Here is a 72,089-nt window from a genome sequence, read left to right on the forward strand (position 1 = left end):
GAGCCCACCTCCACTGGAAACATAAGGCACCAACTGGAGGGGTGGGGATGTCATCCCACAGTCAAAAATTCAAACCCAGAATTGTCCATGCCTAAAAGAACTGCACGGACAAAAATGTAATTGGGATCAAATTCAAGGGGAGGCTCTAAGGCCTGATACTCTTAGACTAGCTAGAGTGGCAGCACACTGCTAGGCTCAACATGTAGCTGAAATGGTCAGATGCTGATAGGAAAAGCCAACCAATGGACTGAAGTTGGAGACCCCCGTGGTTGAATCAGGGAAGGACTGGAAGAAGCTGAGGAGGAGAGTAACCCTATAGGAAGACCAGCAGTCTCAACTAACCTGGACCCTGGAGATCTCTCAGACACTGAGCCACCAACCAGGCAGCATACACCAGCTGATATGAGGCCCCAACACATATATAGCAGAGGACTGCTTGGCCTGGCCTCAGTGAGAGAAGATACACCTAACCCTTGAAACACCAGTGAGTGGGGAGGTGGGTTGGGGACATGCTCTTGGAGATGGGGGAGGAGGAATGGGATGAGGAACTGTTGGAGGGCAGACTGAAAGGAGGGATAATGATCGAACTGTAAAAAAAAAAAATTAAAGAATACGAAGTAAGGAAGGATGAAAGAGAGAAAGAAAAGAAGGAAGAAAGAAAGTCATCTTAGTTGAAGTGCTCACTTCAGCTGCTCTGTCTAGAGCTTTCGTGACTAGAAGCTAAAGGGAATAGACACACACAGGTGTCAACTGTCAGCAATATGACAACCAGGAACCACTGCCAGGCAGTAATGATCTCCCAGTGCCAAGATCCCTGCCACTGCCTCTAGGTTCTTACTCCTTGATGGTCTAAGTGGCATGCAGGGAGTGGGGTATTTTCTTCTGAGAAAGCTTTAGGTTTTAAAGGAAGGCCCACAGGTTTCAATAATCAAGACAGGCATGGCGGCACACACTTATAACTCCAGCATGTAGAGACTAAGGCAGAAGAATCACATCTTCAAAGCCAGCTATATAGTAAGACCAGGCTCAAAACCAATCAATCAATCCATCAAGAAAAGCAAAAATCAAGATGAACAAAATTGTAACACAATTTAAGTTGTGTTAAATTTAAAACACAGAAAACTGAATGTAAAAGAAAGATCCAGGCTAAACAAAATACCAAAGCACAGGCTTAAATTTTTCAAACCCTACTTTAATAAGGGCTCTCAAATGCTTCAACCCTGCTTCCAGCCCACCATAGGGTAGGGGAAAAACGATGGTAAACAGTCCAAGTGGATGTGGATCTGTTTAAAAGAAGTTCTTTGGGGTTAACTCCAATCTCCTTTTGCCAGGGTACCAACAGTCCAGGTTAAAAGCATCAACGATCTAGAAGAAACTGCTAAGCCTTGGCCAAAACAGCACAAGTCATCAGCAGTGACCAGGACCAGCCGAAATGTCAGGGTTTTCTGCTGTGCCTCTCTCAGTGAATGGAAAACCAGCCAAGACTCAAGACCAAGGAATGAAGCGTCCCAAGCCTAGCTGTACAAGAACCCTGCCCCCTGAGTCTTATTAATACTCTGTCTAAACGTCACGTGTCCTCAACAAAAAATCATGTGAGTCTGCATCACATGACACAACCGAAAACTTCCACTTCACCAAAGTTTCAAGGAATAGCCATTTAACAATTTCTTGATTTGGGGGAAATTAAATTAACAAACCTCAGTATTATTATCCTGAACGGAGAGAACAGAATGTAGTTGGTTGTCTCTGTGTGGAGGTTGTAGGGGTAACAGGATCTAAGCTGCTCATGCTAGGAGGAATGGAGCAAACTGGATGATGTCATCCACAAGAACCTGCCACAGTCAGGGTGAGTCTGACAGAACCCACATGTTGGTTAGTTCATCCTTTTCTTTTCGTTGTCCTCCCCTATCTGTTAGAAGAAATAATGCTGACAGTTAACTTGGTGATGTTTGTCCTTTTAACCTGGCCTCACAAACATGAACAAATATTGACACAGTGAAGCCAGCACTCCTGCACACCCTCTTCCTATATCTCGGAGTCTCATCTCCCTCGAGGGTGGGGCTGAGGCCCTCTGAGCACCCAGAGAGGGAGGGCAAGACAGCCACTGTGTTAGTTACTTACTGCAGTGAACAGACCACCTGGCAGAAACAACATGGCGGACTGAACTGGACTCCCAGGGGTTTCGGTCCATCAAGTTCGAGAAGGCGTGGTGACGTAGTTTCATCCAGGGCAGCAGTAGTAAGAGGCAGTAGTTTGCCACTGGTGGAACAGGAAGCAGCGTGAGTGTCCTAGCTTGCTTTCTGTTGTGATGAATGCCATGACCAAAAGCAACCTGAAGAAGAAAAGGCTTGTGGCAGCTCACAGTCTATGGTCCATCGTCAAGGGATGCTGTGAAAGAAACTCAAGACCGGAACTGAAGCAGCGGCCATGCAGGAATGCTTCCCTGACTTGTCTCTCGTGCCTTGCTCGGCGTGAGTGTGTGTGTGTGTGTGTGTGTGTGTGTGTGTGTCTGTGTGTGTCTGTGTGAGCGCGAGATCTCTCTCTCATGCACATGCATATGCGTATTCCAGGACCCCCCTGCCCCCAGTGGGTTGGGTCTATCCACATCAATTATCAGTCAAGAAAATGTTTCCGAGATTTTCCCACTGGCCATTCTAATGGAGGCATCTTCTCAGCTGAAGTTCCCTCTTTCCAGATGATCCTGGCCTGTGTCAATGGGACAAACAACCTTCACAGAGAGCAAGTCAGAATCCCAAGCAGGAATCACCTCCAAGGGCCCACCCCTATCTCCAAGGGCCCGCCAACCAGACTCCACCTCCTAAAGATCCCACAATCTTCTGGTTAGCTCCACAAACAACGCATAAGGTATTCAACCTAAGCCCATGGTGAACATTTATCGTCCCTGGAGTTGTCACTGTGCTTTTGTGTGATACTGTTGTAGCTTTACTGATACACGAGTTAAGATTCCAGGGGAACCTGAAGAGACAGAAGGGCAATGGTTTCCAAACTGGGCAGCAGTTCTTCTGTGGATTATAAAAATCTCATGTTCTAATTGAATTTAGCTCAGCACTGAAAGGAAAAAGCAGGCAGACAGACAGACAGACTATTAAGCACTAGAATGTACCACACAGGTAAAGATAAAACCATACAGCTTCTTAAGGGTCATATACCTCTTATGGTTTTTTGAGAGTTTATGTATTTTATGTGTATTAGTGTTTGCCTGAATGTATATGTGTGCAGAGCCCACAGAGGCCAGAAGCATGCCATACACATGGTATGAGTCACCATGTGGAAGCTGGGGACTACACACAGGTCCTCTGAAATACCAGTCAGTGTTCTTAACCACTGAGCCACAACCCCACCCCTCCTAACATGTCTTCATTCACATATCTATATATCGTGCTATGAGATATAATTCTTAACTAGGAGTCATGATTTAACAAATTGAAAGTCACTGTTGTAGTTTAGAGCTGAGTTCTGTGTTGGTTTGCTTTACTTTGATAAAACACTCTTCCCCAAAGCTACTTAAGGGAAAAGAGGTTTGTTTCCACTTACAACTTGAGGTTGTTACAACCCATTGTGTCAGGGAAATCAAGGCATCAGGAGCTTGGTTGATGCCAATACATGACAGCAGAAGCAGCTGGTCACGTGGTACCCACTATCAGAAAGCAGAGGGTGCTGAGTGCTCAGATTCATGTCTCCACTGGATAGCCAGGACCCTCTGCCTAGGGAATGGTCCCACCCATAACTGACGGGCCTCCCACAACAATGAATATAATAAAAATAGCACCCCATCCCAACCCTGGCATTCCCGAGGCCCACCTGCCAGTTGATGCTAGATACTACCAAGTTAAAAATTAACACTAGTTATCACAGGCTCTAGCGTCAAATTCCGGGGTTCAAACCGTGACCCCACATTTACTTTGAGCAAGACATTAGCAATTTATTTCACGACTGGTGCCCCAGTTCTGTTACTTGTAACATGCATTATAATCAGGGATAAGGAAGTTGAAAGTGTGTACCTAATGCCCATTGAATAGGTAACCACCATCTGGCTATAAACACTACAGGCATTGCCCTGGGCAACAGGCTTTCTTTCAGGTATCATTTGTGCAGTGCTAATACAGTGTTTGAAGAGTGCTGAAAGCTCAGTACTTGTCATCATGGAAGAGAATCACGGCTCTTCCCATCTCTCAGGTACCCCTTCTTTCTAACCCATAATGGTGACACTTTCTCAGACCATGGCAGATAGGCAAAGTGTGCTGGTTGGTTTTTGTCAACTCGACACAACCTAGAGACAGTTGGGAAGAGAGAATCTCAACTGAGAGAGTGCCTCTGTTGAACTGGCCTGTCTGGGGAGCACTTCTTGATTGATACTTGGAGAGGGCCAAACCCACTATGGGTGGTGACACTCCCTAGGCAAGGCAAGTGGTCCTGGATGATGTAAGAAAGAAAGCTAACCAAGCCATGGGAAGCAAGCAGTGCCTCTGCTTCTGCTCCATCTAGCTCCTGCCCTGAATTCCCTAAATGAAGGGCTATGATCGGGAGCAGTGAGCCAAATAAACTCTGCCTCCACGTGGTTTTGGTCAGTGCTTATGACTGCTCTAGAAAGCAAACTAGGACAGAAGGCCGGCCAGCTAGGTCTGGCCAATACATGATAATGGAAGTGATGTGCACTGCTTCCAGACCTGAGCAATATGAGCCCCTCCCCCTACTCTGGCTACCTTGGGACAAACTCTGAAGACTTGGGTTGAAACAATAAACAAAGGAAAGCTCTGTACCCTGAGTCCCAGATGACCATGTAAAGGTAAGTTCCCCAACAACACACCTCCACCAGCCCAGGGGAGCTGCACAGTGCATGGACCTGACTGCTGGGTGCACAGCTACAATATGGGGTAGGATCCACAGACCTTAGAATTCATTCAAAAACACGTACACTGCAGTGGCTTCAGTACATCCACAGAGCTGTTTCACAATGCGTAGTACTGGGAACAACAATCTCAAGCTTCATATCATGTGCTTTTGACAGCTATAAAGAGGTTGTCCTTTTTAAAAAATTGGACATATTTTAGTTACATTTTAAATGTTATCCATTTTCCCTGTTTCCCCTTCATAAATCCCCTATCCCTACCCCTCCCCCTGCTTCTATAAAAGTGTCCCACCATCCCCTCCCAATTCCCTCCCTGACACTCCCCTACACTGGAGCATCTGATCTAAGCCTTAGCAGGACCAAGGGCTTCACCACCCATTAACGCCCAACAAGGTCATCCTCTGCTACATATGCAGCTGGAGCCATGGGTCCATCCATGTCCTGTTTGGATAGGGCTTTAGTCCCTGGGAGTGCTGGTTGTTTGGTATTATTGTTCGTATGTGGTTGCAATGCCCTTCAGCTCCTTCAATCCTTTCTTGAACTCTTCCATTGGGGACCCTTTGCTCAGGTCAGTGGTTGGCTACAAGCATCTGCCTCTGTATTTGTCATGATCTGGCAAAGCCTGAGGTTGTCTTTTTTAAAAATATATTTTTAAAGATTTTTGTTTATTTAACTATGTGCATGTGTTTGTGTGTGTGTGTGTGTGTGTGTGTGTGTGTGTGTGTGTGCATATGAATATATACCACATTCGTATAGGTGCTTGTAGAATCCAGAAGGATCAGGATCCTCTGGAACTGTAGTTATAGGTAATGTAATCCTCATTTGGGTTCTGGGAAGAGCAGCCGTGCTAGTAACTGCTGAGTTATGTCCCCAGCCCTGGGTTTTTATTGTGCTGTGCTGCATTATATTTTGTTGTTTTATGTATAGGGGTTTCTATGGGACTCACAGAGACCTTTCTGCCTTTGACCTCAGAGTGCTGTAAATAAAGCTTGCTCTATCATCTCTGCCTATATTCTTTTTTTAAAAAAATTATTTATTTTATATATTTGCAAACAGTGTAGCTGACTTCAGAAGAGGTCATGAGCTCCCATTACAGATGGTTGTGAGCCACCATGTGGCTGCTGGGAATTGAATCAGGACCTCTGGAAGAGCAGTCAGTGTTCTTAACCACAGAGCCATCTCTCTGCACCTGCCTATATTCTTATTTGGTTAACATTTTTTGTTTGTTTTGTTTTTTGAAACAGGGTTTCTATGTGTAAAAGCCCTGGCTGTCCTGGAACTCTCTCTCTCTGCAGACCAGGCTGGCCTGGAGCTCACAGAGATCTGCCTGCCTCTGCCTCCTGGTTACTAGGATCAAAAGTATATGCTACTACCGCCCAGCTATGTTCTTCTTTAAAGAAGAATTTGATACATGCCCAATAAATTTTGCAAAGATTTTGGGGGCAACCTCAGTTACCAGGAGACTATTGTAACAGTGTCTTAACTTGGGGACAGAGATTGCCAGGAGAATTCCATGGGAGTGTCTTTCTACATTTGAATAGCCCAGGCAAAATACTGAGTCTCAGAGGATCAAACTTTATAGTTAGTTTATTTTTCAGTAACAAAGCTTTACTAGGTAGTGCATTCCCCTAAGTGGTAATGTCTCTCCTGTTCTACTACCTGTCCCTGCATGCTTTGGTGGTGGCATGCCCCCTTTTCTTTTGAGACACCATCTCCTTAAGCAACCAGGTTAACTACTACATCTCAGTCCTTTTCCCATTATTTTTCTGAATGCCAATGAAAGAGACGTGGGCTGCTACACAGAGCAAGCACATCATCTCACAAGACATCAGCCCTTTGTGTTTGGATCCAGGAGGTTCAAACAGCAGAGAAGTCTCTATGCTAAGAGGGGCTTCACAGAGGACAAGAGGTAGGTGCCAGGTACCTGATATCTTACGAAAACCACCACATCCCCAGCACAAGACTCAAATTCAAATTCTATTATTTAGAGAAAAATCACACCAGAATTGCCACATGCCAACAGTTGTGGGGGTTGGATTTATTATTTAATAAAATTCAAGTGGAAAATATCTGTTCTTTATAAATTTTCCTGGGATGGGAGTGGAGGAGTGCCACTTTTTAAGAGGGCACCGACTGGAAAATCACTAGAATGGACTTGGAGAGGTGGGGTTTCTGACTCATTGTTCAGCAGATGCATTTGTCCATGTTGCATAATCAGGGGGTGACTGGTGCATGACCCAACAGGAGACAAAAGAGAGCATCACGCAGAGGGATGTTGGAAGACAGCCAAAATTGTTGCCATAGTTCTTGGGGCAACTCGGATTATTTTAGGAAAAGTCTTTGTTTTTCTTCCCAATACAACTGGCTAATTTACTTCGTGCCTCCTAATTTGGAATCATCGCCGTATGAGATTAGACTTTTCCTATCTATGGAGTCTGCCTGGTTACTTTTCTTCCCGAGTTTGGCTAACTGTCTATCCTAGAACCTGCTGTTCAGCGGCCTTACTATCCAAAATTATTTATGTATGACCCAGAGATTAAGCTTATGAGGGTTTCATGACCTAACGGTTGCTGGATTTTGCATCAGTGCTTTTTGAACCAGACTGAGCATGTTCAGGCACTGGTGGTGGTAGAAAGCTACTACAAAGTATTTCGTAGTATTCTGCAAACCTGGTTACAATCGTTTTAACAGCGGGGGTGCTTAAATACACCTGAAGCTTAACTTTTAATCTAAGAAAAAAAGTTCTTAAATACTCCTGACATCTGCTCCATCAGATTCAAAACAAGACGTGTAGGATTTGTCATTCTGAGATTAGAAAAGACGCCAGCGTCTTCTTCTGAGCTCTAAAAAGAAACCAAAACTTTCCCCCAGTCTCCTTATCTGCAGGTTATTTTCAGACCATTCAGTCTGGTGGTACAACAGCAGGCAAGCACTCTGCCACGTGGGGCGCAGGCAGAGCAGCTGGGGAATTCCGCGCCACTAGGACCTAGGGAAAGAAGCATCCGCACGGATCTCTTAAGGACCGCGGCAGTGACCAATCAGAAGGCGCCGTCTCTCAGCCGTGCGCCAATCATAGGCGTCCTTTCTGCGGGCCGTTGGGACTATTTAAAGAGGCACGCTGGAGCCTGCGCTGCACAGTTGCCAGTCCGCCTCTGTAAAGTTCAGCGATCATGGCTAGCCATCTGGAACTCAACAACGGCGCCAAGATGCCCATCCTGGGCTTGGGCACCTGGAAGGTAGGTGCGCATCGGGGCGCGGCCAGCCACCGGCTGGGTGACCCGGAGCGGCCTGCGCAGAGTGGGGCTCGGGTGGCGGGGCCTGTGTGCGCATCGGGCCGCGGCCCCGCGGGTGGGCTCCGGGCCAGCAGTGCGCGTGTCCCCTTGGGCATCCCAGATGGAGACACACCCACGGGGACCCGGGTGAGAGGGACCTAAGCAAACCCTTAGATTTGTCCCCTGGCACCTGTGGCGCCCCGGTCTCAGGAATGAGTTGACCTCAGTTGGCACAATTGTTTTCCTCTCGGTAATGAGCTAATTGGGCCAATGGGCCTGCGATAATTAAATTAAGAGGCGTGAGTTTGCCAGGAACCAGCCTGTTTCTCTGTCCCCTAAGTTGCAGAGCGCAGCACTTAACGGTGCGGAACTCCTTGAGAATTAATCTGGCTTCCATATTATAGGGTGCCACCCACTGAAAAGAGTGCTACAGGCAGGAACCCCACCCACCCAAAAAGAAAAAAAAAAAAAAAAAAAAAAAAAAACCAACACAACAAAGCAGGGTTGAGAAGAGGGCCCGATACATCAGAGTGAAATACAAAAAGAACCGGTAATTAAAAACTAAAAATTATAACTGATTTGATTATTTGGTAACCAAGGAACTAGTTTTGGTGGCACTGCTGACGCAGAAAAGCCTTACCTAATTCTTAAGCTCCTTGTAAGGTAGTTGTAGGCTCTGTATGACCTGGATCTTCAAGAACCTTGAGTACGGGTGGACCTGGGCAGAAAGCACCTAGACACAGTGGAGGAAAGAGAACCATTCAGGGTTGAGTTCAGATGGTTTGAAACCGGGCAGTCTGTTTCTACCCAAAGTACCGTTAAAATGGGTAATGTACATAGGGAGCAAGAATCCCTTCATAGACTTGTCATTCTCTGAACGTGTTTCTCAGCCAGTAGGTTAGCAAGTAAGGGTCTTTGGTGCCTGTAAAGGTGTGATTGAATTACAACCGTGGTGCCAGAATGATAAGAAAGATGGTTTCTCTGCTGTGGTAAGCACAGCGAATGGACACAGCACACACAGGCACACATAACTACAGTAGTTTCGTAAGTAATGCACAACCCTCAATATGGGTAGGATGCTGATACTTTAGTTCTGTCCCATTTCTCTAAAAACCAAGCTCATAACTTTAGAAAATCATCTGACAGGACAGCATCTTGAGATAAGTTCTCAGGTAAATTAGGAGCAACAGCCCCAGAAAGCTGGGTGATTGTTTAAAATAGTATACATTTGTAGGTATAGATCGTTCTGACTTCTTCACAGATACTTCTGTCACTTCCAACAGTGCCTGGCTCACAGGATGGATCCAAAAGTCACATTAGAGTTAGGGTGAGGTGAAGAAAATGTCCGCCTGTGTCTGGGGGTGGGGAGGTGGTAGGGGTGGGAAGGTTGGCGTAGAGTGTGGAAGGAGGAAGGGTAACAGTGAGACAGGAGGATAGTCGAGAGTTCCAGATTCCCCTTTGAAAAGAGCATATGAACTTAATACTTTCCTTGCATCGGTATGGTGTTCCATCAGAGACGGCACAGTGTAATATAGTCACTGTGACGGTCACAGAGGGTGTGGGTGGTTTCTTGTTCTCATGGAACCATGTCTGAGGCTATGCGGTACCCCACAGACCACAGCAGGACTCTCACAGGCGGTATGGTCCACTCTTCCCTTTCCTTGGGAGGTGAGGGTTTCAGGCAGTTGGGAGACACTCTTACTTGCATGGAGTTTCCTCCTGGCCAGCTTGCCTGCCATCTGGACTCTAAGTGCACACTAAATATACAGTGAGTGCTGTATTAAAATACCGTTTAAGTATTGTATGGTCAGGAAGCCTTTAAGGCAGAGCTGACCTGATTCAGGTCCTTTTTCTGATGATGTTTTGACCTAGTTGAAACTCTTTGAAGGACATGGCCATTGTCTCCTTAGGAGAAAACTGCAAGGGTCTTCCTGGCACTTCGTGGGCTAAAGCAAGCCTTCGCTGACAGTCCCAGATCCTGAGGACTGGGAGAAGTGCTGTGGACACTGTAGTAGGAGTTTGGTGTCTTGGTCGCCTGCTAGTGACCAGGCTACACTCTTCAGCCCTTCCGTCTTTAAGATCAGAAAATTAATCAAATATATCTCACCCGTGCAGGGCCAGTGCTGGATCTACATCTCTACGGAGTGGAGATGTGTCTTAAAATCAGGACAGCTTTATTAATCGATTACAGTAGAGCATGCTCTATTAGTGCTGCTCTACACTATGCGCTCTCAGTGTTCTGAGGCTGGGAACAGGGTCATTCTAGAGTCTTCATCTCGTGGAGTTACTGTTTCAGTTTTTGAACTGTGAGATGAACTTATACCATCAAAACCAGTGAGACTCATTTCTCTGAATCCAACAATGGGGAGTGCCCTAGCCCTGGGGAGCACATTGAGAGCATTCTGTGGGTTTCTGTCAGAGACTTAGGGATGTGGCACATGTAACCCAGTATGGGGAAGAAGCCCTGGGGGTAGCATTTTTCCCCTGGCCTCCTGCACTTTGACCCTTTCTGTCTTTGTCTTCCCTTGAAAACACCGCACAGATTGTTTTCTGTGGATTTCGGTTTGGTGTCAGTCATTCCACAGTATTGCTTAGTACGGTCTGTGCTCTAGCTCTGAGGAACAGAAAAGCCAGGTTAACCTTAAGCAGAAAACAAAGAGAAGTTGGGGGAGGGGTGGGAGCCCATTGGGTACAGCCATGATAGTCACTAGATTCAAGATTGGGATTCCATTCGGGGTTATTAATTAGGTTACCAGAATTCAGGCACTTGAGACCCCATTCTCTCAAGGAGTTGCAAGCCCTTGTTTTCCCAGCAAACGACTCCAGGACGTTTTCTTAGCGGGTCAGCAGGTCCTAGAATGGAGTGCCACAGCCTGGCTCACATCATGTTCCTGCTTATGCATGAGTGGCTGTGGCAGGTGTTGTGTGGCTTTGCCCAGCCTGGACCTTGTGCCTAGTACTCTATCCAAAGACATGGGCTGCCAAGCCCTAAGTGGGCTTACTTCAAGGCGAGCAGAAAGGCCTCTAAGAAAAGAGTCAACACAAGCACCCTGGATCCTGCCATAAGTTCATCGTATGTCCAAAGGCAGGAGAACCCCAACTCACCATGCCCCTCTTGTGCTGTCTTTCTTGGGCAGGGATTTGCTTTTTTTCTCATAGCTAATATCAGCCATGGTCATGTCTGGGTTCTCAGATAGCCTGTGCTGGGAGAGCCAAGATAGTTCCTTTAACCACAGAAGGAGCCTGTGGAGAAGCTACAGGCGCACTCTTAGTCCTACAGGGAAATGAGGGGGTGCCGAACAGTCTAAAGGTCAAAGATAACTCAGTTCTAAGAATGGCGTGGCCCCTCCACCAGGCAGATTCCTCCCTGCACGGTGAGGAGCAAGCACTACAGCCATGGGCTTGTTCTAGTGATTGCTGTTTTATCCCCTGACTGCTCGGTTCACAAGGTTCCAGATAAAACAGATGTTGGTGGCTGCTGGTGGCCTTGGGGAGTTTTGGTTTTCATCTGCTTCTGCCCCAGCTCGCCAGAGGAATGTGCTGTGTTCATTCAGCAGTTCCCAGCTCTGTGTCTTGTTAGGCTGGGGAACTGTGCTGTGCAGGTTGGGGGTGGGGGTGGGGTGAAGCTCTGGGCCAAGCAGGGCCTTCCTCCTCCTCAGTGTCCAGGCTTCCCACTTGTGGAGCTCCTTATGGGACTCCGTGGTAATCTTCCAAGGATCCATCTTCTTTTTCTACTCTCTTCTGTCTGCTGTTACCTTGAGAGGCCATCTGTCTGGTCTACCTCCTGGGTCAGAGGCAGTTGAGCTCCTGGTCTATGATAAATACCGTGAACTATTTGAATGACATGGTACCCCTTTATTACATAGATCCCAGCTAGTTCCTTTTTTTTTTTTTTTTTTTTTTTTTTTTGCCAAGGCCTCACTGTGTAGCCCAGGCTTCCCTAAACCTCACAGCAGCGTTCGCACCTCTGCCTTCAGAGTACTAGAATTTACCTGGCTTCTGATTATCTGTGCTGCTGGCAAGTGGCTGCACGGTCTCCTGAGGAGAAATGCTGTGCCGGTCACCCTGACCTCAGAACAGGAGCCTGATCCGGATTGCTCATTCCACTGTTCTTCCGTGCATTTGTGCAGGCACAGCCCTGTCTGGTTCTGAGTGGAATGACTTTTCTCCCTTCCTTTTCAGTCTCCTCCTGGCCAGGTGACTGAGGCTGTGAAGGTTGCTATTGACATGGGGTATCGGCACATTGACTGCGCCCAGGTGTACCAGAATGAGAAGGAGGTGGGCGTGGCCCTCCAGGAGAAGCTCAAGGAGCAGGTGGTGAAGCGCCAGGATCTCTTCATCGTCAGCAAGGTACCAATCTGTGAGGATGCTGGGCTCCAGTTCACTCCGAGGCAGCAGGACCCAGCTGCCAGTCAGGTCCACCCTTGACATGATGGCAGTTAGCTCTGGGTGGGGCAGATCCGTTGCCTGTCCACCTTTGCATCTCTTTGTTGGACACGTAATTAGAGCCCTGTGCTGGTGAGACTGGTTGAGGGTTTACTCACCCTTTGTGAGGAGTGACTTCAGGGATAGAGTTTGGTTCCCTTTACAAACTGGGTTTCACTGCTGGCCTTTAGTTTTAGCTAGAGGCTGTGCATGCACAAAGGAGCTCAGACTGGAGGGTGATGCTGGCTCCACATGGACCATTGGCAGGGAAGTAGACCTAGAGCACGTGTTTAGCATCTCCTGATCTATTGTCATGCCTTGTTTGGTCTCTGTGAGGTGCTCTTGAGCTGACCACCCCACTTGCCTTTGGGAAGTTGGGATCCACAGTATGAACTGGAAACTCCAGCTACTCGTAGCATCATGGTTATGGGGAGAGGAGAGCCTTTCCTCTGCCTTGGAGCGCTGTGGCTCCCAGGCAGGAAGCGACTTTGCATGGCAGGAATAAGTGTGCCTTTGCTGGCTGCAGCTGTGGTGCACGTTCCACAACAAGAGCCTGGTGAAAGGAGCCTGCCAGAAGACACTGAGCGACCTGCAGCTGGACTACCTGGATCTCTACCTAATCCACTGGCCAACGGGCTTCAAGGTGAGGGCCACACTGGGTTGGATCTTGTAGTTCAGGTACAGCCTTCATTTTCTCATTAGCACATTATAGGTGCGTGACTCACCTTGTCTCTGCTGCATGGGGCATGGGCCTTGGACCACCATCAGTGTCATCACGCAGAATGTGTTAGAAACCATCCTCAGGCCTCTTCTGCACTGTCAAGACCACTGGTGGCTTAGATGCCGCCTTTAGGTTTGGGGTACACCACCATTTTCCCTCAGCACCTCTAGAATTTCAAACTGCAATAAATATAGCCGACATGGCTACAGTCGTTCCTGCTAAGGCACACGGTTGTAGTGCCAGCCCCGCCGTGTTTTCTCCTCTCGGTGCATGCTGTCGATGCTCATACATGTGTGTGTCTGTACTTCCATTTCATGCCATCCTCATCTGTGTGAATACACGCTCACAAGCTGGTTCTCTGTGCTGCAGAACTCAGAATCACGTTTTCCTCCTCTACCCCATGGCTTGTATGTCTGTCTGCATGGTGACCCGATTGAAAGGTCATGGGTTTCACTGTACAACTCAGTTCAAGCTCTCTGTGGTCTCTTGGGGCCTGAGGCACTTGGTTTTCACCCTTTGTTTTCCCTGACAAGCCAGAGAGAGATAGTCAGGGTGACAGCTCCATGTGCCCGAGAGACACTGAGACCCGGCCTGAGTTTCCCTGCCCGGCCTACACACCCTTCCCCATGCAGGCATGCTCCCATACTTGTAAGTGTCCGAATCTCCATCTGACGCCCTCAGAGCTCCAGTCATGACAGGGATTCCCATCGGGGTCACTTTCTGGTTTCCCTTGGCTACCAGATCTTACTGTCTTCCAGTGTTTGTAATGCTGTGAGATTAGAGGTCTGTGAAGAAGTGTCACTAATGATTTGTGTTTGTGTACGCTTGTTACTGACAGCCTGGGCCAGACTACTTCCCACTGGATGCATCAGGAAACGTGATTCCTAGTGACACCGATTTTGTGGACACTTGGACGGTAAGATGACCCTGGCTGAGCCCGTGTTTATTGCTGGTTCCCTGTTATTGTGTGTGAGCCAAGTGTGAGTTGTCTGCTCTGCCATGTATTCCTGTGCATAGATCATTCTGTCTCTGTGTCTGTCTGTAAGTCTCATGAAAGCCAGTCTAGTTTTCAAGATTCTTGTGGATTCTGAAAAATAAAAGGTTCTGGCTGTGGATGGGAGGGTACATCTGTTAAATTTCTGGACACAAACATGCTCTGGTCCTTGTCCTTTTGGGGTTCATTTAGTACCCAGATAGATCTCCCTTTTCTTTTTAGGCTATGGAACAACTCGTGGATGAAGGTTTAGTAAAAGCAATTGGTATCTCCAACTTCAACCCTCTTCAGATTGAGAGGATCTTGAACAAACCTGGCTTAAAATATAAGCCTGCCGTTAACCAGGTAAGCTGTTTTACCAGCTTGTCCTGGCTCTTACCTGTGGACCACATGGCCCAGGGAGTGGCCAGGATTTATCATGGCAGATACTGCTTTGCAGGGATAGGATTTGAGGCCAGTCAGCAAAGACGTGCCTCTGGCATGAGCCGTGGGCAGCTAGTGAGAGAGCCTTCTATCTATTGATAAATGGCCAAGGCCAGCGAATGCCTTACAGCTTTATGGCCCTAGAGCATAAGCAACAAAATTATTATTGTTCTTAATGTGAAGGCCATCGGCTGGGAAATGTGGAGAGTTGTTCCAGCTTATCTGGTAGGCAGACATTTCTGTGTGGGGAGAAAAGGGACATTGACCACATCACATAAACCTATGTCTGTTGCCACAGTCATCCTCCTGCTTGTATTGCAGATTGAGTGCCACCCGTACCTCACTCAGGAGAAGCTGATTGAGTACTGCCATTGCAAAGGCATCGTCGTGACTGCATACAGTCCCCTTGGTTCTCCTGACAGGCCCTGGTAAGCTTCTGTGGGCTCCCTGTTGGAGATTAGGTATAACCAAAGGGAATGATTGGTTGTCACAGAGAATGCTTCTGTGCTGCCTGTAGACCTTCTCTGGGGCCTCTGGCCTTCCTGGGAGCTTGATGTTTCTAGGAGCAAGATGGATGTTCTGCAAAGGGTCGGCAGATGGATCATAACCCAGCTTCGGTCTAGGAGTCTGACCAACCACCCAGGGAATCAGTGGGAGGATCAGGGAAGGGTGGCAACTGTCTTGGGTGGCAGTGACGAGACTTGATTTCATCATCTCTCTGCTCCAGGGCCAAGCCTGAAGACCCTTCTCTCTTGGAGGATCCCAGGATCAAGGCAATTGCAGCCAAGTACAATAAAACCACAGCCCAGGTATGGATGCTTCCGGCACTTGTGACTGTTGCCTGAATTCTGCAGCTCCTGGTGATCCCTGTTGGTCCGGAGTGGAGGGGCTGAGCCTGTGTAGCCCTCTGTGGGCGTGTGGCTTGGAGTCCTAGAAGGCAATTTCAAGGGCACAGATCAAAAATTTAGAAAAGTAAGAGACACATGGTCTTAGCACAATAGTGCCTGACCGCACTGCCTCTGTGGGCAGCACAGACATCCACCCAGCATGTACTGGGTTGCTCATCCCTGTACAAATAAAAGAGCTCTTACCATCTGCAGTCTGGGAGATGTTCTCCTTCTCCTGTGGATAGTGTGAGTCCCAGTCTGGGACTTCCTGTGGCCTTGTGATATGGCTGAAGCCACCGATAGAGCAGGACGTTATTTGGACCAGCTCGTGGCTGTCACCCAGCATCTCAAAACCTCTTTACCTGTGCAGTTACAGAGTGTGAGATCACCCAGTATGTGTACACACTCCACATCTCTTGGTCCACAGGTGCTGATCCGGTTCCCCATTCAGAGGAACTTGGTAGTGATCCCCAAGTCTGTGACACCAGCACGCATTGCTGAGAACTTTAAGGTAAGATCCCAGCTGCCAGGCCTGACTTTCCTCCATAGTAGGTTGGCCACGGGTGTTCTCAGGATTCTCGTTCTTTCCCGTCTGTGTGATTGCGAGCAAGTCACTTGACTGCACTCAGTAATGCCTGCGGTGAGGGTGTAATGACACTTAACGTTCATGGTGCACTCACAGCAAGTGCACAGACGTCACAGTGAACACTCAGAAAACACTGCTGTGCTGGTGGCGGGTCCGTGGACATCCAGGACATACATCAATCCACTGGCTCTTTTAAGTGCCTAAGCAGTTGTGAACCGGTGGGAATGCTTAGGCACCAGAGTGTAGGCATTAAGAATACCTTACTACCACCACCACACCACCGCCACAGCACCACCACCACAGCACCACTGCAGCTCAGGCTGCCTGGTGAGAGGCACTGTACCAGGATGGTCCTGGTACCACCTGAGCCTCTGTCCTGGCAAAGCAAAGGGATGCTCTGTTGAGGTCTGGTTCAAAATCAGCCCCATATAGCCCACAAGGGGCAGTAGAGTGGTCCTGAAGACATAGTTAGACATAGTAAGCTACTAATCCTACCTCACCCTCGTGACCGTACCCACTTACTGTGTAAAGATGTGGAGAGACCTGTCCTGCTAGAAATGGGATAATACCTCACGTCATATTTCATTTCTAAAGTATTAGGAAAGAAAATGTAGCCAGGCAGTGGTGGTTCACACATTTAATCCCAGCACTTGGGAGGCAGAGGCAGGTGGATCTGTGGGTTTGAGACCAGCCTGGCTGGTCTGCAGAGCAAGTTCCAGGACAGCCAGGGCTGCACAGAGAAACTGTCGTGAAAATGAAAGAAGGAAGGAAAGAAAGAGAAAACTGCAGGTGACAAATCTTAAAACACTAACCTAGTGTTTGTTTGTTTTTCATCTTACTGTGCATTCTTTGCTCATTTTTCCATGGCTGCAATCACAAGAGAATATAGCATAGTCTAGTCCTACACAGCTCGGGATCAGAACGTGCCAAGTGGAATGGGTTGTTGGGCAGAGCTCCATTTCCCAGCCCCAGTGCTGCCCAAGGCCATCTGGCCTACTAGTCTACATGTCCGCCATGTTCCTAACGTCTTTACTATATTCTGTTGTGGGTATCCACAAGAGAAGACTAATCAGATACGAGTTTAAGCCAATAGAAAGTCTTTATTAGCCAGTCTGTGACCACACTGGGTGTTTGGGATCCCAGGGTAGCCCCGAGCCTTTCTCAGGGTTTAAGCACAAAACCACATCTTGGGTGACACACCTCAGCTAACAGGAACAGTTAGCCAGAGGTGACATACCTCAGCTAACAGGAACAGTTAGCCAGAAGTGACACACCTCAGCTAACAGGAACAGTTAGCCAGGCAGAACTACAGAAGCTGAAAGAGACTTTTACAGAACTATGGACTTTGATGTGAATTAAAAATAAACAAAAAAATGGAAAGGAAAGGACATGCTTGCCCCTGAACCGTGTGTGGGAGGAGAGGGGAAGGAGGAGAGGGGAACCAAGTACAGCAGCCAGGAGGCCAGAGGTACAAAAGGAGAAAGGGGTAGTGATGGAAATGTCTGGGTTGCATAGGGAAGGCCAGCAGAGCACTGGAGAGATCGGGGTGTGGTGGGATGTGGCCGTCATACCCTGTAATTGGTAGGGACTGAGGGTATTGGTAAACCTGAAGGTCAGCTCTGCTACATCAGATAGGCACCTTAGCCTCGGGCCCCGGGTTTGAAATTTAACAGCTAGATTAAGTCTTCCTTTGGCTGATGACCTGCATGTCCTTCTGTCATGAAATCCCTGTGCTAAGGTCTAGGGCCTGTTGCACATTCCTGTGTTCATTCTTTTGTCTCATGGAAGCCATGCAGTTACCCCAGTTTGCCGTTCTTGCTCTGTATGTCAAAGCCTGACATAGTTTCTTGGGCCGTCCCACACATGGATCCGTGAGGCGTTATCCTTCGGTCCCCAGCTGGGGTGCATTGCTGGTGACAGCCAGAGACTGTCCTTACAGCGCAGTACCCGGATTAGTGGGTGTTCCAGCTGTTGAGGCCCCTGGTTCTTATCCTTCCTGGGGAATGGAGCCGGTGACTTGGTAACATTGCCCCTGGTGCTTATTGCCTGACGGGATTGACTGAACAGCGCCCTTTGCTTGGAAATCCTGGAAGGGAGAGGCCATTTCAGATACAGCCACAAGCCTGCACCTTGTGTAGTAATTAACGATCTCCCCTGAAGTCCCGGGGGCTCTCCTGCCCTGCACTCCAGGCAGTGGGGGCCGTCTGAAACTTGATGGTCTGTCTGTTTTATTACGGAGCTTACTGGCTTTCCTCTTTTGTTTTCCGTGTTTGTCTGTAAGGTCTTTGACTTTGAGCTGGGCAGCGAGGACATGACTACTCTACTCAGCTACAACAGGAACTGGAGGGTGTGCGCCTTGATGAGGTGAGGTCCAACGCAGCATCTCTTCTGCGTCACCAAGTGTTTAGAGTACGGGCGTCTGTCTCTCAGGCCCCAGAGGCCTGGCCTCCTGCAGCCCACCCTGCTCTCACACAGGCCGTGTCTCCTAATCCATACAGAGCACGGTCAGGGGAGGGTAGCTGTCAAGAGACCTGCCTGGGAGCACCATTGGCCCAACTTTGAAATTTTAGTCGCTTTTCTGAACTCAGGTAATCCCAGGGGCTCAACCGGTACCCACCTTCCTAGAAGAGTTCTTGTATGACTTGACTGACTTAATGACCCTAGTAAGGCGTTTGGTGGGAAGACCCTGGTGCTGGGCTCAGGGTGGCTCCCGCTCTGACACAGCACCCTTGGCTGTAATGTCACTCAGTCCCGAAGGCCCTTCGGCTTTGCCTTTGCTAGTTCTTGCCTTCCCCCTGAAATGGGAGTTAGATTCTGAATCCCTGGGGATGCATTTGCTTTGCATCGTCTTGATTCTCACTCATACCGCTGCTTTCACTTGCCATCTGCATGGCTCTGTCTGCATGGTGGTGACAGCCACGACCTCGATACCTTAGGCACTTTAAGCCATTTGGTTTGCTTTCCCAGGGCCCTCAGCTTCTAAGTAAGCTGTAAACAGAGCCAGCCCATGGCTCTGAACAGGACCCTTTCTAACATTACACTAAGGACACTTAACCTTTTAACGTGAAAATCACTTTTTATTTTGGATCTAATGGGCAGGAGAGCGGTGCATCCCCTGCTTGTGGGATCCGTTCTGTCCCTAGAGCCTGTGGTAGTCACTTGACCCTGCATCTTCCCTGGTACTGCTGATGTTGACATCCGAGCCTTGGGATAGCAAATCCTCTATCCGATTGCCTCCTTTGCGCCCCGCAAGACTGTGCATTAGCAGTCCTGAGTTGGCGTGGGTTGCAGTTGGGGTTCGGGGAGAGGCTGACTCTGGTGCTCCCAGCAAGCTTTTCCTAACTGTCCACATACGAACACACACGGTTCCACTGAGCCTGCGCTGCGGATAGATTCTAGAAGAGAAAGACAACTTCATACGCATCTTCTGAGGAGTAACACAACCTTTCTTAACTTGATGTGATTAAGAAAGAAACGACCTTTCTTATATTTGATTTACCTTCCAGAGAGCAAGAGCCATCTGGGACTTAGTGGTATTATCTCTGATCTTTTTTGTGTGTGTGTGATCCACACACACTCATACACACACACACACACACACACACACACCTACACACACTCATATATATACACACACACCTACACACACTCATATACACACACACTCATACACACACCTACACACACTCATATACACACACACACACTCATACACACACACACACACACCTATACACACTCATACACACACTTACACACACACACACACGTGTATATTCAGGTTTTGTCTAGTTTTTCAAGTGTTCTTGCCATTTTGTCCCCATTACAAGCCACTGGCCCAACCAAATAGACCCTGAACCTTGGCGTCATGCCAGCCCTGTTCCTGCAGTAAGTCCCCAGCTTCAGATACCACAGAGGTATCTTCTCCCTTTCTGGGAGTGGCTGGCTGCCTGACTTGCCCTTCAGGATTTAGCAACCTACAGTTCATAAATGTCTATTGCTTCATTATCTCTGTTCCTTTGGTCCTGATAAAATGAACTGGGTGTGGTGCCAGTAATCCCAGCTTTTGGGAGTTGGAGGCAGAAAGATCTGAACTTCAAGGTCATCCTCTGCTAAGCAGCATGCTTGAGGCCATCCCAGACACACCAGGCCCTGCCTTAAAAGACAGCGAAAAGATGACATGATGCTGTATGATCATGCCAGCTCGGCAGAGTTCCCAGGAGGCAGGACTTGCTGCCCAGTGTGCTCCAGGCTAGTGCTCAGTGCAGCCTATCATGTGCATGCTGGTTCATGACATCACAAAACCAGGGTCCAGAGGCTGAGCAGCTGTCTCGGCTGCACATGTGTGATCAGGAGGCTCTAAGACTGGCTCAGTTCACAATGAGACATCCCTTTCTGTGTGGTGGTGACTTGTTACAAGATTTTTCCTTGAGAGCTGCCAAGATAGTTCAGTGTTCAGACATAGGGCATCAGTCCTGGGGATGAACAGAGTTCTGTTCTCAGGACTCACATGGGAGGAGAGAAGCAACTCACACAAGTTGTCCTCTGATCCAACCATGTGCACACCCACACACATACATACCATAAATAAGTAAGTGAACCCAGTTCATTTTTGGAAGTCTCTAACTTGTAAATCGTATGTGCTCTTTTCTGACAGTTGTGCCAAACACAAGGATTACCCCTTCCACGCCGAAGTCTGAAGCTGTGGATTCCTGCTCTGCCCCAAGAGGCTTATACCTGTTCTTTCTGCCTCATCTGCCCTTGCGAGTGTCCTGTGTCCTGTGTCCCTCTGCACTGGGTGGCACCTTGCAGACCAGACAGTGAGAGTTTGTTAGTTTATGTAGAATCTGCAGGGCAGTACCAGTAGCGGAGCTGTTTGTTCAGCCTTTCTTGGTCTTTCTTCTTCCTACCTAAAGGACTTTAACACAAGCACCCTTTCCAACCAAAGAGAAGCAAGAGTTATAGCCCAGGCTGTGCCACCGACACTTACATTTGAGTGCTTAGAACTGCCATCCTGTGGGTCAGGCTTCTCCTTGCCTCAAATAAAAACTGCTTTTGTGAATTCGGCATTCCATTTTGTTCTTGTTCTGTGAAACAGTAGACCCCTTCTGTCCCACACCCAGCCTGCCGTCCCTGAATGCCAAGCACAGACCAATACTGTGAACAGACCGTGGACTTTACCCCAGCGTTTCATCATAGTGTTTGGGTGGTGCGTAGCATCACATGGTGAGCTCAAACACAGAGTGTCTGGGCCTGGAGAGTGAGCAGTCTTGGTTGGGTTATACCCAAGGTTTTTAAGGCTCTACACGTCTAATGGGTGATTGTCACTGCAGTCAGGACGTTTTACAAGGGCATAAAGCCCCTGGATGTCACATTTTACCTGGGTGGTCCTGAAGGCCTGAGTCAAAAGGCAACCTGAGGGCAACAAGCTTTTGTGAAGCCCATCATCTAGATAAGAAGAAAGGCATAAAAGGTTGGCATCAGCTGGATATGGTGAACATTCTGAGGCTACAGTTACAGATTTGGGGACCTGATGCTCTTGCTTATCTCTGTGGTATCATTTCCTCATCCGGGGTTCCAGTGACAGCAGAAGAGACAGGATACACAGTGTGACCTGAGGCTTCAGAAAGCCAGACCCCATATGACCATGTCTGCTGACTGCTTTGTGTGTTACTAATACTTATGCCCCCCCTGAAGGAAGTTGGTGGCAGCAGCTGCCAGGCCTCATCTGAGGAGGGATGAGGTTCTGAACCTCAGCATCTGGGGCCAAGAGTTCCACCTGTACAGGCTACTGGGTGGCTCTTGGTCTGAGCCCTGCTCCATCAGGCTTTTAGGTGGCTAATACTCCTCTCTAGGTGGTTCAGAGTTGAGCAGAAGACACTGGAAAACTTGGGGACAATCACTAGAAGAGAATTTTCATTTTAAGACAAAACTTTACCATTGTCAGTAAATGAAAGAGGAGATGAACCTCCAGTGTATTTCAAACCCCGAGAAGAGCTTGTTCGCCTGTGCAGCCCATGTTCCTCAAGGCCAAGGGTTTTCTCTACCTATATTCTTTGAACTACAATTCCACTTATTCTGACTGGCAAGTTACTTAATCTATCAGCCTTTGTCTTCTCAGTCTATAAAATGCTTCCCTTGGGTGACCATAAGGATTAAATGATGTCATGAATATTAAACTTCTAAAGCATTGTGTATACAGCTCTTCAGACATGGCAGCCAGACCAAGGGAGATGGCTCAACAGGTAAAGCTGACAAGTTTGACAACCTGAGCTTGATCTCTGGGACATACATGGTGGAAGGAGAACTGATTCCCCACAAGGTGTCCGAGACCTCCACATGCACACCATGGCATCCATGAGTGTGTGTGTGTGCACTCACACATGAAGAAATGTAATAATACAAGTGTCAGCCATTATTCTGATGTTCATGTCATCATCATAACCAAACATGACAGAAGCAAACCCACAGTCCCTTTGTAGCTCACAGAGGTAGAGCTGTACCCAGGAAAGGCTCTTACCCCTGTAAAAACAACACCAGGTCTGTGTCTGGGCTCTGCCAGAAATCAACCACAGGAAGGGGCCGCTCCTGATGAACTGTGTTTACATCTCTAGGGTTTTATTTAATGGCACAAGGAATATATACTAAAGAAAATGCTGCCTTTGGTGTTTTTTTATAAGGATTGTTTCATGGATGAAATGTATAAGGCTCGGTTAAGTCCAAGCATAGGACATAAGAGATAGTAAGGATTGTAGAGAACATGTAATCAGGTGTTTTTTTTTTAGACCAGCATTTTCGGTTTTAGCTTTGGCAGCAGATATTACTCTGAAAAGAAATTCTGCCCGGATGGATATATAAACTGCAGATAAAGGCTCGAGTAGGAGGAACCTGGGCATGGAGCCAGAAGCATCCTTTCCCCAAGCCTCCTACCCAGAAGGGATCTGTAACACGGTTCCAAAGCCCCTTTGGTGTGTCTAGCAAACATAGATACACTTTCATTTCACAGAGCTGCTGGTATTTGGAATTTGGGGCAGAGCTAGATCAGAGTCTCTCATTGGTCGACAATGTCTAAGGATGTGACTATGAGATTCTTGCCTGGATCTACTTTCATGGTGGCGTTCAACCAGTCGTGTTGATGCTGGGTACAGACAGGTGCTCACTTGCTTACTTCATGTACTGTGTTAGCTAGGAGTTTTACTGCTGTGGACAGACACCATCACCAAGGCAACTCTTTTAAGGACAATATTTAATTGGGGCTGGCTTAGAGGAGTTTCAGAGGTTCAGTCTAGTGTCGTCAAGATGGGAGCAGCGTTCAGGCAGATGTGCAGGAGGAGCTGAGAGTTCTACATCTTCCTCTGAAGGCCGCTAGAAGAGTAGCTTCCAACCAGCTAAGATGAGGGTATTAAAGTCCATGCCCAAAGTGACACACCTACTCCAACAAGGCCACACGTCCTAATAGTGCCACTCCCTGGGCCAAGCAGGTACAAACCATCATGTGTACCTTTTGCAAAAGCTACTGGAATGTCCATGCATGATGGCTGACTCTCCCTGAGTATGTGACCTCAACATAAGGGTGTCCTTTACGACAGCATCCAGAGGGTATACATCACCATTTCCACAATGCCTTATAGGCCGGCCAGCCTGGTGTATAGGGTGCACCTTGAGGATACAGTACTGGCTGGTTTTGTGTCAACTTGACACAGCTGGAGTTATCACAGAAAAAGGAGCCTCAGTTGGGGAAATGCCCTCCTGAAATCCAGCTGTATGGCATTTTCTCAAGTAGTGATCAAGGGGGAGGGCCCAGCCCATTGTGGGTGGAGCCATCCCTGGCCCAGCCCATTGTGGGTGGTGCCATCCTGGGCTGGTAGACCTGGGTTCTAGAAGAAAGCAGGCTGAGCAAGCCAGGGGGAGCAAGCCAGTAAGTGACATCCCTCCATGGCCTCTGCATCAGCTCCTGCTTCCTGACCTGCTTGAGTTATGGTCCTGACTACCTTTGGTGATGAACAGCAATATGGAAGTGTAAACTGAATAAACCCTTTCCTCCCAAACCTGCTTCTTGGTCATGATGTTTGTGTAGGAATAGACACCCTGACTAAGCCAGATACTAAAACGTACAACCTGAGAACTGCATGTTGTTTAGAGGACTCTTAGAAGCATTGATACACATGTACATGACCTTTAAAGAACATATGTTCAGATTAGGACCAACCAAAACCAAACAACCTCCCTAAGGTCAGAGGGTGACTTATCAAAGCTCACTGTTTACTGTAAAATGGGCCCAGAATCTGGGCCTCTGGATTTCTGTCTACTACATTGCATCATAATATTATGGAATTAGGTTAAAATAAAAATCACAGAGGCTAGAGGTCAGCTGTTGAAAGCATGTACTTCTCTCCCAGAAGACCTTGGCTTACTTTCCAGCACCCTTATCAGGTGGTTCACAACTGTCTGAGTCCAGCTTCGGGGAATCTTATGCTTCTGACCTCCATGGGCACATGCCCACAGAGACACATTATTTAAAGTGATAAAAAGAAGTCCTTGAAAAATAAAATTACAGTAGATTACACGTATAAACATATCACCAGTAGGCGAAGCTCACATCCACAGTGTCAGGTCATGTTGATATATATATATATATATATAACTTCATCTGATAGGATGAGGCTGTAACTCAGTGTCCTAGCTAGGGCTACCATTGCTGTGATGAAACACCGTGACTAAAAGCAAACTTGGGGAGGAAAGGGTTTATTTGGCTTACATTTCCACATTTCCAGTTATCATGGAAGGAAGTCAGGGCAGGAACTCAAACAGGGCAGCAATCTGGAGCTTATGCAGAGGCCATGGAGGGGTGCTGCTTATGGCCTTGCTTACGGGCTTGCTCAGCCTGCCTTCTTACAGAATCCATTGTCCACAAAGGGCTGGGCCCTTCTCCATCAATCACATATTTAAAAAATGCTCTACAGCCTGATCGTATGGAGGCATTTTCTCAATTAAGGGTCCTTCCTCTGATGGCTCTACCGTGTGTTACATTGACACAAAACTAGCCAGGACACTCAGTTTATTCTTCCTCCAAACAAAAACCCAATTAAACATAACAAAACAGACAAATGGCAGCAGGGATAGCCTCTAAAACACATGACCAGTCCTCAGAGTCATCAAGATAAGAACTGAGAACAGACTAAGAAGACTCATTGCCTATGGATGAAGTTCCCAGACAGGAAATGAGCCCCAGCAATCTAAATTGACATAAACCTCAACTAATGAATTTATCGACCTTGGCTCACTAGCCAGGCCAAGTCATTTGTTAATAACTGGAAAGTAGGTGTGAGGTGTCTGGTAACTGGCGGTACTATCTTCATAAGATTTTTATAAATTCTAAAATAGAACGCTGTGTAAGAGGAAATTTTGCAAACACTTGGAAAAGAGTCATTGTGAGCAAAAGATCTAAATTACTCACCTGCTCAGATAGCCACATACATTCCTTACATTAGGAAGACAAAATTATTCTTAGAGTGTAGAACTGAATGACATCTTTATTAACCTTATTCTTGGAAAACTCATGTCTAAGTATAAATAAGATGTTTATGAAAATCACGAATATGCTAGGCCAAAATGCCTTGACAAATTGCCAAAAACTGATAACATGTTCATATCTCTGATCACTGTTAAACAAAACCAGGTTATAACAAAATTACCCAGAAACTATTCCCTATTACCTAAATGCATTCTGAAAATTTGAATCATGTCAAAATTTAAAAAATAAACAATCACGTCAAAAATTAAAGAGAGTTGACAATAAATACTAGCAATGGTGCCTGCTCATTCCTTATGAGTGTGACATATGTTAATATGCACTAAACCCTCTAACAGTGATAGGAAAGTTTTACCCCATTTGCAGATAAAGCTTCTAGGGCCAATACGCCACCAGTAGCCAAGGTTATATAGCCCTATCTAGGGAATGGTGCTGCCCACAGTGGGATGGGTCTTTTTTTTTTTTTAAGGTTTATTTATTATAAGTAAGTACACTGTAGCTGTCTGCAGACACACTACAAGAGGTCACCAGATTTAATCACAGATGGTTGTGAGCAACCATATGGTTGCTGGGATTTGAACTCAGGACCACTGGAAGAACGGTTATTTCTCTTAACCACTGAGCCATCTCTCTAGTACCAGGGTGGGTCTCAATCACAACAATTTAACTTTTTAAGGCAATCCTTCACTGCCATGCCTACAGGACAACCCTATCTAGACAATTTCTTATGTTAGACTCTAGATGATTCTAGATTGTATCAAGTTGACAATTAGAAACTAACCATCGAAAGTTTTCAAACTCTGAGTGGAACACCTCAAGAAAAGGGGGTGGGGAGAACCACATATTAACCTCACCGAAGACAAACATCCTGAACAAACTATATAGTTAACAATATCGAATAATGTATAAAATGACCAATATGATTTTTATCTTGGAGAGTTATTGTTGGTTTACAGCTACAAAGTAATGCAATACTCCAGATGAACAAATTGTGTGTGTGTGTGTGTGTGTGTGTGTGTGTGTGGGTAGAAAGACATAAGATAAAATTCAAATTACTTTATGATAAAAATCTTTCAGTAAACAAGGAACATGTCTTCAGTGTGGTAAAGAGCATCTGTGCCATTATCAACATCACTCTATCACTGTATACCCTCAATCTGTGCAAAGCATAGCTATGCGCTTCCTGGTGAGTGAATCTAAATATATATACGGGAAAAATAGTAAATAAAAGTATACAGTAAAATTCTACTTATAGCAAACTGAGTAACATATATTTAAACTATTATGCTGTACAACTATACAGAACAAGGGGACAGTTTTGTTAATATCTGTGCCCAGTATTGTTATGAGAGGTATATGTGAGCCTCTGAGGACTACTGATTTCTTAACATAGGTTCTGAGAACATGTTTGTTCGTTTTCAGTCTTCATTATTATATTCCATTCTATTGGGTGTGGCGGAAATAAGCATTCATGTGGCATGTCAACCTGTGTGTGGTGACAGGAGCTAGCATTTGGTGCTAGCCTTGGATACTCTCTACATTATTTTTTGAGACAGGGAACCTGGGAAACTAAAGTTCATTAATTCAGCTAGAAGGCCAAGCAGAAGTTCCAAGACCTGTCTGTCTTCACCCACACATTTGCCCCTAGCAATGGGTTACACACAGGCACTGCCATGTCTTGCTTTTTACTTGGCTTCTGAGGATCTCTTTGCACAACAAGCATTTTGCTGAATGAGGAATTTCTCCAGTTGCTCATTTTCAAAATGGTATACGGAGAATCTAGACACTAGTGCATATATCCTTTAGAATGGATTCTGAGGGACAATCAAGGTCACTAGCAATAGCTTGTTCTGATTTGAGAGTCTCTGGGCTCCCGCAACCAACAATTCAAAAGCAGGTTTCCTAAGTTGGCATGGGAGTTTTGTTAGTCTATGGGTCTTGGGGTGAGCACCCTAAGTGACCTAACTCCATTTAAACTATCTATCTATCTATCTATCTATCTATCTATCTATCTATCTATCTATCTATCTACCTATCATCTACCTATCTACCTACTATTTATCTATCTACTATCTAATATATATTAAAGTGATTTTATAAAATATTCCTCCATTTCCAAACTTCTCCACTCTGACTATATTACCCTCCCTTCCTTATTCTCAGTTAAAATCCTTCCTTCATCTCTTCCATCCGTACCCCTTCATGGCAACTGCTATCCTACTATCCTCTTCTCTGGAACTCTCTGCCCCCACAGTCCTTTTCTACTTTTCTGTCTGCTGCAATTATTTAAAGCTGCATACCTAAATACAAAGATATTTAGAGCTAGGAACCAAAAAAGAGGACACGTAGTGTTTTTTCTAGGACTGGGCTGCCTTATTCAGAACAGCATACTCTGGCTCTGTCCATGTACCTGCAAACTAATTTCATGATTTCATTTTTTCTCTACAGCTAAATAGAATCTCATTGTGTGTGTACCATACAATGTCTATTCACTCTGGTCTGTTGAATGGCACTTAGGTTGTTTCTATTTCCCAGCTCCTATGTATAGCAAGCAATGGATATGCTGAATAGGTATCTCTGTGATAGGATAACCAACTGTCTTAGTTAAGGTTTACTGCTGTGAAAAGACACCATGACCTAGGCAAGTCTTATAAGGTCAACATTTAATTGGGGCTGACATAAAAGTTCAGAGGTTCAGACCATTACCATCAAGGGGAGAGCATAACAGCATCCAGGTAGGCATGGTGCAGGAGGAGCTGAGAGTTCTGCATCCTCATCTGAAAGCTGCAACTAGGCAACTGTCTTCCAGGCAACTAGGGTGAGAGTCTTGAGCCCAGACCCACAGTAACACATCTACTCCAACAAGACCATACCTCCTAATAGTGTAATTCCCTGGGCCAAGCATATATCAACCATAACTCTAACCCTTTAGTTTTATGTCAAGGAATGGTATAGCCACATCCTATGGTAGGCCTATTTCTAGCTTTTTAAGAACTCTCCACACTGATTTCTATGGAACAGTTCTATAGAACCTGTTGGCTGGAACCCCTTTGAGTGACCCTTTCACAGGTGTTGCCTAAGACCATATGAAAAGACAGATGTTTACACTGTGATTCATAGCAGTAGCAAAATTACAGTTGGGAAGGAGCAACAAAGTAATTTTATGGTTGGGGAGGAGGTCTGCACCACCTGAGCAACTGTATTGAAGGTCAGAGCATCAGGAAGGTCGACAACCAATGCTCTGGAGGCTGTAGAAGTTTGCAGTCGCACCAACTGCAGGTCTCCCTCTCCTGACATCTTTACCAGAATTTGTCAGTTGTATTCTTGATCTAGCCATTCTGAATAGGCGAACTCTAAACAGAAAAGATAAAATTGCAAAGCATTTTGATTTGCATTGTTTCTAGTTGCTAAGGATGTTGGACACTCTCCATGATATTTCTTGGCTATTCTTATTTCTTCTTTTGAGAATCCTATGCTCAGATCTGTAACTCATTTTATTAATAAAAATGAAACTTTTCTACATTTCCTTTGTACTTAGACCAGTTTAGTGGGATTTATGTATCACAAGTCTCACTTGGCAGATGAACTGAAATCAGGGGAAACTCTAAGAAGCCAAAGATCTCATAACTCGTCAGCAATGCCACCTCCTAATTCTGTGGCCTTTCCCCTGAATGTCTTACTTTATTCCTGCCTTCTTAACTCTTGACATAGAAACATTTAAGTGACCAGTTGCCTATGACTAAGCAAAAGGGAGGAAGCAATAATCTTCTTAAACTGATTTTTTATCTGGTTCTTCTTGGCTTGCTGACTCATGAGTGAGAGGCAAAATTTTCCATCAGGTAGAAGCCATTTCAATGGTATGAGGATGTGAAAGAGGTGGTCAGAGATGAAGCAACAGATTTGGTACTATCAGGGCCGCAATCTTGCAAGGGAGCTGAAACTCAGGGAAGAAAAGGCCAACCCTGGGTCCCTGCCCAGGAGTCAGATAAGTTTTGATGAGTTTGGAGTACAAGTCAAACAGGATCAAAGAATGAGACCTCCATCTGTTCTTGGTTCCCATGGGGGAGGCACAGGGACCAATACAGTTCATCACAGCGGAGGGGCCTGAGGCCTGAGCATAGGATGATGTCAGAAATGGGGTAGATGTGTAGAGCAGAGGGTGGCTACAAAGCCCACTTCACTGTGTAGTCTACACAGGCCTGCAGCAGCACCTTATTGGCCTGAGTCTGAGAATCCAAGAGAAAGTGGTGGCTCCCCCCAGTTAGCATGGCTCAGCAGATTTGCATTGGGGCACTGGTCTTTGTAAAAATTCTCAATGCTCTGAGGCTCTGTAGAGGAGAGAGGTTCAATGACCATGTCAAGGGCAACTAGCTGGTCTGAGTGGTTACTCAACTGAGTCAGTTCATACTAGAGGTTAGCCTGTGGGCTTGAGTCCAGCATACACACACACTCACACACACACTCAAACACTCACACACACTCACACACACTCACACATATGTCTCTATTATAGGTAGAGCTAACTGTAAACTAAAGTTTGAATCACCTGGGAGATGGGTTTCTGAGTGTGTCTCGGTGTGTGTGGGTAATGTTGATTATTAATTGATGTGGGAAGAACCATCCACTGTGGGCAGCATTTCCTGAAGGGGATCCTGGGCTGAAGAAGTGTGGAGAGGGGAGCTGAGCATCAGGTGGCATGCATCCATCCACTAGAGCCCTCTGACTGTGGATGAATGGGATCAGCTTCTTCAAGTTCTGACCGCCTCCTTGATCTCTCAGCCTTGATGGTCTGATAAAGGCCTGACCCAGGCCTGACGCAGTTCCTCTCTCCCTGAAGTAGTGGAGTATTTTTCACGGCAACAGAAAAATAAACCAAGACCATCTCCTATACTGATACTCTGTCAGTGATCACATCACTTTGGACACACAGTCACTAGTTAGTGGAAGAGTCTGGACTGCAGACCCCACTCTTTCATCTTCTAATGGAAAACCACAGGAAGCCTGAGCCTCCTCTCTGTATTGGGCAGCAGTGAGGAAAATGTGTGGAATTTCTCTTCCCCTCCCATTCCCAACATCAATCAGACAAAGACCTTCTTGACTAACTATACATCATCTCATTTGAAAAGGGGTTCTGACTCTTTCTGTTTGGTTTGTTTTGGCTTTTTGAGAAAGGGTCTATGTATCCCTGACAGCTGGGAACTTGCTTTGTAGACCAGGCTGGCCTTGAACTCAGAGACTGTCCTGTCTCTGTCTCTAAAGTGCTGAGATTAAAGGTGTGTGCTACCATACCCATCTCTGGTATTTTATGTGTGTGTGTGAGAGTGTGTGTGTGTGTGTGTGTGTGTGTGTGTGTGTGTGTGTATGTGTGTGTGTGTGTGTGTGTGTGTGTGTGTGTGTATACACATGACACAGCAAGTGTGTGGTGGTCAGAAGACAAGTTATGAGAGTCAGTTCTGGTTCCCTTCTTTGACAATGTGGGCACTGGGGATTGAACTCAGATCATCAGGCTTGGCAGCAAGTACCTTTACCCCTGAGTCATCTTACCACCTTCAGGTTTATGAAAAACATGGATAAAATCTTCCATAAGAAACAAAATTGAATGCCTTAGGACTCTCTGCTTACTTCCTGCAGGTGGGTGATATTCAGTAGGTGTGAATATGAAGGCCTATCTATTTGGCCAACTTCTGCATACTAACAGGCATGGAAAGGTTACTCTGTCTCTAGCTTGCTGATGTAGAAATGATTCCTTAGGAGTTACCTGGAAGCTGACAATATTCTCCCCTAGAAATAGTTCTGCAAAAGATGATTAACTTACCTATTTTATGTACAATGTTCCTGCATCCTATTTAATTGCATCTCACTTCCTGGATTTCTCTGGAGAAAGTAGAAGAGACAGGCTAAGATAACTTCTCACTTCTTTCTCTGTGTGCTCGTAGAGAGCCAGTTCAAACCTTCTGCAGAATCTTGCCTGCAGGGACACATAAGGCAATAGCTGGTTGAGGGTGACAGAGTGCAGGAGAGGATTCCTATTGTAGGACCTCTGATGGACCCCAGGACTATAAGGCAGAGAGGTAGGTAATATTCCTACTCTCAAGAAGACGTGTGAAGAATCAGACAGCACAAGGGCTTGGAGAAGAAATATCTGACCTGTACTCCGTGCCACTGAAATCTTCCCAGCATCTGCTCCGTCCACTTGCATGATTAAATTCCTCTTGGATGGGGCAGAATACATGGCCCTCTCTCTGATTCCTGTCTGCTCCCTGCCCTGGCTGTTTTATCAGACCTCGCCTGACAATGCCACTGTGCTCTAACTGGGCTTAACTCAAGCACTTGGGCTGAGTGCCCTTTAGAAGGCTATAAGCCAAAGCCAAGGGAAGGCTTGTTCCTCCTACTCAGGCTGTGTGAGGCAAAGGAAGTAATAGCGGTGTATGTCTCCCTCTGCTGGCTAAGATGGACCAACACTTGTGTTTTAGGATTGTTGCAAACTGAGAAAATCTCTCGTGTTCCTGGCAACACCACAGTCAAAGCCACCAAAGGAAACCGAGTGGGTACAGCACTAACCCTTTGGCTTACACCATCTCCAACCCTCACCGAGAGTGTGTGAGAGGGGAAGAGGAGAGGCAGAAAAAGGTGACATGCTTTTGGACTGAAGACAAGGTGGGGGCCAAAATGTAGGTAGGGGAGGCCTCCCAGTTCAGGTAAAGGATCCATTGGGATCTGCTACCAGAAGATTTAAATGACATCGACATCCTCCGGGTCATAGGGAGTATATCTTCTGTAGGCCTCTTTAAACCTTTCTAGAAACACTGACAGTGGCTCATCTGGTCCCTGTAATACTTGCTTAATGTGGGCCAAATTAGTGGGGTGCTTACCTGCCCCTCGGAGACCCACCATGAGCAACTGGCGATAAAGATGTAGGCTTCCCCTACCTGCAGGCCTGTGGTAGTCCCAGTCTGGTCGGGTCAAGGGAAAAGCTGCATCGACCTCACTAGGTAGTTGAGTGGAACGGCCATCTTCCCCTGGAACATTTTTGTGGGCCTCTTAGAAGTCCCTTTGTCTATCATCAGAAGTCAGGAGTGCCTGCAGCAGCTCTTGGCAATCGTTGCAGATGGGCTGGTGGGTGACTAGAACAGACTCAATTAAGTTAGTAAGGGCTGCAGGATCGCTGGAGAAAGCAGGGTTATGTTGCTTCCAGTTGTAGAGGTCTGAAGCAGAAAAGGGCCAGTACTGGGTCTGGCCATTTGGATTTTCTCTCAAGGGTTACAGGTGGGAGGGGGTTTCTGCTAGGAGCTCACATCTTCCCCTGAGTCTCCGAGCCACCGGGGAGAGGGCCGGAGGCCCCCTAGTCTGGTCCCCTTGCCCAGCGGTCCCCGTTCCTTGTGGGACCTGGGACCCATAGGGAGGGGGTTCTTCAGAAAGGAGTTCGATAAGGGGGGTATTAAGGTCTGGAAAATCACTTCTTTGGGGGGGGTGTGACAGGTTTAGGGAGTTTAGTGAGGGCAGGGTAGAGAGAAGAGGAAGAGGGGGTTGGGGAAGAGGGGGAAGGTCAGGACAGGGGCAGTTGCCATAGCTGTCATTACTGACCTGACCAGGGCTCCCTGTGGTGTACAAAGGGAGCCACCCAAGGAGGGGGTTCTAGGACTAGGTTTTCCTAGATAGCAATGTATGGCACCTGGTCAGGGTAGCCATGCGGACCCTTGTCAAAGACTCACTCCTTGATCTGGGAGATAATATCCAAGTTAAAGGAACCCTCCTTAGGCCACCCAACACCCATTAAATTCCACTCCCCCATACATAGCGTTTGCCACTTTCTCTTCTTCACATCCATGGACATGTTGTGTGTGCGATCACACACTTCAGACCAGTGATCTAGTGTAAGACTCAAAGTGGTGGTTATTGTCTGACCCATAGTTTCTTCGAAGAACACCAACAGAGAGACAATACAAACACAAACAGTAACAACAAGACCAAGACAAAACTGTGCCACATGGGTTCAGCTTAAAATCGAAAGCAGAAACTCAGACAGGGACTTAGAGGGTCTGGACCCCTCATCCCCTACCAGGACCACATATCCTTCCGATACAGGCTGAGCACCGAAAAATCGGGCTCCAGACACCCTTGGAACGTCTTCCAGGGCTGCGGGGGAGAAGTCCGAGCTCGTCAGCTCCTTCCCTGGCCCGCCAGATACAGGGCAACTCAGATCTGAGAAGTACACCGATTTCAAGAAACACTGAACAGAAAGACAGAAGACAGGAGCGCTCCACAACAGACAGAAGTGCTGGCTGGCTTACCTCCCGGTGGTGGGTCTGAGATCTCCAGGTCAGAGGCCTCTATCTCGGTGGAATCTCCAAATGAAAGACCCTCATTGAGAGGACCTTTATCTGAATAGACCCCAGGATGCAAGAATCAGCCGAGACCACTGGATGCAAGTCGCAAGAGGGTTTTATTGGTCACAGACGTCCGAGGGCGACAGCCTATTCAGGAGACTGGCGCGAGGACCAAGGGACAGTTTCTTTTTTATAGGGTTTGGGGGGCAGAAGTGAGGTATAGAAGCAGAAGCATAGTAACAGGGTTTTAAATGGCTAGTTTAAAAGTGGCCAGGGAGTGAGCCCAAAAACATGGCTCTAAGGACACGGCTCCTGGTACCATCCAGGGTTGCGGCTACCAAGGATAGTTGCTTTGGGCTTATCTAAGTGTGGGAACTGTGGCAGAAATATGGCTCCAAGGACACAACTCCTGGTACCAGTCAGGGCTGTGGCTTATCTGAAAGCTGGGCTTGTCTGAGTGTCTTCCTTTCTTTGTCTATTGTAAGCTGGCCGCCCACCAGTATCTTACCTGGCCACCTGGGACCCCAGCCTGCCCCGGGTGTGCACAACCTTACAGAAATAGCATTTATTGTTTCTAACAGGGGGTCTTTCAGAAGTAGAATACTGATCATGAAGGTTGGGAGATATAACCATTAGCTCTAGGAGGCCATGGAAGGCAAGGAAGAACAGTCCTCTGTGAAGGGCAGGTCCCAGAAGCAGCAGGTCTCAGAGGCACAACTCCACAAGAGCCAGGCCCTCTGCTGCAGCTACATGTTGAGTTTTAGTGGGAGGAGCAGGAATGTGCTCCCAGCCTGAGCTGGAGCATCAAGTCCTGGGTGGTCCACTTCCGGAAGGTCTCCAGGGCAGCATCAGTCTTCTTCCTTCTCTGACAAGCAGGCTTGTGGCTCTGGAGTCTCTTTGCTTCCTCTGATGTCAGGTAGCCTGGGTATGAGGTCATCGGCCAGAAGCAAGAGCTATGGTGAGAAAGTTTGGGAGACAGGCATATCTGCTGACTGGTGGGGCTTCTGCTTGCCCTGGGGAGAGGAAAGGTCAATCAGTTAAGAGCTGTAAAACTCAAAGAAGGGAAGGTCAAAGGCATGGCAAGAGCATGTGGGGTGGTTTCAGTGCTACCTCTGTGCCTTTCTTCTGTGAGGAAGAGGAAGCTGGGAGGGAGGGCTAGGGACTGTGCAGAGATTGCAGCTGAGGATTTGCCTGCATCCTGGTCTGGCAGCCAGGGGGTTGTTGCTGATCTCCACCTGCTGTTAGCTTCCTGGTCCTCATCAACTAGAATTCCCTGAGAGACTTTCAGATGATAAGAATATTCCCATGGGGAACCCTTCAACATTATTATTTTTTTTTCCTCCTTCCTAGCCAAAGGAGCATTCTAGGTAAGGAGAGACAAGCCTGTGACACTGCATTTCTTTCTGCAACTCTGTCCCACTAAGGAGTGGAACCCAATGCCCATGGGATCATGAAGCTCAGTGTCTTGTGGCTGCTGCTCTGAATGCAAGGAGGCAGAAGCCTGGGACACTTAGTGACTGTGATCTTACTGGCTGCTCTCTAGGCTGGTTTCTCGGGAACTTGGTTCTTTGTCACCCCCTCCCAGGTCTGTCCTTGTTCCCACCACGAAACTCATCTTCATCAGACCCAGGACCTCACCTCCCTAATCCTTATCCTCCTCCCTTGTCGCTCTGTGGTGAGCATTGTTATACTTTCTAATTGGAGTTCAACCACAAGCAAGAAGGCTTTGTAACAGCCTGGATACTGACCCGCAATCATTATGATTTTAGTTGTGAATAAGAGTTTTGGATCTACTAGGAAAGATGGGCAGAAGGAACAGATTTAAGGAAAAATATCCTAAATCTATGGTATACAAATGCCTACCTCGGATGACTGGGGTAGATTGAGAGAATAATCGAATGTTAGGGTGTCACATCGGGAGGCATACGAACATGACACTAAAGACCCATGGGAACAGCCTCTCGGGGCAGCCACACTGGGATCCAATTCACTTTCCACTTGAATGTGCTGAACTAGTAGAGATTCTGGCTTCCCGTTCCCACGTTTTTATATCATGGGAAAGGCAAGAGTCGAATCTGCAGGAAATGGACCTTCTGGCTGTATCCAGAGACGATTTCACTCATGGGTTGCTTTGCTCTGATTTTCTCCCTATTCTAGCAGTTAGAGGACCAGCCCAACCTCAAACATAGTCTTGTAAGACTGTGTGAAACACATTTGCTTGGTTCTGAAGTTTAGGGGGATGACTCCTTAAATGTCTGTTGGAATGACGTGATCCAGGATCGTCTGAGACAGGGAAACTGCTGAGAAAAATTCCTTCTTCAGATTGCCTGTGGGCATGTTTGTGGGACATTTTATTGATTAACGATGGGACTGCCCAGGCATTTTACATAGTATCACCACCATATTTTGCACCGTATTCTATTTGGTAAGCTCTGAGTACTTAACAGTGTGGCGGGGGGATAGGGGGAGGCAAAGAATCGGCTTTGATAAATGAGAGAGCAGAATGTTAAAGGGAAACCTGGATGGCCAGGACAGCGGTGCAATGTGGCTTTGGCTGAGATGTTGGCCATGAGGGAAGAGAGAGGCACCACGGAGCTAAACTCTTCTCAAGAGCATTTCCTTGGTGGATCTCAGAGAAGCTTGGATTCAATGGTGGCAAAGGTTGCTTCTTGTGCTGGAAGACACACTTGACCATGTGTAAGGATTTCCCAGGTGGTTCTGGCTGCCTGGGAGCTGAAGGGTCAAAGAGGGTCTAGAGAACAGCCATAGCTTGGGGCAGTGGGAGGCCAGGGGATTCTGTCATTGAAGGTTTAGCCTTCCTGCGGGGCAGACCTCAGCACTCTGGAGATGTTGAGACTGTGTGATGACAACCCATATAAATGCTAGGTGTGGTAAGACTCCACCTGGCATGACAAGTAAGACATGTGGGCTGCAGACAAAGGAAACCCAGAAGAGGAGTGGCCCAAGACCCTCTGCAGCCTGAATTATCCCAAGTCCTGTGCTTGGGACAGTGAACTGAGCCATGTAAATAACTTGGTTTGATTTGGTTTGGTTTGATTTGATTGGGCTTGTGTCCTGGTTCTATGCTCTTGGAGTAAGAAAGTATGGTACATGTGTTTAATTGTACAGGCACTCACATCCCACATGATCTATATACAACTGGATGCAACTCACTGTACCTCGAGAACTTCATCAGGAACTGTCTATATGTAAGACATTAGTAAAAAATAAGCAAATCTACAGACGTACCTGAGCCATGCATGTGCCTCCTGTCATCTAATGGTGCCCTCTCAGTTTTGGGGGTACACCTTTCTGTGAGGTGATAAGCAGCAGCAGCACAGGGACCGGAAACATGCTCCAATTCTTTTCTTCCATTTTGCCCAGCCCCTGGGCTGTGGAAAGCTTGAAGTCCCACCTCTTTCTGGGCCACTTAAGGTTTTTTCTGCCAGGGAGCCAGTGGAACAGCTAGTGGTCGCTACATTCACTGTAGTGTCTCTTTGAAAGGACAGACAAGGGGCGGTCATGGACCGGTTATAACCACTGCCCTTAAGGGCAGAAGCATCTGTCTCACCGATTTGTCTTAGATTATGTTGTTCAGGGGATCTGACTGAATTAAGGGAAGGTTCACTTGCCCTTCTCTTGAGAGGCAGAGGGAAAATGTCAGGGTCTGCTCTCGAAGGGAAAGGTGCCACCCCTGGCTTCATTATCTTTCTTTGGACACCACTAGCATCATTTTGAGATGCCTGACCTCTTAGGAGGAGGTATGTAGCCATAGTTTCATCAAATGTTTTGCATTTTAATGATTCTATGGTGTCCTTCAAGCGAAACCCAATCTTTTCCATCGCTACCATTATGTCACGGTCTGGGGAGCTGGTATCACCATTGGAATGAAATGGTAAAGTCTTTTCTCCTTGAAGCCATGGGTGACTTAAGAGGTCTTGAGCACTTGGTCTCTGCCTTGCGTTTACTGTCAACAGCATGCCGATGATACTCTGTACGTCTTTAGAGAGATAGGAAGGAACGTGGTACCTTCCCTGCAAGACTTTTTTACTCAGTTCCGAAAAGGTGGTCGCTCTATAAGGAGCAAGCCCAGTCACCATAAAATACAGAAGCACTCCCAAGGCCCACATGTCTACTTTGGGCCCATCATATGTGCGGCCAAGGAATATATCCGGAGGAATGGAATGCAAGGATCCAGAGAGCCTTTTCAGGTTTTGCCCAGGCAAGAATCTGGCAGCCAACCCGAAGTCAATGATCTTAACCTGGCCCCGCTCATCCACGATTATATTGTCAGGCTTCAGATCTCGGTGAATGATTCCATTGTCATGACAGTAGCATATGGCACTGAGCAGCTGGATAAATATGCTCCTAGCTTCATCTTCCTTCAGGTATCCGGCCCCCTGCACTCGATTAAACAACAACTTTCCCTGGGCCTCTTCCATAATTAGGTAAATGTTCTGTTTTGTTTCCATCACTTGTACAAGGGAAACAATATTTGGGTGGTTTAGCACCTTCATGATTTCGACTTCCGACACACTTAGTGCCTGCGCCGTCCCCCTCTCATGCTTCACCAGAGCCTTCACTGCAACCTGTGTGCCCGTGAGGCGGTGCAAGGAGAGCCTCAGTTCGTTATTGCCGCCCTCGCTCAGGTTCTTCAGGACGGTGTACTGCCTGGTGAACACCTCTTCATCGAACAAGCTGAAAGACTCCTCGCTGGGCTTTGACGACTTGTCCTCACTCTCAGTGGACATGGTGCCTAGCGACCAGACTGCCAAAGGAAGCGAGGCTCTGGGGAGAAAGAAAACAGGAGATAAAGAAACTTACAGAGACAAGAGGGAGGAAAGTACCAGAATCAGGGGGATGGAGAGGAAGAACAAAGGACAAGATGAAAACCACACAGACAAGCAGCTTTAATCCAGACCGCAATGGTACATGCAGAGAAACCCAACATTGATCCCCAAACCAAGACCTAGCTCACAATTTAGTAAAATAGAAAGACCACAGCTCAGCAGTGTTGCGGATGCTATTTGATAAAGCCGAGAAGTCAGGACTAACGAGGGAAATGAATGGAAGAAGAGATGATTGAGAAAAAAAAAATCTCAAAATAACACAAAAAATTTAAAACCAATTCCCCAAACTGGACCAACTAATTAGAAGAGCAAAGAAATCAAAGCAAAGCCAGGGCCCCTCAAGAAATCAAAACCAAATCAGAAGCAAAGAAAACTCATTAATTAAATTGAAACAGAGAAGCAAAAGTTAAAAGCAAACCAGAGAAATAAAAAGAATGAGGAACCAGAACTGGTCACATCCAATTAGGCATAAACTCCAGAGGGCAATAACCTTACCAGGACTCAATAATTATTTTGTAAAGGAAAAGATTAAATAAACCTAAAATCAAAAAATATTTTAAAAATTTAAAATTTATGACAAGAATCCAAGTCAGATAAAACACACTAAACACCCAAGAAAAATAAAAGCAGAAGGAAAATAAGAATAGAAACAGAAAAACAAAGAGGAAAATTTAAATAAATTTAAATATAGCAAGCCAAGTGTCCATGAGTTAGAAAGATGTCTCAGTGTAGAACCTGCTTTGAAGCCTGGGGTTCTGAATTAAACGCAAAGTACCACTACCCATCACAAAAATAAATCCAAAGACCCACCCAAAATAAAAACCGGCCTAATGTCATTAGTTTTAATCTCAGCCCAAGGCAGATCCTAGGGGCTCCCTGGCCAAAAGCCTAGCCTATGTGCCAAAAACAGGCAAGTAAATGGCTCTGCTTCAGAGATTAAGGTTACCAACATACCTTTTGTACAGCACTGAAGGCTTAGCTCTGGACTTTACCAGTAGCTGTCTCTAAATTTGTAGATGATTTCACACAGATGCAGAATTACACAATACACACAAGTACACCACTACTCTCTCTCTCTCTCTCTCTCTCTCTCTCTCTCTCTCTCTCTGTGTGTGTGTGTGTGTGTCTGTCTCTCACTCACTCTCTCTCCCTCTCTCTCGCTTTCTCTCCCTCTCCCTCTCTCTCTCACTCTCTCTATCTGTCTCTCTCTCTCTCTGACACACACACACACAAACACCTTACACACAAATCTATCAGAAACAGAAAGCTCACACAATCTCACTAGCCACAAGTGAATCACACAGGTAAAACTACTCCTCCTCTCTATACCCACAGAGAGCCAGGGCAGGCCTCACCTTATAGCTGCTGGGGAGAACTGTCACAATGGACCCTCATGAGGTCACAGTAGGACATGTGCAGACCAGAGTTGTGCCAACTCCCAAGAACTGAACGGCCTTCAAATCTTCTGATTCCGGTGGGTTCTGCAGAGCCACATTTGGGCTTTTAGATATTAAAGTTGCACACAGTGTGCCCAGAGTACCATCCACATATACAGCAGAACTGATGAACACCCCACAGTCCCTACTACTAAACACCCTATCATCCCTACTACTAAATACCCCATCATCTCTACTACTAAACACCCCACCACCCCTACTACTAAACACCCCACCACCACTACTACCAAAAACCCCACCACCCCTACTACTAAACACCCCATTACACCTACTACTAAATACCCCACGACCCCTACTACTAAACACCCCATTACCCCTACTACTAAACACCCCACCCCTACTACTAAACACCCACCACCCCTACTACTAAACACTCACCACCCCTACTATTAAAGGGCACAAGCTGATTCCTAGCAGTTAGAGGAACCAGGCATTGATCAGTGTCCTAGTGTCATTCCTTTGCTGAATAAATACACAAACAAGGTTATTAAAAGATTATAAAAGACCCAGGGGGTCCCACCCTCTCAGAAGAGTTGGGGATGGGGGATGGGGGAAGGATTGTGGGAGAGGGTGACTGGGAATGAGGGCAGTGAGGAGAGTGTAAAGTGAAAAAGAATGAGAGAGAGAGAGAGAAAGAGAGAGAGAGAGAGAGAGAGAGAGAGAGAGAGAGAGAGAGAGAGAGAGAAAGGAAAAAGAGAAAAGGAAGGAAGGAAGGAGGAAGATGGACCCAAACCATCGAGGAATGTTCCTCCATGGCTCCTGTCCCTTTCTGAATTCCTGCTCTGACTTTCTTCAATGGCAGACTGTTATAGGGATATTTAAGCTAAATAAATAGCCCACCCAATACCCTGACTAAAAAGCAACGTGGAGGATAAGTCATGATTCTTGAGCCTACAGTTCAAGGTCAGTCCGACACTGTGGGAAAGTCAGATTGGGACCCTCAGCATCAGTGCACACACACTAGAGAAGAGCAAAGCGAGTGGGTGCACCATGGTCTGACTGCTTCTGTTATGCTCCATTTGTCCACTCTCCCATAGTACTCACAGCTTGCTCCCTCACCTTCCACCACGTGTGTTCGTGTGTGTGTGTGTGCATGTGCTCATGCACTTGTATTTAGTGGCAAGTGTAGGGGTGTCCTTCAAGTCTGATATGTAGCAGTCAGCCTGGGGTGAGCAGCAAGACTTGTCTCATAGTAGTTGGAAAAGGAGTGCAAGTCTCGGGCTCATGCTTTGCCATGTACGTGATGCATTTTGGTCTGAAGTTTTTCTGTGCAGATAGGGTTGATCGTTATGGCCCTGTAAAACTGTACTGTAGGCTGGGAAGCCAAAAGAGCAGTGCGGGGGAGGGGCGGGTGTGGTGAGTCTAACAGAACCTGTTGCACTGTGGAGCACTGTATGCAGGAAAGAAGGGGATTCCCAAACAGGCTGGCTCCTAGAAGTTTATATGGGGTGGGTTTTGGATGCCATCCTACAAGGCCTCATACCTACTCAAGTCTAAGGTAATGTGTGTGACTGGTGAGCAGTCACTAATGTTAGAGCACTGTATGAGGGACTTGGATGGTGTGGCAGGGGTGACTCTAGCAAGACCTGAGATTTAGCTGTGCATGTGAGGTTAGGACAGGAACCATAGGAACAAAATGTTAGTGATGTTTTGGCCAAGTGTCAGGGCTGTGCTAGCAGGGCACGTTGTGAAAAGTGTATTTGGAGTTGTGGGGGGTCAGGTGGTCCAGTACAGCCTGACACTTCCTGGCAGTGTCTGTGATATGGTGGGGAGTGGAGTGGTGTCTAGAGGGGCCTTGTGTATAGGAGTTGATACGGGGTTATGTAGGGTGACAATGGGCAAAGCCATGTCTCGCACAGGTAAACTCCTTGGAAGCAGACCCCACCCAACATGCTCCTCTGCAGCTGTCCACATACAGTATTTAGCAGACCAAGTCAGATGAACTGCACCTAGAGAGCCCGCATGGCTACTGATAGCTATAAGTGAAGTGGAAAGGATGGTTTCTTTGGAAAGTCAGGTTGTGTTGAATGGTGCTTTGCTGGGGCAGACACGTTAAGGAGTGTTTTGCTGAAGCAGACACAGGTGAAGGGATGTTTTGCTAAAGCAAGCACATGAGAGGATGCATGATAAAGAAAAAGAATACATGCATGTATTGGTTTGTCTTACACTGTATAGCTTAGTTCATTTGTCAGAATTCCATAACGGGAATGCACCAAAAATCTTCTGGTGGTGTTCTGGTGGTTTCTTAACACTTCTTCAGACTTGGGCCGATTGGCAGAGCGATGTCAGCTGATAGACCACAGAGAGTTTTTCTAAGACAGACTCAATGTGCAACCACAGACAGTTTAAAGAAAGGGCATTGCTTAGAGCAGCAAATGTCAATCCCTACGAACAGCCCAGGGCCCGTGTTATGTCTTCAACCTGTTCTAAAGCCCCACTAGGGCGGTGTATTCACTGTGATATTAGCTGTAGATAATGCTTGCTATATTAGCCCTTGCTCCCACTCCCACTTTTGCTAAAAATTTTATTTTAGAATTATCTCTGGCCTATGGAAAATTGAGACAACACAGAATTTTGAGTCTCTTACCTGTGTTCCTATTTTGAGCTTCTTAATGTGCCACGTTTATCAGGATTCATGAAGCCATGCCTACCCCTTGTTATGCACCCTGCTTTGTTCTGATCTGGACTTTCCCATATGCCCTTTCATGCCTCATCCTGTCTGTGTCCTTCACCTCACTTTCAGGTCCCATAGACTGACTCGTCTGTATGGTGGCTATCTCCCAGATTGTCCTTGTTTTGATGACACTGACACCTTTGGCAAGTACTGGTCAGGCATTTTGCAGAGTGTTTCATTTGGGTTCATCTATGTTTTCTCTGGCTGAGCTTGAGCCTGGCAGACCCGAGTAGGAGTCTGCAGAAGTGAATGTTCGTTTTCATTGCAGATGGTGGTGCATTCAGTGATGTTATTGTAGTCACCTGGCTGAGGTGAAGTTCCTCAGTTCCTTGTCTTCCTCCCTTTACTCTAGTGTACTGAAAGGAGCTCTCAGCAGATGTTTCAAACAAGGCATATCCCCTTGTCCTTGGGACCAAAGATCCTATGAATTATGTTTTAATTATTCTATTATAAATCTTTTCACCTATTTAATCATATCAATATGAGCTCAGACAAACTATCCTGTAGAATTTTATAGGATGGGTTATTATTCAATCCTGGTTTATTACCTTCCTCATAGTTCAAGCTTTGTCTATTCAGAGGATCAGTAGAGGATCTGACATAGACTGATGTCTTATCCCACCTCCACCCCAACCCGATATTTCCTTCTCAACACACTATGCCACTGAGGTACGAGGTACTCGAGGATCATTCTGTATATCCTGTATATTCTCTATGTTCCTGGTCCCTTTTTTGAGAAAATATTTGAAACCAAGAATTCATGCCAATTTGATTAGGCCCTGGCAGCTGACTAAGCAACAAAATGCATGTGTGTACAGTATACCTATTAATAAATGTTATCTTTGTGATGACCATTTATATCAGTCTACCAATGAATTCATGTTGTCCTTAGTTCATATACATCACTACACAGATCATCTAAACCTATTCCCCTTAATCTGTACCTTCCTCTCCAAGTGAGAGACACTCAGGATTTAGTCCTTAGAATCTTTGCCTTAGGCTTCATCAGTGGGAAGATGGACTCCCATCATCTGCCTCCACTGTACTGAATTTCTACAGTATGACATTCGGGCCATTGTAGAACACACACATTCAAACAAAACAGCCACTATCTTCATCACACAAGCTGCAGTTACTATCAGTGGTCTGTCAGAATTGGACTTGAGACTCGATGCTTTCTCATGCAAGGATGAAGTGGCAAGTCATCAGACCCTCACCTGACTTGGCAGTCATTCCCCAGACATTTGTGTGCATGTTTGCCCTTGTTGGTCTAGGCTGTCAGAATGTGCTAGAATGTATAGCATACCTCTAGGGGGTTTTTGATTTCTTGTCATTATGAAGATGTTACTTTTGCGGCAGGAGAGATGGCTCAGGGGTTGAGAGCATTTACTGTTTTTGCAGAGGACCCAGCATTCAATTCTAATCCATTGCATAAAGACTCACAACTGTCTGGGACCCAGTTTTAGGACATTAGTTCTCTTTTGCCTCTCTCGGACTAGGCATGCATGTTTTCAACATACATACATGCTAGAAAACATCCATGCCTATCACATAAATAAGTTTTGTGCTTAATAAATGTACGTATATAGTATGCACTTAAGATCATGTCATCGGTAAATTGTTTGTCAGAGGTGATAGGAGTTGAAATCTTGCCCCTTTTGAACCCTGTCTATCTATAAAAAAGAAAAAGAGCTGAGCAGGAGAGATGGCTCAGTGATTAAGGAATTGACTGCTCTTCTAGAGTTCAGTTCCTAGCCAGCAACAACATGGCGGCTGTAATGGGATCCAATGCCTTCTTCTGGTGTGTCTGAGGACAGCAACAGTGTACTCACATACATTAAACAAGTAAACAAGTCTGAAAGAAAGAAAGAAAGGAAGAAAGAAAGAAAGAAAGAAAGAAAGAAAGGAAGGAAGGAAGGAAGGAAGAGAAGCCAGAGATGTGTTTAGTAGAGGCATAGTATGGTGTAGAGGAAGGGGCGTACCTCTAAGGGCCCATGCTGAGGTATCCCTTACCTCTGAGGTACCAGCCACTATATAGTAGAGAATAGAGTTTAATTTAGGGCATGGGGAGGGGAATTGAGCGGGTAGTAGAGACAGACAAAGGCAAAGACACACACACACACTCGTGCACACACACACAGAGAGAGAGAGAGAGAGAGAGAGAGAGAGAGAGAGAGAGAGAGAGAGAGAGAGGGAGGGAGAGAGGAAGGGAGGGAGGGAGGAGGAATAGAGAAGGCTGGTCATGAACTTGTCAAAAGAGGTGGGGAGAGGAATGGGGAAAGAAGTGACAGAAAGGGAAGAGAGTGAGGAGGGGGCAAGCAGCCCCTTTTACAGTGAGTCAGGCATACCTAGCTGTTGCCAGGTAACTCTGGGGTAGAGCCTACAAGAATGGCTAACAGTTACTACTTTATTATGTATGTTTATGTAATTATATATTATATTAGAAATAAATTATTAGTAGTGAAATTTAATTCTGCATAATTTGGCATTTCACCTCTTTTCCCACATGCTCTTTTGTCGCGCCCAACCACGATCAGCAAGGAAGACACTACCCGGGGAAGATCTTCTTCAAGCAGTTTATTCAGGAACCTGAACAAGCTTCTTCTTCAGCTTCTGCTTCTGACTCCGCCCCCCAGGGAACGCCCACACAGGCTTAAATCCCCTTGAGCCTGCCAACCCCTGTAAGCCATGTGGGCCCTGCAGATAGGCTGCTTCAATGCGGAGGCAGGCAAGCTGAACAGGCACAGCCACATAAGGTCTTGTTTACTACTGAGAGCCCTCACCATCAAGGAGGTGGAAGGCAAAAAGCAGCACCATCTATGGGGCGTGGCACCTAGCAGCTCTGGACATTCTTTACTTTTTTTTTTCTTTTTTTACTATTTTTTACTTAAAAAGTATTTTATTTATGTGTTCAGGTATTTTGCCTGAATGTCATGTCTGTGCGCCATGTTCATGCAGGGTCTGGAGAAGCCAGAGAGGGCATCAGATGCTCTGGTACTGGAGTTAGGCGGCTGTGAGCCTCCACGCTGGTGCTAAGAACTGAAAAAGTGGTTAGTGCTCTTAACCACCCAGCTACCTTTCCCATCCCCCACCATGCTTTTAATTAATCATCTACTATGTTTCTAAGCTGACTACAACACTCACAAAATAGTATGTGTATACCATTGATTACTTTCCAAAGAGATGCTATGACAGAAATTATGAGAGTGGCCATGTTCATATTCCTTTCTTCTCTAATTCTTGACTGATAGTCTGAGTGACCTGACTGGGGCATGGCTGTAAGTGGGATTTAATTGGTGACTCAGCATCCTGTGCCTCTGCCCTCGCACCCTTGACAAGACAGTAACGTCTGGATAAGCTGCATCTTACGGTATATGGAGCAAAGCCACTATTGGTTTCTAGTAGATACACATATTTACAAATAAGTCACAGAGATCCTAAGATTAGTTGTCATTACGGTATAATCTAGTCTCCTTCTGCCCAGTGAAATCAAAACCTCTATTCGTTGCTCGCGCATCATCCACTACACCTGAGTGCCTTGGGTTAATTTGAAGTTAATTGGGATGTAGCTCGATCTTAGGGAGCTTACTGGGCGTGCAGGGAGCATGGTGGCCCATGCCTGTAATCACAGCACTCGGGAGGTGAACGCTGAGAGATCAAAGTGTTGCCCCCTTTCTTTCTCTGGTTGCTTTTGGTCATAGTGTCTTCTTATCACAGCAATAAAAGTCCCAACTAAGTCAATCCATATACCGTAGTTTGCTTATTTACTTGTCTGGAATTTGAGTTATTTCTGCCTTTTGGCTATTGTGGTCTCTGCCATGAGCATGGGTCACACAGTTATGGCATCCAGTACTTGTTCTTAACTGTTCCTTTATACCCTGTAGATGAATTAGAAGCCACTGTGACAATACTAGCTTTCCTGTTTTGGGGACCTCCCAAACTGTTTTCTACAGTGGTTCTCCTGTTTTACATTTCTACTGTTGGCACGGATGGAGATTACTGTCACGGCTTTTTGTTAAAGTTATTGTAATAGGTGTGAAATGGGATTTCACTTCTGTCCTGGGTGTGTCTGTGTCTCAGTCTCTGTCTCTTCCTGAAAGTCATCTCCTTTCCTGTAGGGTCACCTGAGGAGCAGACAAGCTGACATGTTCTGAAGACACACAGGCAGCCTGTACAGAGGTCCATGCAATGAAGAACTGGAGCCTTCTGCCATGAAAGAGCCCGTGTCTTATAGTCCCACTATTGTCCTTTCTTCCTGAATAGAATTGCAAGTTCAGAATGCATTATCAAGGCTTAGGATGTTTTCAAATGCCATAAAAAATTAAGAAGCCAGGAGGCAGAGGCAGGTGGATCTCTGAGTTTCAGGTCAGAGGGTTCTGCTAAAGTTCCAGTACAGCCAGGACTACACAGAGACCCTATCTCAAAATAAATAAATAAATAAATGAAATGAAAATCAGAAGCGTTATAATAAGATGGAGAGATGACCCAGCAGTTAAGAGCAGTTGTTGCTCTAGCAGAGGACCTGGGTTCAGTTCCCAGCACTCGAGAAGCAGCTCACAATCATCTGCAACTCCAGTCTGGGAGATCCGATGCCCTCTTCAAACCTCCAAGAGTGTAAGGAATGTATGTAGTACACAGAGGTGCATGAAACCAAAACTCATTCATAAAATAATAAAATCAATAGTTTAAAAAAAACTATTTCTATGTCTCAGGGAATGTCTAAGGCAAGGACCCATACCAAAAATTGTAATGGGAACTCCATATGAGTGCTGTGCAGTTGAATTCTACACCAACACACATCGGAACACACACACACACATACAATATACATGCACACAAAGTTCTTAAAAGGTTTTATAAAAAAGTGTCTGCAGAATGCTATCTAGCAATACAAGGAGACCTTCAGGAAGCCAGCAGACAAAACTTCTGGGTCAGGAGCACAGTGCAGTGTTAGAGTGTGTGTTTAGCATGGATTCAATCTTTAGTGCCAAAGTAAACACGGACACTAAAGTTTTCTCTTTGTTTGCTTTGAGACAAGGTCTCTCTACTTAGCCCTGGATGACCTGAAACTCACTATGTTGACCAGGCTGGCCTTCAACTCAGAGAGATCCACCTGCCTCTGCCTCCCAAGTGCTGGGATTAAATGTGGTTTGATGTGATGCCCAACAGAAAACTAAAGTTCTTAATTGTTTTTATTGTGTTTGTTCTCCCTCAGTAACAGAAGCAGAATTTATTAAGATGACAACAATGACTCGTATGTCCTGTCACATGACAGACAGGAGATGGAGATGGCTTGATAAGACTGACAAGTTGTGCTGGAGAGATGACTCAATGGTTAGAGCACTGCCCGCTCTTCCAGAGGTCCTGAGTTCAAATCCCAGCAACCACACAATGGCTCACCATCACCAGTAATGGGGGGGTCTGATGCCCTCTTCTGGTCTATTCGAAAGACAGCTACAGTATATTCATATCCAGTAAATAAATAAGTAAATCTTTTAAAAAAGACTTTGACAAGTCAGATCCAGGACAACTTAGACATCAACAGAATAAAGCATGTTGACATGTTACGAACCACTTGGAATAATCCATGTTTAGCATAACAGGACTATAGGGAAGGCACAGTGGCTCAGCAGGTTAAGAGGCTTGCTGCCAAGCCTGGTGATCTGAGTTTAATCCTGAAAACTCACAGCGTGGAAAAAAATAAGCAAGTGCCATAAATTATCCTCTGATCTCCTCTCATGTGCCAAGGCATATGTTTGCCTGCTTAAAAAGAAAAACCCTAATAGTTTTAAAAATAGAATAGATTAGGTAGCAATACATACAAATCAGGGGAAGAAAGGACTCCTTTGAAGCCTCACTGGCAAATGTGACTTGACGTTGTACTGAATGTATTCTGTATTATGAGATAGGCCTTGGGGATCAAGGGTGGAGGACTGTGGTTTTAAATGACATATTTGGTTATCAGGTTGACTTGGACAGTTACTGTTGACAAGCTCTATAGTCACCAAGATACTTTCTTGTGAGAGATTATCTAGGTGGTTAACTGAAACACACCCAGTACATTCCCTGACCTGCAGCCCCTAGAACGCATAAGAGGGAAAACTAGCTGAACACCCAATTAACACACCCAAGAGAATCAATAACCAAAGGAAATTTTGGTGGGAAGAACGGGGCCAACAATAACCAGGTACAGTTGGCAAAGACACTCCAGAGGGTAGTCTGGACAAGGGTCACCACATGTGTCTGCAGCCAGTCTTTTAGCTTGGACAGCAAAACAGAATCTTACAAAGTAGTTAGAATCACCTTGTCTCTGAGGTTTAGGGATCTCACAGAGAGAAGAATCACAGCTCTGGGTAATTTTTTATTTTTCCTGGAGAATGAGCTAAAGATGGGCTCCAGTGAGCTGGGTGACAGCAGAGAGAGAAAGAACCCTGGGAAAGGTGGAGTGGTGCTGACCCCTGAACTGCTGTGTGACTTTACTTCAGAGACCCATGCTGATCTGGTGGCATGGAGACCCGAAGCTGTGAGACCAACAGCTAAACTGCAAGATGGCCAGAGTACAGCCGACTCTGCAACCTGAAGCGGGGTCTCACAGTGCCAAAGGATCCTGGGAGCTGACCTTGCCCTGAGTTGCTCTGAGATGGCATGAAGGAAAGCCCCCGCTGAGGCTGCAAGGGAGCCCATGACCCTCTCTGAAAACCAGAGTGACAGATTCCAGATCGCCAGATCACCAGATCACCAGATCACCAGATCACCAGAAGAAGCCCTTGGTCGTGCATCCACTGAGGAGGAACCTGGGTGGGAGCCAGAATCTATAGAGAAATTTAGATGCCAGATCCAAGCAGCTCACTCAGGAAGCATCATGGGATGGGCCAACACTAGAAACCAGATACCTGAATGGACCCGGACACTCCACCTATGAAGACAACCTACTCATCAAACCACCTGTAACCCAGTCTCCCAAGGGAGGTGAAGAGCTGAGAGTAAGTCTGCCCTTAGGCTCTCTGGGGGAGCTGCAAGTATTCTTTGCCACGGAGACACCTCTTTGTTCTCATTGGACATCAGATCCTCAAAGCTGGAAACCTTTCACATATGAATGCTGGGAACTGAACTTGGATCTTCAGCAAGAGCAACAAGTAGTCTGAACCACTGAGACATCCGTCCTCATTTTCTTCCATAGGAAAACAAGACAAACCCACCCCAATTTACTGTTGTTATTATTAATTACTATTACTAATAGAGAGAGAGAGTATGTGTGTGTGCTTTGTGTGCTAGGTAGTATAAGTATGTGTGTTGTGTGTGTTATGTATGGGATATGGTGTGTGTGTATATGTAATGTGTATGTGTGGTATATATGTGTGTATAGAGTGTATATTTTTATGTGTGGTTTTGTGTGTGTTGTGTGTGTAGTGTGTATGTGATGTGATGTGTGTATATGTTTGTATAGAGTAAATATGTGTATGTGTTGTGTATGGTTGTGTTGTGTGTTTTTGTGTGTGTAGTGTGTGTAGTTTTGTATGTGTGGTCATGTGTGTGTGGTGTGTGTGTATGTGTGGTATGTATATGTGTGATTCATATATGGGGTGTGTATGTATATCTCTGTATGTAGAATATGTATGTGTATTTGGTTGTGTGTGTGTGTATGTGTGTGTGTGTGTGTGTGTTTATTCCAGAGAAAAGAACTTAGGTTTGTCATGTGGTGAGGTAAACATCTTTACCTGCTGAGTCATTTTTTTTAGCCTTAGCCTAAAACTATTTGTACAGTGTTAAGTAGCTCATACTCCTGTAAATAATGTGTCACAGACTTCTGTACAGAAGCCTAAGAGAGCTCATTGTGCCATCATTAATGAAGACCATGAAAGTAACGAGGACGAATTGGGAAGAGGGAGGTCAATCACAGTACAGGGAAGCCAGTGCGGGTCACCTGGGAGGCACACACAAGGACCTGGCATGACAAAGCACCACAAGGAAACCTATTATTGTGTATAAGGTCGTTTGTACTAGTAAAGTTTTAAAAGATAGAGCATAAAGTCTACCTAAAATTATAACTTGATAGAATATTCCCTCTGACAAGGAAAAATGTATCAATGTTATTAGCCATCAGAGAAATGTAAATTAAAATTACTTTGAGAGTCTGCTCCACTCACTCAAAATGGTTATTGTCAAGAAAACAAATGACAGCACATGTCTGAGAGAACATGGTGAAAAGGGACCAGTGTTCTCTTCGCAGGAGCGGCCATCTCTGAGGTCTAAGAGGACATCAGAGTGGAGGTTTCTCAAAAAGATAAAAATAGAACTACCATATGGCCCAGCTCGACCATTTCTGGGCATGCACCCAAATTCTCTGTGTATGTCTTACCACAGGGTTCTATTAAGTCTTGTTCATCGCTGCTCTGTGCACAACAGCCAGGAAATGGAATCAGCCAAGATGGTCACCAGCAGATGAACAGATAATAAAATATGGTTCACATATAAAGTAGAGCTTTATTCTGCTATAAATAAAAATGAAAATATGAAACTTGTAGCTAAACGTAGAATGATAAACTACTATATTAAATTCCAGGCTTGAAGATAAACCCTGTGTATTCCCCTCTCCTCTGAAGTTCCTAGCTTCTGATTCTGATGTGATGCAGGAGTGACGTATGTTTAGATGAGAGAGCAAGAGAGGGAGCTGTGAGAGGGAAATGAGGGTTGGCGGGGGGTTAAAAGGTAACAGTACATGTATGGCATGAGGATTGGAGGGGGTTTCAAGATTGGAGGGGGTATGAGGATTGGAGGGATATGAGTATTGGAGGGGGTATGAGGATTGGAGGGGGCATACGAGTATTGGAGGGGTATGAGGAATGGAGGGGGTATGAGGATTGGAGGGGGTATGAGGATTGGAGGGGTATGCGGATTGGAGGGGTATGAGGATTGGAGGGGGTATGAGGATTGGAGGAAGTTATGAGAAATGGTGAGTTATGAGGATTGGAGGGGGAATGAGAATTGGAGGGGGTATGAGGATTGGAGTGGGTATGAGGATTGGTGTGTTATGAGGATTGGAGGGGGAATGAGGATTGGAGGGGGAATGAGGATTGGAGGGGGTATGAGGATTGGAGGGGGAATGAGGATTGGAGGGGGTATGAGGATTGGAGGGGTATGAGGATTGGAGTGGGTATGAGGATTGGAGTGGTATGAGGATTGGTGAGTTATGAGGATTGCAGGGGGTATGAGGATTGCAGGGGGTATGAGGATTGCAGGGGGTCATGAGAATTGGTGTGTTATGAGGATTGGAGGGGGAATGATAATTGGAGGGGGTATGAGGATTGGAGGGGTATGAGGATTGGAGGGGGTTATGAGGATTGGTGGGTTATGAGGTTTGGAGGAGGTATGAGGATTGGAGGGTGTATGAGGATTGGATGGGGGTGGTCAAGGCAGAAGGATTAAGTAAGGATCTGAGTGATCAACTAAAACTAAAAATGTAAGAACACATTGTAAGAAAATTGTTATCCTATAAATGAACTTAAAAATATTGAAAAATAGTTAATATGCGGTTGTTGCAATGATTTGAATATAGAATATGCAGGGGTTACAAATATTTGAGTAAGATTAACAGGACCTTTGAAAAGGATTAATTAGATAAAGAAAACAGTGGGTCCTACACAGGAAAATCATCTCAAGTCACGTTAGACTTTTTTGAGTTTATAAACCCATCATTTTCCCTTTCCTCTATCTACAGCCTCTCATACTCCTCTCCTTGTGGTCTTACAAATTCACATCCTCTTTTACATTAATGTTGCTATATGTACATAGGTATGTGTCAGGGACAACCCTTTGGAGTTGGATGACCAACTATTGTGTCTTCTTCCCTGCAGATGACTGCTTCTGCCATCAGATCCCTCAGCTTCTGCCATCAGATCCCTCAGCTTCTGCCATCAGATCACTCAGCTTCTGCCATCAGATCCCTCAGCTTCTGCCATCAGATCCCTCAGCTGCCTATAGTAGGGTTGGTGCCTTAAGGTCCTTAATTCAGATTATTTCTGAAAACAGTCTAAGTAGCATCCTTAAACTGATTTAAATACGTATTAAATCCCCAAACCAAGGACAAGGTAACAAGAAGATAAACATCAGGACGGGGAAAAAAAAGAGATATTTCTATATATAGTTAATATATATCAATCAAAGGAGGGGTAAAAGGAAGATTTCTTTAAAAATAAAATTACACTAAAAAATCTGAAAGCTAGTCAGGGCAGTAGCCCAAATAAAAATTTCTTTTATCAAAGATAAAATGTAAGAGCTGGTAACATTTTCTGTAGAGGGATGACTGTAAATATTTCATACCGTGCAGAGTTTCGTGGTTTATGTCAACTCCTTTGCAGGACAAAAGTAGAACAGATAGACAGCAGGCAACGTGATGACCAAAATGTGCTCCAAGAGGTCTTTTGCAGATGTGGCTGTCCAGGGTCAGGATTCAGACACAAAGGTTGCTGCTCCTTGAGTTTAGTGTTGAAAATATTCGAGTCCTTAAGGATTGCTTGACTATATTTACCTGTCATATTTTACCTCTTGCTTTAAAAAACTTAATGAATTCATAAAGAAAGTTATATTACACTGATTTTAGTCTTCAGAAAAATCGCTCTGGTCTATTTTGTAACACTGTAGGAAAATACGACAGACTGGGCCTGGGCAAGTTAAAAGGAACAGTAATTTATTGGCTCTTGGCTCTGGAGATTGTAACCAGCATCTAATGAGGGTCTTCTTGCTCTGTCAGCCCTTGCAGAAAGGGCTGCAGGAGATACAGCTTACCGCTGGTGTTCCTTCACAACCCTTCCTATCACACTCCACTTCCCAATGCTGTCCTACTGGTGATTAAGCTTCCAACTTGTGTCTCTTAGGGGACAGACACACTGAATGAAACCATAGCAATCTCCACATGATGCGTGTGTGCTAGAATTCATGATGAAGTTTTCTGTTTGATCAATGAAATTTGGCTATCTGCTCTAGAGTAATGGTGTCATGTTCGTCGTCTAAAAAAAATCACCTCCAATATGTAGCTGCTTAAAGCAATGGCCAATTCTTTCTTTATAACTTTGTAGCATAGTAGATTGGGCAACTTTACTCTATGAAGGTCACTGGGTGTAAGTATGGGACTCACCTAGAGAGGCTGAACTGGCTGCAATGGCTAATTTTAGTTTTTTTTTTTTTTTTTTCCCCAGAAAAGACTATTTTTTTATTCAAGGAACTGCAAATAGGAAACCAAAGGAGGAATCCCTGGGCTGGAACAAATGCAGCCACCCCATCACCCAACAAAGGGAGAAGATGGTCCCTATACCTCTTTCTCATCAAAGTGCCCCTCCTCTCCGCGGCAGCTTCCAATGGGTGTGGCCCCTTCTTCCCAGGGTTGGTGTAGTCAGTAACAAGCCTGCTGCACCCCAGCCTCCCTTCCCCCCTGGAGTGTCTTGGGAAAGATGAATGATTGGTACCAGGAGGAACCGCAATGGTGGGTGTCAGAGAATGAAAATTGAACAAAATAATAAACGTTCAACTGTCCAGAGGTAGTTTGTGAACAGAAGGAAAGGATGGAACCCGGAACTTTCCGAGCAGAGAGGAGGAAGGGGAGGAGGGGCAAGGCTAGATCCTCATTAGTGCCCCACTGGAGGAAGGGAACAGGCAGACGAGGAAGCAGCCAAGGCAGTTTAGCACTCCAGCTGCCTTAGGTGAAGGCCAGAGAACAGGATGTAACCCTGGAGGAAGGTGGTATGGCCCATCCATCACTTCATCAGGTCCTATGTGAGGGCGAGGTGGGCGGGGCCAACATTTGTCTGGCTTTCCATAGGCCAAGGGGCTTAGCTAACCTAGTGCAGGATCTAGGTAAAGTAAGGCAGCAGTGGCTGTGAAACCTACCCGGTGACAGTTTGGTGGGGGCATGTTGGTATTTAGATCACACCTGTTGTTGCCAGGTCAGCCAACTGGGGTTTGTCAGAATGGGATGGGGCCCTTGAGAGCCAAGGAGCGTGAGGCATGATGTGTGGTCCCTGCTCCTCCTCCGAGGACCCCTAGGAGATACCGTCATCTTTTTCCTTCTCCACGTTTATGCATCTTGGTTTCTTCCCGAAGCTACAGTAGTTTTCCATGTTTTGACAGCACCTTTATCTTTTAGTCCTCTGGCCTCTAGGTCTCTTCAGTGCTGGCTTTTCACTGGGCTTCTTTGGAGGTTGCTTGCCCTGCCTGCCTGAGCCTCGCTTCTCAGTCCTATACTTTTCCTTTTCATGCATGGAGGTCAAGGGCTGCTTGGACATTGAGCTGGACTCGCTCATTCCCCCCTTCTATGGAGCAGTCAGAGTGACTGGCCGTAACGGCTCTCTTGGGGACTAATCAACCTCAGAAATGGCCCAATTCTGCAATGGTGCTTTTAATTCCTTTGGAGACTTACTGGTGTCTCGGGCTCCCCAGAAGGAGGGAAGCGAGTCCCTGGACACAATCACTTGCCAAGCTTCTGCTAGGTCATGCTTCCTCTTGGACAGGTAAGTAGAATTTATAGCCATGTTTTTCACAATGACATAACAGAGTACCTACGAAATGGGCAAAGGACAGGGGATTGTGAACAGGCCGAACTCGAAAAGGAGGTTCTGGATCTTCTGGGGTTAACTGACAAAGCTGTACGGAGCACTTAGCTAATTGCCTGCAGAATTCAGCCTGTCCCCCATATGCCTTTGGAATCATGCTGTTTGTGATCTCCCATTCTAGATCTTTCTCAGCATCACTGTTTAGACTGAATCAACTAGATTAGTTCAGGCCAATCATTAAGCATAAAGGAAACCAATGACCTTACAGCTTAGTGCTGTTGAATGCACGCCACCAGCCAGGCCAATGTGTGTAATGTGTTTGTGTAATGTGTCTGTGTAACGTGTCTGTGTAATGTGTCTGTGTAATGTGTCTGTGTAAAGTGTCTGTGTAAAGTGTCTGTGTAATGTGTCTGTGTAATGTGTTTGTGTAAAGTGTCTGTGTAATGTGTCTGAGTAATGTGTTTGTGTAATGTCTTCCAGCTTCCAGATAAGTTCTATGCAGAGACTAGAACCGCTTATTTAATTAATTTCGCTTTCTACTCCACCTGCTATCACTAAGAACGAAAGATCTGCTACGATTTCCTGTTAGACCTCTGAGTACCAGCAAAGGACATGTTTTTCCATGTGAGCCCTAAGTCTGACCTCAGGGTACCAGTAAAGTTGCATCATTCATTGCCTGGTAACCCTCTTACCAGTAAAAGACTGGGGTTGTTTTCTTTCAAATTTTTCTTAAATATAGTTCTCCCTTCTAGAAATTCTTCAACTCTAGGCTTTTCTCCTCATGCTGTCCCCCATACCCTGCTCAGAGCTTTAATTCCCTTGTCCTAGATGACTGGGAGTTAGTATTCTGCTAATAACATACTCAATTTACTTTCTAGAACAAACAAGATGGCTCTGCTGGTAAACTGTTTGTATACAAGCCTGACCAACTGAGTTTGATCCCTGGATCCCTTGACAGAAGGAGAAAACTGAGTCCTAAAAGTACCTCTCCAGTCATGCTGTTGCACACACATGTACAGCGTACACACATGAAGGACAATGATAACAATAAAATATTTTTTATTAAAAATAACAAAAGAGATCTTTTTTTCTTACTCATGAAAAATCATTATCAGATATGTATCCAAACAGTTGAACTCAGGTAGTGCCCACCTGAGGTACAGTGGGAGGGAGAGACAGGACTCCAAGTTTGACTCCAGCTTGGGCTACAGTGAGCCCATCTCAAAGGGCAAGGGCTATGGCTCCATAGTCATGTGTTTGTCGAGTTCCCACAAGACCCTGCACTTGAGGCCTAGCACTAGAAGAAACTTGATCTAATGGTTTAAGTCTCTTAGAGCATTCTGTCCCTTGCCTGCTACTTTCCATGATCCACTATGAAACCTAAACCAACTTTCTCCTTCCGTAGGCCACAGAGTTATGAAAACATTCATAGCACAGATATTATTTACTTTAATTTCAAGACTTTTTCTCAAAAAAGTTTTAAAATTTAGTGACAACATAAGAGTACAACCTGGCCAGAGCTGAGACACTCCTAAAAAGAGGGGGGAAATTAAGTGAAAATGGAATAAGAATATTTCACCCTTTCCTATATTTTAACTTTATCAAAATAGACTCAGTTGTTACTTTTGAGGCAGATGGTAACTCAGGATCAACACGGCCTTGGGTTCCTGATCAGTGATCGTGTTGTTGGAAGTTGCTAAGTAGAACAACCCTCACACTTGAGCTCGCTGAAGCTCCTTTATACATGAAAATGAAGCAGCCTAACCCAAGGCTCTGCTTAAAATGAGCACACATGGGTGTGTGTGCGTGTGTGCTTGCATGTGCATGAGTATATGATAGTGTGTCCATGCATGGGTGTGTGTATGCCTGTGTGTGCCTATGAGTTTGATGGTCACATGTGAACTCTTGCAAGTTTCCCAGTGGGTTCCTTCAGGATGGGTGAACACAATCCTTCTGCCTCAAATTTTAGAGTATTATAGGCATGTATGACTCTTAGGACCTCTCTTCTTAATTTTTGTTAGATACTCCAAACCCCTCATTTAGCCTCCCACCATGACTCTTGTAGTATGATCAGTTATTTTTTAACTTTTTATTGGATATTCTCTGTATTTACATTTCAAATGTTATCCCCTTCCCCCCCCCCAAATAATATATGTATACACACACACACACACACACACACACACGAGTACACCATAGCTGTCTTCAGACACACCAGAAGAGGGTACCAGATCCCATTACAGATGGTTGTGAGCCACCATGTGGTTGCTGCGACTTGAACTCAGGATCTCTGGAAGAGCAGCCAGTGCTCTTAACCACTGAGCCATCTCTCCAGACCCCATTTTTAAAATAATTGTTAAAGTTTTTATTCTTCTCTCATACATTACATCCTAACTGCAGTGTCCTCCTGCCTCCCCTCCCAATCCCTCTCTCCTTCCTTCCTCTACACATAGTCCTATACCCTTCCTCCTCTTGTATCTTCAGAAAAGGGCAGGCCTGCCCTTCCACTGATGCCAGATAAGGCCACTTCAGCTCCTTAAGCCCTTAAGTCTGATGGTTGGTTTCGAGGATCTGAATCTGTATTTGTCATTCTCTGGAAGAGCCTCTCAGGGACAACTTTTATCAGGCTCCTGTCAGCAAGTACTTCTTGGCATTAGCAATAATGTCTGGGTTTGGTATCTGTATGTGGGATGGATCCCCAGGTGGGGCAGGCTCTGGATGCCTTTTCCTTCAGTCTCTGCTCCACTCTTTGTCCCTGTATTTCCTTTAGACAGTAGCAATAATGAGTTAAAATTTTGGGAAGGGGTGGGTGGCCCCATCCCTCAACATGTGTGGGGGGGGGCTATGCCTAACCTTTGGATATAGTCTCAATAGGTTCTCCCTCCTCTTTGTCAAGTATTTCAGCTAATGTCATCCCCGTGGAATTCTGGGAGGCTCTTGCTTTAATGGAATCTGAGACTTTCTGGTTGCTACACTCAGTTCCCCATTGCTATATACCTCTGTTCAATTTCCCGACCCTCTGTACTTCTCCTTCATATCCTATTATATCTGATTCGGCCCCTTGTTTTCCCCTCCCCCTCCTATATTTTTCCCAAGTCCATCCACCCTCTACTTTCCTTGATTATTTTGTTCCCCCTTCAAAGTAGAACTGGAGTATCCACTCTTTGGTCTTTCTACCTTTTGAGCTTCATGTGGTCTGTGAGTTGTATCATGGGTATTCTGAGCTTTTAGCCTAACATCCACTTATCAGTGAGTACATACAATGTGTGTCCTCTTGTGACTGAGTTACCTCACCCAGGATGATGTTTTCAAGATCCACCCATTTGCCTAAGAATTTCATAAAGTTATTGTTTTTAATCACTGAGTATTATTCCATTGTGTAAATGTACCACATTTTCTGTATCCATTCCTCTGTTGAGGGACATCTGGGTTATTTCCAGTTTCTGGCTATTATAAATCAGGCTGCTATGAACATAGTGGAGCATGTGTCCTTATTGTATGTTGGAGCACCTTGTGGGTATATGCTCAGGAGTGGAGTAGCTGGGTCTTGAGGTAGGTCAGTTGCAACTTTTCTGAAAAACCATCATATTTATTTCTAAAGTGGCTGTACAAATTCCTCTTGCTCCACTTGTTTGCCAGCATGAGATGTCATTTGTGTTTTTTTACCTCAGCTACTCTGACTGGTCTAAGATGGACTCTCAGAGTTATGATTGCATCTTCCTAATAGCTAAGTGTGTTGAACATAAATGTTTCTCTGCTATTGGACATTCTTCAATTAAGAATTGATTGTTTATGTCTGTGCCCCACTTTCTATTGGATTTTGCTTTTTTAAATATCTAGCTTCTTGAGTTCTTTATATACTTTGGAATTTAGCCCTCTGTCAGATGTGGAGTTTGTAAAAATCTTTCCCTATTCTGCAGGTTGTGTTTTTGTCCTATTGATAATATCTGTCTTAGTCGGGTTTTCTATTTCTACAGAAAACATCATGAGCAAGAAGCAAGTTGGGAAGAAAAGGGTTAATTTAGCTTACACTTCCACATTGCCATTTATCACTGTAGGACTTCAGAGCAGGAACTCAAGCAGGTCAGGAAGCAGGAGCTGATGCAGAGGCCATGGAGGGATGTTACTTACTGGCTTGCTTCCCCTGGCTTGCTCAGCCTGCTTTCTTATAGAACCCAGGTCTACTAGTCCAGGGATGGCTCCACCCACAATGGGCTGGGCCCTCCCCCTTGATCACTACTTGAGAAAATGTCTTACAGCTGGATTTCAGGAGGGCATTTCCCCAACTGAGGCTCCTTTCTCTGTGATAACTCCAGCTGTGTCAAGTTGACACAAAAAATGCCAGTACTGTGTCTTTTACTTTTTACCTTATAGAAGCTTTTCAGTTTCATGAGGTTCCATTTATTAATTGTTGATCTTAGTGCCTGAGCTAACGGTGTTCTATTCAGGGAGTTGTCTCCTAGGCCTATGTGATCAAGGCTGTTCCTTCAGTTCCCTTGTATATGGTTCAATGTATCTGGACTTATGTTAAGGTCCTTAATCCACTTGGACTTAAGTTTGGTTCAGGGTGATTGATATGGATCTACTCACATTCTTTTATGTGCAGACATCCAGGAAGACCAGCACCATTTACTGAAGATACTTTCTTTTTTTTCCCCCATTGGATAATTTTGGCTCCTTTGTCAAAAACTAGGTGTCATAGGAATGTAGATGTGTGTCTGGGTCTTCTTCAATTTGATTTTATTGGTGAACTTTTCTGTTTGCCCTGTGGTTTTTACCACGAAAGCTCAGTTGTACAGCTTGGCATCAGGGATGGTGATGCCTCTAGAAGTTCTTTTACTGTACAAGATTGTTTTAGCCATACTGGATTTTTGTTTTTCCATATGAAGTTGAGAAATGTTCTTTAAGGTCTATACATATCTGTGTTAGAATTTTAATGGGGATTTCATGGACTCCTTGTGGTAAGATGCTCACTTTACTATATTAACCCTACTGATCTATGAGCATGGGATATCTATCTTTTGATTCCTTACTGAGTTTCTTTTTTCAAAGACTTGAAGTTCTTGTCATGGCGGTCTTTCACTTGCTTGGTGAGAGTTACCCCAAGATAGCTTATAATGCTTGTGGCTACTGTTAAGGATGTTATTTCCATGATTTCTTCCTCAACCTGTTTGTCATTTGTCTATAGGAGGGATACTTTTTTAAAAAATTTAATCTTATATCCAACCACTTAACTGAAGGTGATTATCAGCTGTAGGAGTTTTCTGGTAGAAATCGTAGGGTCCCTTACATATACTATCATCTCATCTGCAAATAGCAATACTTTGAGTCCTTCCCAATCTGGAACCCTTTAGTTCCTTTAGTTGTCTTATTTTTCCAGCTAGAACTTCAGGTACAATATTAAATGGATCTGAAGGGAGTGCACAACCTTGTCTCTGATTGTAGAGAAGTTGATTTGAATTTATCTTTATTTAATCGAGCTAGAAACTTGCTTAAATGACTTTTATTATTTAGGCATGTCATTGATATCCCTAATCTCTTCAAGACATTTATGATGAAAAGGTGTTGGATTCTGTCAAAGGCTTTTCAGCATGAACTGAAATGATCATGTACTTTTTTTCTTTCCATTTGTTTATATGGTGGATTACACTGACAGATTTGCATATTTTGAACCATCCCTAAATCTCTGTAATGAGCCTACTTGATCATGGTAGATAATCTTTTTGATGTGCTCTTGGATTCAGTTTGTGAGTATTTTTGAATCAATGTTCTTGAGGGAAGTTGATGTATAATTCTCTTCTTTTGTTGAATCTTCATGTGACTTGTGTATCAAGGTATTTGTAGGCTGATAACATAAATTTGTCGATATTCTTTCTGTTTCTATTTTGTAGGATAATTGAAAAATATTGGCATTAGATTTATTTTGAAAGCTTGGCCTATTTCTGGAATAAAACCATCTGACTCCATTATTTTTCCCTTGGAAGACTTTTTTTTTTTTTTTTTAAAAATGTATTCATTGTATTTATATGAGTACACTGTCACTGTCTTCACACACACCAGAAGTAGACATCAGATCCCATTACAGACAGTTGTGAGCCACCATGTGGTGGCTGGGAATTGAACTTAGAACCTCTGGAAGAGCAGTCAGTGCTCTTAATCACTAAGCCATCTCTCCAGCCACTTGGGGACTTTGAATGACTATTTCTATGTCCATGGTTCATATAGGCCTATTTAAATTGTTTATTTGATCTTGATCTAACTTTGGAGAGTGGTATGCATCAATAAAACTGTCCATTTATTTAAATGTTTTAACATTGTGGAGGACTGGTTTTTGAAACTTGACTTAATGATTCTTTGGTTTTCCTCAGTATCTGATGTTATGTCCCCATTTTGGTTCTGATTTTGTGAATTTGGATAGCCTCTCCTTTTTAGATAATTTGGACCAGAGTTCATCTATCTTGTTAATTTTCTCAAAGAAGCAACTTTCTGTTTCATTGATTCTTTGTATTGTTCTCTGTGTTTCTACTTTATTCATTCTAGATACAAGTTTGAGTATTTCCTGCCATGTACTCCTCTTGGGTGTGTTTGCTTCTTTTTGTTCTGGAGATTTTAGGTGTGCTGTTGCTAATATGAGATCTCTCCAGTGTCTTCATGAAGGCACCTAGTACTATGAACTTTCCTCTTAGCAGTACTTTCATTTTCATTTGATTCCCTAAGTTTGGTTATGTTGGTCCTTTTGCTGACTAGGAGAGCCTTAATTTCTTTAGTCTTCTTTGACCTCATGGTCATTGAGTAGAAAATTGTACAGTTTCCCTGAGTTCTTGGGCTTTCTGTTGTTGTTGAAATCCAACTTTAATCCAGGGTGGTCTGATAGGATGCAGGGGGTTGTTTTAATTTCTTGTATTTATTGAGACTTGATTATGTTAAGTGTGTGGTGAGTTTTGAAGACAGTTCCATGAGGTGCTGAGAAGAAGGTCTCTTCTTTTATGCTTGGGTGAAATGTTCTATAGATGTCTGTTAGGTCCATTTAACTAACAACATCTAGTTCCATTTTTCCTCTTTAGTTTCTGTCTGGATGACCTGTCCATTGATAGGTATTAAAGTCTTTCACTATTAATGTGTGGGACTCACTGTATGAATTGTGCTTTAGTAACATTTCTTTTAAAAATGTGGGTGCCCTTGTATTTGGTGCATAGATGTGCAGAATTGTAGAGTCTTTTGGTGGGTTTTTCTTCAGATGAGTGTTGCACATTGTCCTGCAGCCATTTGTATTTTGATGTTAATTCCACTTCTCCAAGAAGGGCTGCCTAGTCATGTACTCCCATTTTAAGTAGCAAAATAAATGTAAGAGCTGGTGATTGAGCAGGGGAAGGGAAGGTGGAGAGAGGGCTTGAGGGGAAGAGAGGGAGGACACAGAAAGATCAAGATGGAGCTCAGGAAGGAGGAATTGGATCCAGGTGGACTTTATTGGCGTTAGGTGGATAAGAACATTTTATAAGTCTTTTATCTCATATAGAAGGGCAGTTTGCATCTTTGTCTATTTTATGTAATCTTATTGTGTAGATGGTCTGTGGATTGAGAGTTTGATGTACAAACCTGTATGAAAAGCTATCGGGCCTTAGAGTAATGTTTGTGCTGGGTGGGGTGGTAATTCGCCCCAGGACAGAGACAGTAATGCAGATAGAGCGAGACCAAGGGGGGCGCTTAGACAAAGTCTGTGGGCTGGCTCCATACTAGAAGCAGCGCCCATGGAGTGAGACCTCAGGGCTATAAAGAATAAGATATTTCTTTTTTAATATTTATTGCAACAGATGAGTATGAAGTATTCTTCCATATCTTTTTTGATTAATTTTGGTTGGAAGTCTGTTTTGTTAGATATTAGAATGGCTACTTACTTCTTGGATCCAATTGTTAGTCAATGTTTTTCTAACCCTTCCCTCTGAGATAATGACTATCTTTGATGTTGAAATGTGTTTCTTATATGCAACAGAATGATGAATCCTGTTTTCTTTCTTTTTTTATTGGATATTTTAATTTACATTTCAAATGTTATACCGTTTCATGGTTTCCCCTCAGTAAGCCCCCTATGCCATCCACACTCTCCCTGCTTTTATGAGGGTGATCCCCCTATGCAAACACCCCCTCCAGCATCCCCACACTGGCATTCCACTATACTGGGGCATTGATCATTAGCAGGATCAAGTGCTTATCTTTCCATTAATGCCCAATAAGGCCATCTTCTGTTACATATGAAGTTGGAGCCATGGGTCCATCCATTTATTCTATTTGGATAGTGCTTGAGTCCCTGGAATATCTGATTGGTTGGTATTGTTGGTCATATTGGGTTTCAAACCCCTTCACTCCTTCAGTCCTTTCTCTAACTCCTCCATTAGAGACCCCATTCTCAGTTCAATGGTTGACTGTGAGCATCTGCCTCTGTATTTGTCATGATCCGGCAGAGTCTCTCAGGAGACAGCTATGTCAGGCTCTGGACAGCATGCACTTCTTGGCCTCAGCAAAATTATCTGTGTTTGGTGGAGGTATATGGGATTGATCTCTGGGTGGGGCAGTCTCTGGATGGTCTCTGCTTCATACTTTGACTCCACAATTGCCCCTTCTAAGAAAGAGTGAAGCATCCTCACTTTAAGTCTTTCTTCTTCTTTAGCTTCATGTGGTCTGTAATATCTTGGGTAATGTGAGCTTTTGGGCTGATATCCATTTATCAGTGAGTGAACACCATGTGTTTTTGTTTTTTGTTGTTGTTTTTTTTTTTTTTTTTTTTTTTTTTTTTTTTTTTTTTTTTTTTTTTTGCCTAAGAATTTCATGATGTCATTTTTTTTAATAGCTGAGTAGTGCAAATGTACCACATTTTCTGTATCCATTTCTCTGTTGAAGGACATCTGGGATTTTTTTTGGGTTTGCTTTGTTCTTGTTTTTGTTTTTTTCTTTTTTTTTTTTTTTTGTTTTTTGCTTTTTTCATTTTTCTTTTTACAGATTTTGGCTATTGTAAACAAGGCTGCTATGAACATGGTGGAGCATGTGTCCTTGTTATACATTGGAGCATCATTAGGGTATATGCCCAGAAATGGAATAGCTAGGTTCTCAGGTAGTACTATGTCCAATTTTTTGAGGAACTGCCAGACTGATTTCCATAGTGGTTGTACCAGTTTGCAATCCCACCAATAATGGTGGAGTGTTTCTCTTTCTCCCCATACTCACCAGCATCAGCTGTCACCTGAGATTTTGATCCCATTCTGGCTGGTGTAAGTGGAATCTCAGTGTTCTTTTGATTTGCATTTCCCAGATGAATAAAGATGTTAAACATTTCTTTACATGCTTCTCAGCCTTCCAATAGTCCTCAGTTGAGAATTCTTTGTTTAGCTCTGTACCCCAATTTGAATAAGATTATGTGATTCTCTAGAGTCTAACTTCTTGAGTTTTTTGTATATATTGGATATTATCCCTCTATCAGATTTGGGATTGGAAAAGATCTTTTCCCATTCTGTTGGTTGCTGTTTTGTCCTAATGACAGTGTCCTTTGCCTCACAAAACCTTTGCAATTTTATGAGGTCCCAATTTTCTCTTCTTGATCGTAGAGCATAAGCAATTGTTTTTCTGTTCAGGAAATTTTCCCCAGTGCCCAGTTTTTGAGGCTTTTCACCACTTTCTAGTCTACTAGTTTCAGTGTATCTGGTTTTAGGTGGAGGTCCTTGATCCACTTGGACTTGAGCTTTATACAAGGAGATAAAAAAGGATCAATGTTCGTTCTTCTAAATGCTGACCACCAGTTGAACCAGCACAATTTGTGGAAAATGCTATCTTTTCTTCTACTGGATGGGTTTAGCTCCTTTGTCAAGAATCAAGTGACTATAGGTTTTTGGGATCATTTCTGGATCTTCAGTTCTATTCCTTTGATCTACCTTCCTGTCTCTGCACCAATACCGTGCACTGCCTCCAAAAAGAAGCTGAAGAGAGCATACACTAGCAGCTTGACAGCACACCTGAAAGCTCTAGAACAAAAAGAAGAAAATATACCAAAGAGGAAGAGACTACAGGAAATAATCAAACTCAGGGATGAAATCAAACAAGTAGAAACAAAAAGAACTATACAAAGAATCAACCAAACAAGAAATTGGTTGTTTAAGAAAATCAACAAGATAGATAAACCCTTATCTAGACTAAACAGTGGGCACTGAGACAGTATCCAAATTAACAATATCAGAAATGAAAAGGGAAGGCTGGAGAGGGCTCAGTGGTTAAGAGCACTGACAGCTCTTCCAGAGGTCCTGAGTACAATTCCCAGCAACCACATGGTGGCCTCACAAACATCTCTAACAGAATCTGATGTCTTCTTCTGGTGTGTCTGAAGACAGGTACAGTGTACTGATATAAATAAAACAAATGCATCGTCAAATCTCTTTTTAAAAAAATTAAAAAAGAGATAGTACAACAGAAACTGAGGAAATTTAAAAAATCATCAGATACTACTTCAAATACCTATACTCAACAAAACTGAAAAATCTGGATGAAACAGACAATTTTCTAGACAAATACCATGTACCAAAGTTAAATCAGGGTCAGATAAACCATTTAAAAAGCCCCATAACCCCTAAACAAATAGAAGCAGTCATCAAAAGTCTCCCAACTAAAAAAAGCCCAGGACCAGATGGGTTTAGTGCAGAATTCTATCAGACCTTCAACAAAGACCCAATACTAATACTCTCCAAAGTATTTCACAAAATAGAAACAGAAGGAACACTACCCAGTTCATTCTATGAAGCCACAGTTATGCTGAGACAAACAAAGAAAGAGAACTTCAGACCAATTTCCCTTATGAATATTGATGCAAAAATACTCAATAAAATTCTTACAGACTGAATCCAAGACACATCAAAACGATCATTCACCATGAACAAGTAAGCTTCATCCCAGGGATGCAGGGGTGGTTCAATATATGGAAATCCATCAACATAATCCACTATATAAACAAACTCAAAAAAAAAAAAAAAAAAAAAAAAAAAAAAAAAAAACCCACATGATCCTCTCATTAAATGCTGAGAAAGCATTTGACAAAATTCAACACCCCTTCATGATTAAAGTCTTTAAAAGTTTAAGAATTCAAGGTCCATCCCAAAACACATTAAAAGCAATATACAGCAAACAAGTAGCCAACATCAAACCAAATGGTAAGAAACTGAAGCAATCCCACTAAAATCATGGACTAGACAAGGCTGCCCACTCTCTTTCTACCTATTCAATACAGTACTGGAAGTCCTGACCAGAGCAATTAGACAACAGTAAGAGATCAAAGGGATACAAATTGAAAAGGAAGAAGTCAAAATATCACTATTTTCAGATGATAAGACAGAATACTGAACTGATCCCAAAATTTCCTCTGGAGAACTCCTGAACCTGATAAACAAGTTCAACAAATGACTGAATATAGAATAAACCAAATCATTACCCTTCCTCTACTCAAAGGATAAACAGGCTGAGAAAGAAATTAGGGAAACCACACCCTTCACATTAGTGACATATAATAAAAAAATACCTGGGTGTGACTCTAATCAAGCAAGTGAAAGAACTGTATGACAAGAACTTCAAGACTCTAAAGAAAGAAATCAAAGAAGATCTCAGAAGATGGAAAGCTCTCCCATGCTCTTGGAGTGGCAGGATTAATGTAGTAAAAATGGCCAACTTGCCAAAAGCAATCCACAGATTCAATGTAATCCTACTCAAAATTCTAACTCAATTCTTCATAGAGTTAGAAAGAGCAATTTGTTAATTCATTTGGAGTAACAAAAAACAAACAGGATAACATAAACTATTCTCAACAATAAAAGAATCACTATCCCTTACCTTAAGCTGTATTACAGAACAGTCATGATAAAAAAAAAAAAAAAAAAAAAAAAAAAAATCCTGCAAGAGTTAGGCAGGTAAATCAATGGAATAGAATTGAAGATTGGAGACCGAGTTATGAACCCACACACTCATTTTTTTAAAAGATTTATTTATTTATTATATAAGTACATTATAGCTGTCTTCAGACATACCAGGAGAGGGCATCAGATCTCATTACAGATGGTTGTGAGCTACCATATGTTTGCTGGGATTTAAACTCAGAACCTCTGGAAAAGCAGTCAGTGTTCTTAACTGATGAGCCATCTCTCCAGCCTGAACCCACACACTTATGATCACTTGATCTGTGTCAAAGGAGCTAAAACCATCCAGGAGAAAAAAGATAGCATTTTCAACAAATCCTGCTGCTTCAGATGGAGGTCAGGATATAGAAAAATGCAAATCCATTCTCATTGCTTTGTACAAAGCTCAAGTCCAAGTGGATCAAGGACCTTAACATAAAACAGCTACACTGAAACTAAAAGAAGAGAAAGTGGGGAAGAGACTCAAATACTTAGGTACAGGGAAAATTTCTGGAACAGAACACCAATGGCTTATACTCTAAGATCAACAATCAACAAATGAGACCTCAAGAAAATGAAAAGATTTTGTAAGAATATTGTCAATAGGAAAAAAGGGCAACCAACAAATTGTGAAAAGATCTTTAACAACCCTTTATCTTTAACAATTAGTCCAGATAGAGGGCTAATATCTTTTTTTAATCATTTTTTATTGGATATTTATGTATTTACATTTTGGATGTAATCCCCTTTCTCCTTTCTCTCATCACCCTTCCCCCTCCCCTTATTTCCATGAAGATGCTTTCTCTCCCAATATCTACTCCCAACTCAGTGCCTCAGCATTCCCATACACTGGGGAAATGAGCCTTAACAGGACCGGAGGATTCTCCCTATTGATGCCACACAATTAGCTAATATCTAATATACAGAAAGAAATTAAGAAGTTCAACTTCTGAGAATAAAATAAGCCTATTAAATATGGGGTACAGAGCTACACAAAGAATTCTCAACTGAGGAAACTCAAATGGTAGAGAGGCACCTAAAGAAATGTTCAACATCCTTATTCATCAGGGAAATACAGATCAAAACAGCACTGAGATTCCACCTCACACCAGTCAGAATGGCTAAGCACAAAATGTCAGGTGACAGCAGATGCTTGGGAAGTTGTGGAGAAAGAGGAAAACTCCTTCATTGTTGGTGGGACTGCAAACTGGTACAATCATTCTGGAAATCAGTCTGGAGGTTCCTAAGAAAATTTAACATAGTATTACCTGCGGACCAAGCTATACCCCTCCTGGGCATATACCCAAATGATGCCCCAACATATAACAAGGACAGATGTTCCACCATGTTCATAGCAGCCTTATAGATAATAGCCAGAAGCTGGAAAGAACACAGATGTCCTTCAACAGAGGACTGGATACAGAAAATGTGGTACATTTACACAGTGTATTACTCTGCTATTAAAAACAATTGTTGTGGTAAATATTAAAAAAATAATTGATGGCTTAGTTTCTCTCTTTATCTCCCCCACCCCCTGCTTCACTCTGCAGGCCCAATTTTAGTATGGAGCTGTGCACACCTTTGGTTCGAGCCGCCCCCACGGCCTAACTTTGTACTCACAACTCCCTTCCCTTGGTGGTTTCCACCCCCTGCTTTCTGCCTCCATCCTGGGGTGTTTGCTCACCCCAAAATCCATATAAACACAACTCTACAATCCAATAGCTTTTAATACGGATTTATGTGTTCAATTCTCAATCTAGAAACCCTCTACACAACAAGATTACATCAAATAGACAAAGATACAAACTGCCCTTCTATGTGAAATATTAGACATGTAAAGTCCTTAACATTCATAGCTGTTTAATGCCAATTAAGCCCAGACCTAGCTGGTCTTTATGGAGGTTCACCTTGGACCTTCTCTCCAGTTTGTCTCCCTCCTCTGACCTCCCACATCCTCTCCCTCCACCTCACTTTCTCACACCCCCACACCCCTCCATCTCCACCCCAGTCACTGGCTTTCCTTTATTTTACTAATTAAAATGGGAAGGTTCAGTTGAAGTCACCTCCTGAGTACAGAACTAGGCCACCCAACTAGGGGAAGTGGAATTAACATTAAAATGCAAACACCTTCAGGACAATCTACAAACAATGACTTCATGAAATTCTTAGGCAAATGGATAGAACTAGAAAATATCTGAAAGGTAGGCCATTCTTTGGTCTTGGTATTTTTGAGATATATTTGATATTTTAAATTAGCTTTTACAGTTGAAACAAAGTCTTACATAACTGAGAGTAAATAGAAAAAATAAAAACACAATTTGCTTTACTCATTAACTGTAATTATTGTGAACATTGTTTGTAAATGACCTCCAAGTCAGTACACAAAAATGCTTCTACTTACTTATCCTTCTGTTTAAACCAAAATTAAGTTTAGGGTCTGAGAGATGGCTCAGTGGTTAAGAGCACTGACTGCCTCTGCAGAGCTCCCAAGTGCAATTCCCAACAACCACATGGTGGCTCACAACCATCTGTAATGGGATGCCCTCTTCTGGTGTGTCTGAAGACAGAGACAGTGTACTCACACATAAGTAATATAAATAAATCTTTACAAATAATTGCGTATAACTTCTCACTTGTTTATTTTTTTCTCCTTGGCCTTTTGCCCTCTGTAGACAGTTTTGTATGCAAGATTTTTATCAATGTTTTGTCAATGTAACCACAGGCATTTCTAGAATCCCCTGTATTATTTATCTTAATTATTTGTTAGGAGGAAAGTCAGGAAATTATGTGCTCAAGCTGTATAGCCTTTTACCGAGTCTCTTCATCAGTAGTAGATGAAATTAGATAGTAATATCTGACGTGGCCATTGGCACAGGAGGATTCTGACATAATTAAAGTCCTTAATGAAATTCTAGTTCCTCCCTTCTTCCTAGCAGTGTGACCTGGGACAATTCTGTTACCTCTGTACTTTTGGATTCTCTCTGCACAAAGGGGGTGAGACTATCTTCCTTCCAGGCAATGAGAAGGTTAAATGTAAGATGTTCATTATAAAAGGAACATAGTTTGTCCTCTCCTGACCTAATCATTAACCAGCAGCAACAACAGGGTTTTGTTGTTGTTTTGTTTTGGCTTTTTGACAGAGGGTCCTAATCTGGCTTTAAACTTGTGGTGATCCTCCTGCATCTGGTTCAAGAGCTGGGAGTTCAGGTGTATACCTCCTCCCCAAGTCAGTAAGTAGTCCTTAACATTTTCCCTCAAGCACCTCCTTAAGACCAAAAAAAACTTTGGATCCACTTCTTAGGAAACACACACACACACACACACACAAACATGCTCAATATTACCACACAGTTCTAGTATTCCTGGGAAGACAATGATGCTAATAAAAATTTGGAGTCTGGTCAGTGGAGTCGCATATCTCTGCTGAGCTGGACTGCAGACACAGCACCCCCACTTGCCCAGGGAACTTGAGCTTAGATTTCACAGGTCCATGGTGCACGCTAACCATGGTCTTAAAAGAACATCCCTAAAGAAGTCATATCATCACCCATGACACTAACAATTGGTTAGAAAACACAGGCCACTGGTGAATGGAACTAAAGCGGTTTCTACTTACAGAGTGTGAAAAGACAGTGCCTTGCTAGTCCAGCCTAAGATGAATTAGTCTATAGCCCTCACAGCTTTTCTGACTCCTCTAGCGGGTATGTAGACTATGAACAAAATCTCTGCAGACACACTTTTGGAAGGCTTGGCAGAAGTGGTGCTTGATGATCAGATCAGTGACGATCTGATGAAAACTGTAAAGAGAATTTGGCAGAGGCCATCTTTTCAGTTCAGCACAGTTGTGGGATCAAGAGAACCCCTATTCTAACAAGATACAACAAGAAAGGCGGCAAGGGGCCAGGATCCCACCTGCACTGGAGTTTTAAGCAAAATTGCATTAGTGATGTGCAATCACTGAACATTAGGGAATAAAGAAGCTCCAGGAAGTGATTCCCAGGTTCTACTTCTGCTCCATTCCAAGACAATGTCTTGAGACTTGTCTGTTGTGGGTTTCTCTGGTGCAGTTTGTATTCTAATTCTGCTTCCTCAAGAGGGGCAGCCCATAGAGTAGATCTCCTACTCAGGTGACCTCATGTGAACCTTCTCCCCATCTCTAACTGGTCAAGACTAGAGCCTGTGACTGGGCAGTGGAAGGGAAATCGGGACAAGAAGTCTCAGAGAGGAGGGAGGAAGGAGGAAGAGGAGGTGGAAACCAACATAAAGCAGAGCCGCATGGCTTGGAGAAGCCACAAGTAGCAAGGGGTCTCATAGCTGAGGAATAAGTTAGTATAGTAATAAACCTAGCCAATGTAGGCATATCTTAATAATTTAACATCTAGGTTGTGTGTGTTTAATATGGGCTTATTGATAGCAGTTCTGGATCCTAGATTCCAAGAATAAGAAAGTGAACTGGGAGGTGGTAGAGGATGCCTTAAATTTAAGCACTCGGGAGGCAGAGTTAGGCAGATCTGAGTTCAAGGGCAGATTAATCTACAGTGTAGATCAGTGCCAAGTTTCAGGACAGCCAGGGCTACACAGAGAGCATCTCTCTCTCTCTCTCTC

At 44.6% G+C, this 72,089-nt stretch overlaps 2 protein-coding genes across 2 annotated transcripts; one reads left to right on the forward strand and one right to left on the reverse strand.

Moving 5' to 3' along the window:
* The first annotated feature begins 7,972 nt into the window (after nucleotides 1-7,972).
* AKR1B1 (aldo-keto reductase family 1 member B) lies at nucleotides 7,973-21,238 on the forward strand. The gene is made up of 10 exons (XM_080932491.1): nucleotides 7,973-8,106; nucleotides 12,325-12,492; nucleotides 13,094-13,210; nucleotides 14,127-14,204; nucleotides 14,505-14,627; nucleotides 15,027-15,133; nucleotides 15,433-15,514; nucleotides 16,020-16,103; nucleotides 18,460-18,542; nucleotides 20,836-21,238. Exons 1-10 carry the CDS (start codon nucleotides 8,041-8,043, stop codon nucleotides 20,876-20,878), a joined length of 951 nt encoding a protein of 316 aa, XP_080788617.1. The 5' UTR covers nucleotides 7,973-8,040; the 3' UTR covers nucleotides 20,879-21,238.
* A 12,465-nt stretch (nucleotides 21,239-33,703) lies between these two features.
* LOC308432651 (sperm motility kinase Z-like) lies at nucleotides 33,704-38,788 on the reverse strand (the record flags this gene model as incomplete). Its single annotated transcript, XM_080932411.1, has 3 exons — nucleotides 33,704-33,912; nucleotides 34,002-34,091; nucleotides 37,453-38,788. The coding sequence occupies 3 exons, from the start codon at nucleotides 38,786-38,788 to the stop codon at nucleotides 33,704-33,706; spliced, it is 1,635 nt and encodes a 544-aa protein (XP_080788537.1).
* Nucleotides 38,789-72,089: the final 33,301 nt, after the last annotated feature.

This window comes from Micromys minutus (genome assembly GCF_963924665.1).
Source record: "Micromys minutus genome assembly, chromosome: 18".
Taxonomy (NCBI): Eukaryota; Metazoa; Chordata; class Mammalia; order Rodentia; family Muridae; genus Micromys; species Micromys minutus.

Bases quoted from the DNA above. Each gene is read 5' to 3' on its own strand.
- AKR1B1 (XM_080932491.1), top strand. From the start codon at position 8,041: ATGGCTAGCCATCTGGAACTCAACAACGGCGCCAAGATGCCCATCCTG. The intron at 12,493-13,093 runs GTACCAATCTGT...TGCTGGCTGCAG, and splicing joins ATCTCTTCATCGTCAGCAAG to CTGTGGTGCACGTTCCACAA. The intron at 16,104-18,459 runs GTAAGATCCCAG...TTTGTCTGTAAG, and splicing joins GCATTGCTGAGAACTTTAAG to GTCTTTGACTTTGAGCTGGG.